Source organism: Micromys minutus, assembly GCF_963924665.1.
Source record: "Micromys minutus genome assembly, chromosome: 2".
In the NCBI taxonomy this organism is placed as follows: domain Eukaryota; kingdom Metazoa; phylum Chordata; class Mammalia; order Rodentia; family Muridae; genus Micromys; species Micromys minutus.
The window spans coordinates 46,693,641-46,765,729 of NC_137971.1; the positions used below are offsets into that span (position 1 = coordinate 46,693,641).

The 72,089-nt window shown below is 39.2% G+C and overlaps 3 protein-coding genes and 1 pseudogene across 4 annotated transcripts; 1 reads left to right on the top strand and 3 right to left on the bottom strand.

Moving 5' to 3' along the window:
* Positions 1-13,650: 13,650 nt before the first annotated feature.
* LOC308416813 (macrophage-expressed gene 1 protein-like) lies at positions 13,651-15,762 on the bottom strand (the record flags this gene model as incomplete). The annotated part of the gene is made up of 1 exon (XM_080911903.1): positions 13,651-15,762. The coding sequence occupies one exon, from the start codon at positions 15,760-15,762 to the stop codon at positions 13,651-13,653; it is 2,112 nt and encodes a 703-aa protein (XP_080768029.1).
* A 5,362-nt stretch (positions 15,763-21,124) lies between these two features.
* Positions 21,125-22,081, bottom strand: LOC308416822 (olfactory receptor 5A1-like; the record flags this gene model as incomplete). The annotated part of the gene is made up of 1 exon (XM_080911916.1): positions 21,125-22,081. The coding sequence occupies one exon, from the start codon at positions 22,079-22,081 to the stop codon at positions 21,125-21,127; it is 957 nt and encodes a 318-aa protein (XP_080768042.1).
* A 12,903-nt stretch (positions 22,082-34,984) lies between these two features.
* On the top strand, positions 34,985-40,099 carry LOC308416808 (meiosis regulator and mRNA stability factor 1-like; annotated as a pseudogene). The gene has a single exon. The product of its transcript is annotated as a meiosis regulator and mRNA stability factor 1-like (transcript).
* A 15,656-nt stretch (positions 40,100-55,755) lies between these two features.
* LOC308416826 (olfactory receptor 5AN6) lies at positions 55,756-56,703 on the bottom strand (the record flags this gene model as incomplete). Its single annotated transcript, XM_080911920.1, has 1 exon — positions 55,756-56,703. One exon carries the CDS (start codon positions 56,701-56,703, stop codon positions 55,756-55,758), a length of 948 nt encoding a protein of 315 aa, XP_080768046.1.
* Positions 56,704-72,089: the final 15,386 nt, after the last annotated feature.

The following is a 72,089-nucleotide window of genomic DNA, read 5'->3' on the forward strand; positions in this document are numbered from 1 at the left end:
TAAGGTCTTACTAGTTATAATGAACAAAAAGTACATGTAAAACAGGATGTAACCCGGAATTAGTCAACATTTTCTTGGTGTGTAAGAATTGAGCATAGTGTTTTTTTGTTTGTTTGCTTTCTTTTCTTTTTTTCTTGAGCTTCACACAGTCTGTGAGTTGTTTCTGGGGCAGTCCGAGCCTCTCGGGTTAGCATCCCACTATCAGTGACTGCATATTATGTCTGTTCTTTTGTGATTGGGTTATCTCACTCAGGATGATATTCTCTAGATGCAACCATTTTCTTAAGAATTTGGTTAAGTCATTGTTTCTGATAGCTGAGTAGTACTCCATTGTGTAAATGTACCACAATGTTTGTATCCATTCATCTACTGAAGGACATCTGGGTTCTTTCCAGCTTCTGGCTATTATAAATAGAGCTGCTATGAACATTGTGGTGCATGTATCTTTGTTGTATATTGGAGTGTCTCTGGGGTATATGCCCAGAAGTGGAATAACTGGATCTTCAGGTAGTACTATGTCCAATTTTCTGAGGTATCGCCAGACTGATTTTCAGTGGTTGTACCAGTTTACAACCCCACCAACAGTGGAGAAGTATTCCTCTTTCTCCACAACCTCGCCAGCATCTGCTGTCATCTGAGTTTTGGATCTTGGCCAATCTGACTGGTGTGAGGTGGAATCTCAGGGTTGTTTTGATTTGCATTTCCCTGATGGCTAAGGATGTTGAACACTTCCTTAGATGTTTCTCAGCCATTCCATATTCCTCAATTGAGAATGTTTTGTTTAGCTCTGTACCTCTTTTTTTAATAGGGTTGTTTGACTCTCTGGTGCCTAGCTTTTTGGGTTCTTTGTATATCTTGGATATTAGGCCTCTATCTGATGTGGAGTTGGTAAAGATATTTTCCCATTCTGTTGGCTGCCGTTTTGTTTTCTTGACAATGTCCTTAGCCTTACAGAAACTTTGCAATCTCATTAAGTCCCAGTAGTAGAAATATTTTTTAATAAAACATTCCCTACTGTTAGGAAAACATACAGGTAGTGATGATCCAGCTTTACTCAATAGGAAAACACACAAAGATAGATTTTAATAAAATCTAATCAGGTTTTAAATGGCTCATTGAGTAAAAGAAAAAAATAGCCACGAATACAGAGACAAAGGTAAGTGATTAAAAGCAACAAGTACTCTTTAAATCAAATCAAAGTGAATTTGCTTCCCAGCGCCTACATGGAGACTCACAACTGTCTGTAACTCCAATACCGGCAGATCTGAATCCTCTTCTAGCCTGTGGGTGCCAGGCATGCATGTGGTGCACATACATGCATGTATGTAAAACACTTAAAATATGAAATTATTAAATCTAACATATTTTAAAGAATGTTCATTTAATGAAAACCTTTATTCTCTAAGTTAGTGTTTCTGTAAATATTATTAAGAGAAAAAAATTAATAGTTAAGAAAACATTAGTGTTTTAAACAGAGAATCAGGTACCAGTTCTACAGAATATAGAAAATTCACCTTGGGAATTTTTAATATCCTTTAATTACAGCAACTGAAAAACATATACATTGTATCTTAAATATCTAATAAATATAAATACAGGCAAAACAGTGGGCCTTTCCTGTGCTCTTTTAACAAATTTAAACAAGTTATTTCTTAAATATTTAAATCTTATTATAGCAGATATTTAGAAATTGCTCTTCTTTAAAATTCAGGGGGAGGGTATTGCAAAGGCCAGGACAATGTCCTTGGTCTGCGCTGCAGCCTGAAGCTATGATAATTTCTGTGTGGTGTGCTTCTTGACCATATTGACCTGAGTGGCCTGCACTGCTACCTGAGGCATGGTGATGTCCAGATCCGAGATGTCACTGAGGACTATGTAACTGTGCTTGTGGTATGTGCTGTCACCAGGAAGCCAGAGACCACGGGAAGCCTATGATCCATGCTTCTGGTAACCGCAAAGTAGGAAACTACTTTTGCCATGATGATTACTGCAGACACATCGTTGAGAAAGAGGGACATGGAAGGCTTCTGTGACAATCCCTACCCCAACCCCAACCCTCATCCCCTAAACAATGTAGCAGCCTAACTAGAAAGCCATCAAAGATGACTCTTACAGAGTGTGATAAGACTGCTGCAGTCAGCTCTCCACAATTGATGGTCTCTGTCCTGGGTGTGGGAGGGAAAGGATTCTTTCTATTTCAGGGACAGGAGTTTGACCGTCCTCCAGTGAGAATGTAGATAGCACAAATTGGACTTATTTTGTGTTCTCTTATAATTTTATTATTTTTCTTGGTCTGTCACAAGGAGATGGGACATGAAAGGTCTAAGACATGAGTGTGATGGGGTGTATGGTGGGAGGCTCAAAAAATCAAGAAAAATATTGTGTTGAATTAAAAGGGGAGAAGGTGGGGGATCTTTTTATTTGAACTGGGCATCTCTGTCTTCACCCAGTTTCATCTCTCCCTCTTTTAGCTGTCTCCCACCTTTGTAATAAGTGAATAAATCATTTAACAGCCATTCTTCTCAAATGGTTTTTCTTCTTCTTCCCTAAAGCTGAAAGCACAGAGATCAGTTATTGTCCCAAATACATTATAAAAGGTAAATTGTATTTATGATATATTGAAATATGTTAGGATGAACTGTAAACTTTTAGATACATTTGTGAGATTATGTGTAGGCTAAGTGAAGTTTTAAATGAGTGATTTTTCTCTAGTTCTTCTAGTTTTTTATATCTTAACTAGATTTGACTAAGGATCTTGAAAATAACCTGTCTTTTAAAGAGGTGTAGTTTTAAAAATTCATCTACGTTTAGGGATTTTAGGTGTAGAGAGTTTTGTCCCACTTCAAAAGAATTATATTACCATGAACATAAATAATACAACCAGAATATACTTTATGGCAAAATAAAATATAAACTAAGAAAGAAATTAGAGCTTCTGAACCAAAAGAAAATTCTGAGATGTCTAACTGTTAACTGCCTACTCTTGTATCTCCTAGAACAATGCTTCTTCCTTATCTCCAACACAATAAATTCTATGTCAAATAAAAAGATTATTATGGTCTTTCAGATTAAACCTCGAAGGGGACAAGTCCCTGCTATATTAAACATGTCCATCTGTGGAGGTATCTTCTGGCTTGTTTATAAGCAGAGAAAGACAGGAATCTGAGGTTATAGAACACACTTCCTCTTTGATCCTTTTTCCTTTTGAAAGGCCTTTCTTTTGGATAACAAAGGCACATAGAGGCTCAAAGGCAGGTTCTGTCCAGTAGTTCCTCTTTGAGTATCAGTTTCCCATTTTCTCCTGAACATTATGAGCTTCCCTAAGCTAGCTAGGAGATCTGCATCTTGTTTATGTGTATCTTGCTTATGTGCTGGCTAAGATAAAGACAGAGGGGCAGTATTAAGCAGAGAGGGTGTGAGAAAACTGCTAATTATTGGAGTGATGACAAGAGAAAAGTACAAAAGCCACCAAGCTAACAAAGAAACGTTCTAAAATAAGATGGATACCTAACAAAACAAACAAACTCCACACCCTCTGACCCCCTAAGTATCCAAATAAAATCCTAAGAATAAATTCAGAATAACCCTAATGGGATATTATTGACCAAAAATAAGAGAGGCTCAAGGTCCCACAAAGAACTTACCAAAATGCACCAGAAGAGACCAGGACAGTTGGCACAAGAGCCCCATAATGATACCTGCTGTGGGTTTGCATGACTTCCAATGAAAATGGATCATCCTTGAGTTCTCATGTTCAGGTACTAAAACTGTCCATTAAAAAAGACCTCTTACTTGAAAGATAATGCAAGAGTTTATTCTGAAGCCACACATAAGTTATCATGTCCTGGGAAAACAGATTCAGATGACTTTAAGTACCTGCATTTCACGGTGATAATGATTTCATGAACTCTTCATAATGACAGAAAGTCATCATGAAAGCTATTTTTCAGGTGCATTGGTAGAAACATTAGATAGGGAGATAGGCAGGCTATGGTAGAGCAGGAAGATCTTTGCTGTGTCAGATGCTATCTGGTAACATCTGAGCTGGTGGAAAGTCGTCATCTGTGTGTACATTCCAAAAATGTTTTACCTGAGAGCCACAAGGATGTTAGGTCAAACACAGAGGTGGATGATAAATAGCTGTTATGGAGGCTAAAGATAACTCAGAGTAATTTGGATCTCAGCTTGTCTTGTTTCATCTGTCTTTAACTACAGAAATGATACGCAGTCAATTAGTATCTTTATCACAGGTACTGTTTGTTTGTTTTTGTTTTCTAGGAACGTAGGTTTACAGATTGAATAGTGAAGAATAGATACTCCAATTATTCCAATAGCAGACATTACTAATCAGACCTTTGATTTCCTCTGAATTCTAAAGCTGTCTCAGCACATTCTCAATACAGAGGTCTAGGTTATTCTGATGAAAATCTCTTTAATTATCTATTAGGTAAACAGGGACTAAATATCTGTTGTTGGTCAAGCATTCATTGTAGGTGCCTACTGCGTAGTCACTAAGGTCAGATTTATGGTAATGGTAAAGGTCAAAAGGTTAATGTGAACTCTTAGGGTCACCACTTCCCTTATTGTGTGTGTGTGTGTGTGTGTGTGTGTGTGTGGCATGTGGATGTATGTGTGAACAACTGTGTAGAGTACTGGAGTTCAGCTCAGGTTCCTTCCTAAATCAGTATTTTTGAGGCATGGTTTCTTTTGAGCCCAGAGTCTGTTGTTTTGACCACAGTACTTAGCCAACTAGCTGTGATGAGTACTGTCTCTGTGTTCTGTATACAAGGGTTACAGATGAGCCACCACTTCCTCTCAGAATTTATACAGGTTCTGAGGATGTGAACCTCAGTTCTTTTGGTGCAAGCACTTCACACACACATACACACACACTCCTTCTCCCTAGTCTCACTTTTTTTGTTTCCCCCTCTAAACTCAACCCCACAAAGCTTGAGCACAGCCAACTCTTATCTTCCTTTCTGGCTCTGACACCCTGCTGGGAAAAGCTTCTTCTGTATCTTTCTTCAACTAGAAACAGGACCTATGGTGAGTTCAGCATAGACTTTTATTCTGTTTTCACTCCTCAAAGCTTTCTGACATGTGACTTCTTACTTGAGAAATATTTGGGCAAAAGAAGTGATTGAGTAACTTTGGGTTTATCTGAGTTAATTGTCAGAGCTCACATTTCCGTATTTGTTTTATGAGCACTCAATTCAGAATAACACTCAATGTTTCCCTAAAATGAAAATTTTTATTATTTATTATAATCACTAGGTTCTGAAATGTATAAAACCATTTTGTTAAATATATTGAAAAATTCTGAATCATAGAAAATAATTTCATTGCTTGCCTTATGGCTATAGAATTGTAATTTTTTGCGTTTTGCTTGGTACAGTTTTTTTGTTTAGTTCTAAACAATTTTTCGTTACAAATCTTTATTTATTGAGCACTGAGCCCTAAATGGGACATCTCTAAAAGCATAACCACTGATCCTCTAGGTTCAAGGAACACTGTGAAAGTCTGGGCATGAAGAATGTAAGAGCCAATGCATAAGGAAAAGTAGCATGAAATGCTGTATTCTAGATGTGACACAGCCCTCATAAATATGAACACACAGCAGTACAGAGACTCCCATAAGGTAGGGCCTTCAACATTCCATAATGGGTAGAGATGTCATGAGACACAGTCTCTCCCCAAGAAGCTATTGTTGCATACTGATGGTTCCTATAGGACATACCATTTTCTTCAATGTTTCTTCCTCTTATCTTCATCTTCCAAGGGACTTGATGAAACAAAGTCAAAGTTACCACCAAAATACTCATGGATAGATCAAAACAGAAACAAGAGCATTAACTCAGGTAGTGATTCCGTCTCACCATATTCATCTATCTGGGATCTTTGGTTTCTCTGTTGAAATAGGAGAGAGAGAGAGAGAGAGAGAGAGAGAGAGAGAGAGAGAGAGAGAGAGAGAGAGAGAGAGAGAAGTTAAAAACTAGGTTAACAGTGGGTGCTGGATTGTGGGTTTATTAGTTCCTAGATTTTGTTCTCTTTTACATAGTCGCTCAAGTTTCTGAATTGCTATTTGAACAAATAAGGAAATAAAAAAGGAGATTTTAGAACTGAAATAACATTAATGCCCAAGGGCTATCGTTGACAACAAACAAGTTCTGGGTTTTTCCTAAATTTTCACCTCCACAGCAGTGAAACAAACAATAGCACCTACTTGCAAGTAATAAGTGAAGCTGCTTTAAGGACTGGCTCCAGGTGCCAGTGGAGCGGTCATGTTTTTGCTGGGAAGTGTGAAGATTGTTTTGATAGCTCATTCCTTTCAAAATTTGGAAAAGGGCATGTTAGAAGACCTGAAGAAAATGCCTTTCCCCTGACAATATAGGACAGTATCTGAAGCCATTTTAACTCAGAAGAATGCCTGAATATTTTATTAATATCCTGAACACAGGGAAACCACGAAGTTGTAGTAACATTTGAGTTAACATATGGGCCAAGTACAAGTGATTGACTGCTTGGTTTATTAAAGAGTTCACCCTAGAATATTTTTTATAATGAAGCAGACTAACTTGTCCTGTAAAGGTCCAACCAGTTTGTAAGCATTTTCAACTTTGCCAGTGAATGGTCTCTTCTGCTTTGCCATTTTATGCAAGGACATATGAAGAGCAAACACAGTGGTGACTGTAGTCTATTAAGGTACTACTAACAAAAATGGGCTAGAGCAGACTCGTCTTGGGAGCTGTTGCTTACTGATCCTTTATTAAAGAGGAGAAGATTATACAATGTCAAAATTTGAACATGAAAAAAGTGCTCACTTTCACTCACTTATGAGAGAAATAGAATGAGCAGAAGTCTCATTTCACCCCAGCTAAATTATCATTAAAAGACAAATAAATGCTTGCTGCAGTAAATATTAAAAAGAACATGGCAACCAGTTCCAACAGGTCACTGCTCTATGCTGGTCCTGATACTCTCTGACTAGCATTTTCTCCCTAGTGTTAGTTCCGGCACCAGCAGACCATATGGAACTAACATTAATTCATTTCTGCGGCTGTCACCCTCTTGTTAGTATCTCTACCAGCTGCCTCTGTGCTAACCAGGAACTCTGCTCACATTCTCTGATGTAACCCCCTAGTCCCAGGGGTGGCTACCCTCTTATAGTTCCCTTGGTGTTTAGTCACCACATAAAGGAAAACATCACACAATAAACTCTGATCCAATTACTGTGATATAATTTGCCTACTTAGACAAGTCAGATCATCCTGTACCAGTCTATCCCTTATAAAATATTCATAACAACCTATATCTATGCAGAGATGTGCAAAGAGGAGTGTCTACATCTTCTTCCATGTTGCCTCTTCCTCCTTTCTGGCTTTTCCCTCTTCCTATTTCTAAAACTTTGTTCCCGCCTATCTTTCCTTCTCATCCAATGACAGGCCTCGTTTTATCTTGTGCCTGCCTTCCTGCATAAACACAACTTACAAATGCTAACAAAAATTCAGAAAAATAGACTCTTAATCACTATTGATGAGAATGGACATTAGTATAGGCATATGCAAAATGGTATGGACACTTCTCAAGTATCTCAAAGTAAAACTTTTCAATCTTCTAGCATGCCAGGAATATACCCAAAGGAAAGGAAATCATTATACCAAAAGGATTCTTGCACCCAGATGTTTGCTGTAGCACTTCCCACAACAGCCAAAGTATGGAACAAACCATGATGCCTTTCAATGAATGAAGAAACTCAAATACTACTCAGAGTAAAATCATGTCCTCTGCAGTAATATAGATGGAGTTAAAGAACATTATAGTAAATTAATCTACATGGACACAGAAAGATTTATGGAGTAAATTTTCAATCATTTGTAAAAACCAGCAAGCTTGGAGATGCACGGAATGGAACAGTCAACACTAGGGGTGAGAAGAGTCAATGTAGGCAAGGTACAAAGAGAGCAAGAGGGACTTTTATTTTAGTTAAAAGCTTTACTCTTTGACAGTAGCATACTTGTGTATAACACATTCTAGTCACACTCATCTCTCCTCCTCTTATCTTCTGCAAGTCCTCTTCCTTCTCCCTGTCAAGTCTCTATCCCATTTTCTTGTCTTTTTATTTTTATTTTTGGTTTGGCTTTCTGACCCACTAAGCTTAACCAGGGCTACTTATGTGGGCTTGCATGTGACTCAGCAGTGGCTACTTCACTAAAGACAACCACTTCCTCTCTTTCGGCAATCTTTAGTTGACGTCTGCTCCCTTGTGTGAGTCCCAGTGAGGCCCCATGAGCTCCTTCCCCATCTTCGTCTAAAGATTTACTGTCTCAGTCTTGAGAAGTCTTTATGCTAGCAACTGCCATGAATGCATGAATGCCTGCCTTGGTCACATCGTGGATGTAAGACAGTATTTCAATGCCCTTGTTCCTATCATTCAACTCTTACATGTTTTCCTCCACATGAGGGAATTTTAGAAGTGGGAGAAGGTCTAGGGAGAGGGAAGGCAGAAGAAGAGTGGGAGGATATACTCAGTGCTCAATGTATGCAGGGATAAAAATATCACAGTAGGCTGAGGAGATAACCGTCAGTAAAGTGCTTGCAATGTAAATATTCAGACATGAGTTTGGCTACCCAGCACCCAATATTATTCAAGACCGACTGGAAAACACATTAATCTCAGTGCTGGTGCAGAGCAGAGACAGGGGATGCCGGAGCTCACTGGCCAGCCTATCCAAGCAATTAGCTTCAGATTCAGTGAGAGACTTTGACTTAAGAATAAATAAAATAAAATAAGTAAGGTAAAGAATGATAAAAGGTGCCCAACTTTTGTCTCTGGCCTATCCTCCATATGTGTACACACAGTCATGCACACTCATATATGTCTGGATACCACCACCTCTCACCCTAGCACACGCACACACACACAGAGTAATATAGAGCTGACTGAAAACATGGAGAGACGGCATTCAGTTCCTACTCATTCTGCCACTAAGCTGCTGGTGGCTAAAAGGAAGTCAGTTCTGCCTTTAAGTCTGTCTATCTGCAGAATCTGCTGAGTCTTTCCTAGTGTGTCTGATAGACGGCCCAGGATCTGCAAGCCAATTATAGCAATCTTCTTGACTCTAGTCTGAGGCTGAGGCATTTCACTAGGTCAGTTAAAGGATATTCTTAGTTTATGCCATAAACACCCCTTTAGTGCATCTGCTAACACTTCCTCTTGATGAGTGCTTCCTTTGTGTGCTGTGCGATTTATGAAACTTAAGTTTATTTCTACTAGAATGGTTTGAGGTGAGCTGGTTTGCCCACCTTGTAGTAGTATCTGTCCCTAGACCCTGGGTTTTTAGCTTTGCCTCCTGCTGAGAAGCCTGAGACCCTTGCATGGTGTTTATGCTAATTTCTTGGTTTGGGTTAATGGGAACTAGAGTCACATCTGTGTTGATTCAGATCTTTTTGCCCGTTGAGACGGTTTGTAACCTCTGGAACACTGAACACAAGACCAATGGCCTGTGTACTTCTCACATCTTTCAAGGCCCCAGGAATCCCCTTGTGGTCAGGGGGAAGTCTCTTGCCTTTCTTTTGTGCTAACCCATAAAAGTATAGTCACCCATTTTAAGGAAGTCAGACTCTGGGTACTAGCAACTTCATTTCCAAAGAGAAGTGCCAATGTGCTCCCCTGGGCCAAGCAGAGGTCCCTAGGCTTTCACGTATCAGCACTGGCAGCCACATTCTCCCTCCAGGAGACTCCAAGGGTGACAAATGGAATTGGAGACACACCTTGTGGGATGCTGATCCCTTGAAAAGCTATGTGGTATATCTGTACCTGTATCCCTGTCCCCTTCTCTTTTTGAAGATTTAGACTTCTCTGTGATTTTATAGTTGGTCAAGCATACCTGCCCTGCTCTTTCTCTGCTTTGTGCTTAGGTTGTGCAACAATATTTCAGGAAAGGTGAGAATAAATTTCTATTCATCCCATATACAGAACTGATGGCCAACCAAGTATAGATACCACCCAAATCCATCTTGGTAAACCAATGAGTTTTTGTTTGGTTGGTTTTGTTCTTTTTACAGTAATATGAGTGAGGGATTAACTTAAAGAATCATAAATGACACAAAGACTGCTTCATCACCAATGGCCTACCCTAGCATGGGTGACATTTCACAGAAGTTGGACAACTGGAACCCATTGAACAGCCTGCAGGCAACTCAACAGCTTGGAGACTCAGCTCAGGTGGTAATATCCTCTTCCAGGTAACTGACAATCACTGCCTCTTCCAGGCAGCTTGGCTCTTCTACATTGCTCAGCTTGCCTGAGAATGTCTCTAGAAGTCCTTACTGTTTGTATATGCTTGCTGTAGTGGGGCCTAGTGTCTAGTTGTCTTAGTTAAGAACCCATTGCTGTGAAGAGACACCATGACTGACTTATCGAAAGGAAAACATTTTATTGGGTCTGGCTCACAGAAGGTAAGTTTATTGTCATCATGGTGGGAAACATGATGACTTACAGATAGACATAATGCCTACCTCCAAATTCCTGCCTTGAGTTCCTGCCCTGACTTTCTTCAGCAGCCATAAAGTGTGACCTACAGGATGGAATGCTAAATTTTCCCTTAGAACATTTCTGTGTCTTAAGAAGTATCCCTCCAAGATGGAATGTTTTAATCTTGGAGGAGATTGATATACAACAGCATGAAAACATAGAAAACAGATCCACCCAGCATAAGAAACAATTACTGCCCCCTGTGCTTAGCTGGTGCTAACAGCATCTGAATGAGGGTTTTGGGGAGAAATGTGTCTTAGCTGGTAAATGTCCAAATGTCAGGGTTGTGTTTATGACCGCTGTGAGTTGAAGTCGTTGATGTTGGCCTGTGGGAGGGTGCCCCCTAGTGATAATGAAGTGTATGTTAAGAACAATAAAGTACAAATGAACGACCAGCTATTACCCCTAAGGGCCTGCTTTTGTACAAGTGCTTTGGCACCTGTCTCAGAAGTATATGGGTTATTTCAGCTATCTGTGGGCAATCTCAGTCCAACTATCTAAATAAAGTAAAACCCCCATTTTTATTTTCTAAAAATTCCCGCATCTGTTCTACCCACATATTTGACCTAGTTTGACCCCTAGGTTCCTCCTAAAGAAAAAGACCACATAGCAACTGTAAGCTTGTGCGAGAATAGTTATTTGAAAACCATGAATATTAACTTTTTACTTTTTAATATTTATTTATTTTAATTTTATGTTTTCGAGTGTTTTGCCTCCATTAGATCCCTTGGAACTGGAGCTACAGAGGGTTGTGAGCTGTTTTGTGTGTGTGTGTGTGTGTGTGTGTGTGTGTGTGTGTGTGTGTGTGTGTGTGTGTTACAAATACAACCCCAGAAGGCAGCAAGTGCTTTCAGCTGCCGAGCCATCTCTCTTCTTGAAAGTGGCTTTGTTTGACTACAATGTAGTCACTGCTTAGCCCATTTGCAGGCAGGTTTTTCCCCTTTAAATAAATGTTTAATATTAATCACTTTAACACAGTTAAGGGTAAAAGAATAAAAAATAAATGAAAAAGGTTCCACGATCACCAAACTCTCTTTTAATCTCTGATGTTCTACAGAATTTGTCTTTCTCAGAAGCCAAGCCTCATCTAGCCACAGACACCAACCTCAGGAATTCAGAACCCAAAGCCCAGGAACCCCAATCAGGGATCTGGACCTGATTTCTGTGAGGAGAGTTGAGTGTGGACCAGAAGTCCTCAAATTCTGACTTCATACAGATGACCACTCAGACAGAATGATACAGAATTCACATTTTAATAAATATGTTCATGCATTTTAGAAACATAAGTTAGTGAAACACTTTTGTGTCAGTGGGATATTTGTTCACTAAAGGTCTGGGGGCCTCCTACTGTGCTGTGCTTGGCAGACTCAATAATCCTTAAAGAATTTACAGAAGAAAATCAGTAATTTAGAAAAAGCTTGACTGAACATACAAAATTCACTCAGAACCCACAGACCACAGAGGAAAATGTCTTAATACTGAGCATTTTAATACCAAAAAGGGCAGATTTTGTGAAGAACATATACAATCAATCCCTTGAGTGAAGAGTCAGGAACGAGGACAGAGTTCAAATTTATCTATTCATTCCTCTCTGTATCTCTGCTGAAAAGAAATGAGTAATTTTACCCCTAATCCCAGAAGCTGAGACAGGTAGAGCTCTTCAGGAGGACCTACTGTGTGCACAAGTGCTTGAAGGAGAGAACACATCATCTTTCATTGAAGATAGCTCACTGATAATGTGCTGTGGTGAATAGATACATAATTTCTAAGACAGCTGTGGAGGAATTTTCATGTTGTAGAGAATTACATTCTCAGATATGAAAATTGAGCAAACCTCCAACTATTGCCAGGTGTCAATCATGCTGCCTGTTGGACATCCCATGGAAGCCATCCCAGATCTGAAACAAATGTCACAGGTGGTTCTGTGTGCCTGTTCCAGTTAACTTAATGATGCACCTTTTTATCACATCAGCCCTGTTTCTAACAGTGAAAACAAGCAGAACCTAGACGGACAGGACACTATGTCTTCTGTTTGGCTTTAGTTTCAGGGAAAAACTAATACTTTAAATGCAGGCTTATTTTAATTTTGGCATCTTCCCATTCTAGAAAAATAAATACTTCTTGCTGTTATAGGGTTGTTTCCATTCATGTGAGTATCTGTACTCACATATTTGATGGGAAGACATTAAGGGTGAGTGCTAATCACAGAAGAGAAAGGGTTTATATTTTTTTAGTTACATGGAAAACTAAACCACAATCATTGATCCATGTAAACAACAGTCCCTTTCCTGTCCAGTCTATGACAAGCTCAAAGGTAGACATCAGTTGGCTAGAAGAAACCAACAAGTTCCTAAAGCATTGGAGTTCTCTTTAGTTTTTATATTTCTTGATTTATTGCCAGTTCCCCACCACCCTTTTGCCTTTGACATTACATGATACGTTTGTAAGTTAAACTCGTTTCTGAAGACTTGGTCTAAAAATAGTTTGGGCAAGGTAAATCCTAATTGTGGGGCGGACATAGAAAGTAGACTTGCTCTGGACCCTGCAGTTTCTTCCAGGCACACAGGTAGATCATACAGTCAACAATACAGAGTTCTGGAGTCTCCACAGCACTGGATGAACAGGAATATCTATCTTGTGTTTTCGGAGTTTGGACTGCCTCTAGGAGCCTAAATCCCAAAGAAGATACGGGGAAAGCAAAGTGTTCCTGCTCACAAATTGGAAAACGTCTGCCAACTTCACACTAGGTGCAGCTTCATCCCAAAGTTCTTGTTGCTCTCCACCCCAGGTGTTCCTACATGCGGAGATTCAGGTAAAGATTCCAGCAGCTTGCTTGGGAATGAGCATTTCTGCTATGGCTGTGAACCGGGGCTTCTTTTTGCTGACTGAGTTGCAAGTCTTTCTTTCCTTGCTTTGTTCACACAGATCTTTTAATTTCCCAATGAGTAGGCATAAACATAACCACAGAGCTATTAAAAAAAAAAAAAAAAAAAAAACTTCTTTCTATTGCAACATCTGGTTTACTTCTTAGAAAGGCAGAGGTGGAGGAGAAAGTACTGAAAGAGAAGCTTGAACTTGTGCCTGGAGATGAGAGGAACTGTTTCTTTAAGGAAGGATTAAGCTGGATTTGGATCCAGCACTCCATCAGGCATGACTCTAGCTCTTGGAAAAGGAAGAAATGCCTGTCTTCTTGGAATTTCGTCGGATTCATTATTCTTAAACCTTCGCTTGCCATAGATGGCCATGGCAATTAAAATCCCTAATGCTAGGATAACCACAACTGTGATCCCAGCAGCTGCTCCTCCTGATAAACTACCACCTTTTGATGGCTCCTCCAGCCTCCATTGCAGGGTATAGGGGTCCTTAACCCAGGATTTGGCACTCTCAATACTTGCCACCTCAGCTGAGTCAGTAGAAAACTGACTTATAGGTGGCTGAGTGTAAGGTGGGAGCCGAGCAGGGGCCAGAGACGCTTTTGTAAAGATTCCTGCCTTGACACAGTAGGAGACTTGGCATCCATCAATGATCACAGCTAGCTGTTGGCTGAAGCCCCCAGGACACTTTTGCAGAAATGATTCCTCTAAGTCTCCAGATGTGGAAGAATTATACAAAGCGTTCCCTTTTTTGCAGCTAAAGAACCCACCAAAGGGGACTGAAGATTTTGGCCCCAACTCATGGTCCAGAGAAACACATACCTTGACGTTCTCAAACAGCTTCAGAGGAAAGTAACTGGTTGGGCACGAATGTGCATTTGTCATTGGGTTCATGCTCTTGTCAGTGAAGACTCCTCCAAAGAGAAGTCCTGAGTTGTCTGGTACTTGGCCTGTGGCCGCACACCAATAAGCGCTAACTTCTGCCTTGGCCACTCGGAACACATCTTTACAACGTGTCCTACAAAATATCGTGAGGGTACATTTATTTCTACATTCTACATCAGTATAACCCTTCTCATGGATCTGAGACAGCAGGTAGACAGGAGTATAGCCAGAAGGACAAGAGAAAGTACCAGTAAGTGGATTCCTCTGATAGAAATCTTGGCACATGTCAACCTTACTTTGCCCTGATAATTGACTACACATCTGATAAACTCCTCCAAAGGGAGAGTTGACTACTTTACCATCACAAGAGCCATCATCTGTATTGGCTTGAAAATCAAAGTTGGGGGAGTTGATATTTGTGCAGCCTGGGTATGTGTTAAAGTTGTAATAGCTTTTCACAGCAGTTTCCACGGTCTTCGACAGCTGCTCCACCAAGTGGTGTGGAAATCCAGGAAGCTTTTCGGGCTTGATAAAGAAATGCAGAGGCAAGCCAGCACGGTCCACTGCCACCAGGTGGTTAATGATGCCATTCTGCCAGGTTTCGATGGTCATCCCAGGGTAGAATGGAATTCCTCCAATGCTTTGCACTCTAGAATTGGTTCTGTTTTCAAGATAGCCCGTGGCCAAGTTATTTTGATACTCAAAGCCTACCCCTATGTTCAAGTTCACAACCTTTGCGAAGGTAAATCCAGCAGATGCAGACACAGCAAAACGGTTTCCCTTATTTTCCTTGAGGTAGGAGGACTTTACGTGATCCTCCTGAACCAGTGCCGCCCCGGCGTCCACACTAGTGATTACGTGTGTGCCATAGTTGAGGACCAAGAGTTCTGCCAGATAAGTGGCCATCTTTGTCTGGTTTTTCTCTAGTTGGTCACAGATTTCCATGAGCTCCTTCTTAAACCCCAAGCTGAGTTCTGCATGGGGGTTGATTTTCGCTGTGTAGACCAAATTTCTCACCTGTACTCGTGTGGTTACAGCATGGTCTCTCACTTGATGGGTCTTTATCCTTTGGAACTCAGTAGAGAACTTGCCATTGACTTTAGGCAGATAATCGAGATTCAGGTTAATGGAAAATGAGGTGGTGCTTCGGTAATTGTCCCAGGAATCCAGGATTTCCGAGTTCATCTCCAGGTTGCTCTCTTTCTGAGGAATAGTGTGGACTTCATCAGGGATGATGTACTCTCCATCTTCTGTGGTCTTACAGTTGGTGTATGTCAAGTCCATCACTTGTCCCATGTCTATGTTCCTTAGGTTATCCCAGCCTCCTCCAGGTAGCACTTCTAAAACAGGTCGATGCAGAGTTTTCTGGCACTTTTGAAACCCATCCTCACGGATCTCTTCAAGTGCCTTATCTACTTCAGCATATGCCACAGTGGTCCAGATGAGGACTGTAACAATGAAGCTGTTCATGGTGCAGATAGTCCCAGCCACACACCAGTCCTGAACATCCACCAGAGAGCCTGTGACAAACAGAAAGATGGGAAAGAGTTTCTTAAGTAGAAAATTTAACAATTCTCTAAAACAATAAATTGCTCTTCAGGCTATACTAACTGCAAAACAGACAAATGAGAGTTGGTTGGAATATTTAAGACCACTCTGAATGAGCCGATGGGGTTTTCAACTCATAGGAAGAACAACAATATCAACCAACCAGACCCCACAGAGCTGTCAGAGACTAAACCACCAACCAAATAGTACAAATGGAGGGACCCATGGCTCAAGCCACATATGTAGCAGAGGATGGCCTTACTGAGCATCAATAAGAGGACAGCGCTTTGCCCTGTGAAGTCTCAATGCCCCAGTGTAGGGGAATGCCAGGGCAGGGAGGTGGGAGGGAGCATGTGGGTGGGTGGGGGAAAACTCTCATAAAGGCAGGGGGATAGGGGATGGGATAGGGAGATTTCAGAGGGGGAACCAGGAAAGGGAAAATATTTGAAATGTAAGTAAAGAAAATATTCATTTAAAAAGTAAATAATAAATAAATCACTAGGACATGCAATAAATTATAATATACTATATTCCTGAACATACACTCTCCACAAGTCACTCCCCTGTTTTTTAACCCCACTGTTTACTCTGCCATAGTGATGAGTTCTCAGAAAAAGCAAACCCCATTTCTCACTTCTTCTCTACCTGAAGAGCCTTCTGTGGTGTTTTCTTCACTCTCTTAGACTTGTTCCAATCTTGGTTCACTACGCTGTCCTCTTTTCAGTCTCCAGTGGTAGATTCTTTCACTGAAGATGAAGAGGCCGTAGCAACATCTGCCCTTCTTGACACACTTTTATCTCCACCAGACACAGGATATTTCTACCTCATGGACAAGCCTTAGATTTCTCATTGGCTTACTAAGAGGCTGTCCTTACAGAGCAAAGGAAATGGAATAGCACTCACTCATGTTTTATGATGTCTCATTGCTACTAAGCCCTTGTATCCTGGTGTGCAAATGATATTATCTGGGGCTAAGATAAAGAATTAAGATAATTCTGCTTGCAGTATGCTGGGACACCAGTCTGTCTTGTCCTAAGCACTCCATGGGAGAGTGAAGGACTTTACAGAGCTGGTTTGTTTTTGTTTTTTTGTTTTTGTTGTGGTTTGGTTGGTAGTTTGTTTTTTTAAAGATAGAAATAGAAGACAAAATCCACTCTTTGATCTCAATTTTAATTTGTCAGAAATATATAGTGACCAAGAACGCTGCACACCAGGGCAGTAAGTTGCCTCTTATCAGACACTTTCCTGTTTTTCCCTCCCATCAATGATTTCCTCGGGTCTCTTGCATTGAGTTACGTGTCCAAGCACACATGCTTTCAGGCTGATCATCCGGAGTGAGTAAATACCTGGAGTTACACACTAACCAACCTCTGGCCTCAAGAACAGAACAGCAATATTCCTCTAAAAAGGTGTGAATCTGGGATGCTAAAGGGCACTTTCACTTCCTTTAATAAGCAGGAAGCCATATCTGGTTGACTTCGTACAAGCTTCTGACACAAGCTTCTATCACAGGAGCTATGAGTCATGTGTAACGTTTATCCTGTGCAGGCTTGGAACAGGACCATATATTTCCAATCCTTGTATTTCATCATTTATTTGGGATGTTTACATGGGCCAGGAGCATCCCATTTTATGTGGTTTACGGGAATCAAAGAGGTACATCTGAAACCTAGCACACAAAGCAGGGAGCTAGGACTTCTGCAGTGCAGTGTGGACTAAACTCCTGTCGAGAATATGGATGATATATCAGTGAGACAGTGATATTTCCTTTTCTCAATGGCTGACTCCTTAACCCATGTTCTGGGACTTCCTGGTCCACTCCTTCTTCTAAGGGGGAGTTCTCCTACCAAGACTGTCTACTAAAAGAAGAATCCAGTGGGTTTGCAATTTCCTGTGTTATGGAGGATAGAAAAAGAAAGTCAATGGTAAATGCTTCTGTGTAGTCATATCAAAAACTAGACCAACTTCTAGAAGATAGCAACTGTCAGGCCAGAATGTCTAGTGAATAAACCTGGGAGAGCTGGGAGGCAGCTGTTAAGAAGAGGTAATGGACAGTAATCTCTAGTTTAATAGCAAAGTAAAGTGAAAACAAAACAAAACAACAACAACAAAAGCACCAACAGAATATGAAGAGCCCAGTCCATCCTGGATGGATTTGTCTGATGTAGGGACAAATAGGGACAAATGCTAGCCCTCCTTTTCTACTAAGAGTATAACCCGACTATGGCCTAAGTCAGAGAGCATCAGCACACTCCCTATAACAGGGACTTTAAAGAAAAAGGAACAGAACAGAAAGGTTTCAATCAGTAGCAGAAACGACTCTGAATGCCTCTCTACTCAGCCCTCTATCATGGGGCAAGACACAATTTTAAAAAGAGCCATGACTGTTAGCAGCCTCAGACTATCTGTAAACCATATTCGGGAAACCCAGAACAAGTTTTGCCAGAGTTATAAGATTAAGTGAAGCCAGTAGAGTTACTCTAGACCACAGGAAGGAACTTTCGATCAGAACTGCTTCAGTGACTGCGTTCAGTCAGGAGAAAACTTGGATCTGTAGGGTAACAGATTCAGCTTCTCAATGTCAATATGCCAAGCACCAGGCATCTGCCTAGGGGAAAGGTCAGCATTTTCAAGCAGATGATGAAAACGAGACCCAAATGTGAGCCCTTGCAAGGAATCACAGAGTAGGAAGAGTGTTCTGAAAGCATGAAGCACAACTTAGCAGTGTGACCAGCATTAAGGTGTGACTTAGGCCTGTGAAGGTCTTTTAACTCATGGAACCAATCTCTGATATGACCTCACAGGAAGATAGCCAGAGTTGGGACCAACATTCACAAGCAGATTCCTGAACAGCATCCACGAACAGACTGTCCAAAGATATGACCATCATCTGTGGAAGCTTGTTCAATGACGGGACCAACATCTATGATCTAACTTTGCAAAGGTCTGCTCAGGGAGGTGATAGGCATATGAAACTCTGGGGAAAAAATGTCGAAAGTCAAGGCTAGGACACTATGTTTTATATTCTAATATTGCTCAATGATTACTACATCTAAATAGCCACTGATTGTTTTTTTCTGAACTCTTATTATTTAGTTGTCTTCATGCTTAAATTGGCACATAGTATCTATGGATCTTGTGACGTACTTTCTGTTAATTTGATGCATATACATAGAACAGTATACTAACATTTTGTCCTTTCAAAATATATCATTGCTTTGAGTTGAGGGCTTTCAATAAAAGGGAATAACTGACACATGCCATAAAATAGTAGTACTTTCTTCTATGTGACTTATCATCTAACTTCCTTTATCCTTCCTTCTCCTCTTCCTACCCTCTAACAATCTCCACAATACTCTTTTCTTGGACTCTCTGCAAGAGCAGCAAGCACTGGTAGCACCTGAGCCATCTAGCCAATCCTGAACTTTGAACAAAGGAATTTGTGTGTATGTTATAGAATTGAAATGTTTAAAAAAGCTGTATACAATGCTGGTACATCATAAGCTTCCAATAAGCATTTTTCCCCTTCCTTTGGTTTTACATTTCTATATTGCCTAATAGGTAAACAGATTTATTTGTCTGTTAAACAGATACCTATTAAGCACATAGTTTGTGGAAGGATCTGCCTAGTGCTTTGGAAGAAGAGTAAAGAAGAACTTAGGCATGGCTGCTAACAGCTTAGAAAAAGGAAGCCAGGAAAAAGTATAATGTCAGATGGAGATAGGTAGTTCCTATAGTATTTTATCTAAGGTCATATTTCTGTAGTGATTGCCTGATCTGTAAGACTCTAGTTTCAGGAAAGGCTTCAATAGAGACTATCCTGATTAAATCATCTCCTCCCATAGAAATTGTCAATAATCCTGCTAGTCTTAGAAATTATCAAATAAGAACACTGTGAAATAAAGGAGTAGTAAATCAGAATATTAATAACCAGGACAATATGATTCACAGTTGGATGTTGTAATTCACCATGGTTTATGCACACAGTCATCAAAGAAACAAGACTTCATTTACCATTTACCCTGAAATTATCTTGAAAAATACTATTAAAGATAATTTTAGTGATATATTCCATTCTACAGCAAACTCTCTGATGTAGATGTTTTCTTTTCAAATCATGCTTTGAAATGAGAACACCATGGGAAGATGACACTTCTTAGAGAATGCATGGAAATCAAGGCAAGGCTAATGGTATAAAAGTCTATCATCAAGGTTCAGAGAGTCTGTAGACAGGACATAGACTAGGAGCCACATATGCTCAAGAGTGAAACATGATCTAGTGAACAGATACGAAATCAGAGTGTCTCATGAAAATTTTTCTCTTCCAGCTGGTCATACATAGTCATGAGAAGATTTCAGGCCGAGAATTCAAGCCATTCTTCTTCCAGGTGCAGCCAAACTTTTGATATTGTAACATGGCACCATCTACAAAATTCATACCTGAGAACACAACTGAGTTTTAAATTTTTTTCCAAAAATATTTGATAATGCTTAAAAGTGAGTTTGCAATTTTGCATTGGGTCACATTGATTACTATCTTTGGCTACAAGTAACCCTAGGACTGAGAGTTGGAATCCCCAGTATGTGGCCCCTCATATATTCTATCCTTGCTCTTTCCTCATCATGACCTTGCCGATATAAAAGTCGGTGGTCTTGGCTTCCTTTATCTGGCCTCTGTGAATGTTATGATTGTACACTGTAGTCCTCTACTCTTCCTAAACATAGTTTACAGGTGCCCTCTGAGTTCCTGCCTCTGAGTCATCATTGTTGAAATAGTTTCTGTGGGAACTCAGGTTTCTAATCCAAGGTTAATATTTCTAATTAGCACCAGTAATGGACAGGTAGTAATCCAAGACAAGGGGGCAGACATATATATCCCCAAAGGCAGAAGAACTGGCAATAACCATGCTTTATTGTAATGAAGACGTCACTGAATGACACATCCCAATTACTAGGCTTTGGCTCATGTTCCCAAGACATGGGACCTTGAATTTAGCACCTGGTAGCCTATGGTAGATGAATAGCATCAAAAACGTATGCATTACATTACAAGTGACCAAATTTAAAACCTAACACTAGCCCATAACAAGAAAGTAAAGTGAAGAAAAGAAATGTCCATTAAGCACAACTGTCTGTTGAGAAGCAGGTAGGACGTATTGCTTGAAATAGCTTCTTTAACTTACTACTGATTTTCTGAGGCACATTATTATTTTATTATTTACATTTAACAAAAGGCTTAAGGTGGCTTTGTTCTTTTTTCTGCTATTCTTTTTTAACTAAGAAACTACATAGCACAGAGACAGGACATCTGCTTCTTCCTCTTCTTGAGTTTCTTCAATGCTTCTTTGATCTCCTTGTTTCTCAAGCTATAGATGATGGGATTCAACATGGGGATCACTGCACCATAGAACATGGACACCACCTTATTTTTGTCCTGTGAGTATCCAGCATTAGAATGGAGGTATGAGAAGAGACCTGAGCCATAGAAAAGGACCACCGTAGTCAGATGAGAGGCACAGGTGTTGAAAGCCTTCATCTGCCCATGGGTTGAATGAATCCTCATGACAGCAGCAATGATGTAGCCATAGGAGACCAAGACAATCAGTGCTGATGCCCCACCAACCACACATACAACCAGGAAGTTCACTACTTGGCTGACAAAAGTGTTAGAGCAAGACAAGGACATCAGAGGTGGCAAGTCACAGAAAAAATGATTAATGACTCGAGATCCACAAAAATGAAGCCGGAATATGGAGCTGGTTTGGATCAAGCCAGTGAGAAACCCTCCTGTGTATACTGTGATGGTCATCCCTACACAGATGGTGGGTGACATGAGGGATGGATAGAGTAGAGGGTTGGAGATAGCTGCATATCTATCATATGCCATGGCTGCCAGGAGACAGCACTCAGTACCTCCCATTCCAATAAAGAAGAAAAGCTGTATAGCACAGCCTACAAAGGAGATGGACTTCTGTTCCCTGAAGAAATCACAGAGCATCTTCGGGGCTATGGAGGAGGTGTATGAGATATCAACAAAGGACAGATTGCTAAGGAAGAAGTACATGGGGGAGTGGAGGTGTGGGTCCATTCGGATCAGGGCAATAAGGCCCAGGTTTCCAGCCAGGGTCACCAGATAGATCCCCAGAAACAACACAAAGAGGACAATCTGCAGTTGGGGATGCTCTAAAAATCCCAAAAGGATGAAATTAGTCACCATGCGTATGTTTCTTCCCACAGCCATGTTTTAATTTCAGTGTCTTCAAAGGCCCAGAGGTATATTCCTAGGGACAACAAAAAATCAAAGTGAAGAAACGCTTCTACTTTGTCAAAAAAATAAGAGACTCCTACAACCAGAAGATACCCCAAAATTTGAACATCCTATGTCTAGTGCAGAATTCTCCTCTGTAATGTGTGGAAGTCATTATCATATTTATCTGACAAACTTGTTAGTGTAAAGCACATCTTGGCAGTATTGTGATCACAATGATCACAATAATAATGAAGTGACTTGTTAGTGGTATTTGAGCTAGCAATCTCTCTAAGTTGCTCCAACTGTTACACTACACTATTAAATCACTTAGATTTATAAATGTATTCCTTTCTTTTCTTTTAAATTATTTATTTATTTAAATATTTATATATCAATATTAATATATTTATTTATAATATTCTATTTATTGCTCTGCTGCATACACACACACACACACACACACACACACACACACACACACACACACATATATATATTTACTGGCCAAAAGAGGGCATCAGATCCCCTTATAGATGATTGTGAGCCACCATGTGGTTGCTGGGATTTGAACTCAGGATCTCTGGAAAAAAGGAACAGTGCTCTTAACTTATGAGCCATCTCTACAGCCCTTCTTTCTAAAGAAAATCAATATATCATATGCTTGCAGAGAAAATTTTGTGTTTCTTAGTTTTGTTTTGTCTTAACTGAAAATCTATGCAGTATATTTTGATAATGGTTTCTGCCCCCTTCTCCTCACAATCCTCCCCACATCCTCACCCACCCAACTCTACACCTTCTTTCTCTTTCTTTAGAAAAGACAGGCCAGAAAATGAATTAAATTGTTAAATATTTTAAATATTGTAAATAATTAAAATAAATAAAAGAGTTAGGAGAACAATAAAAATCACAAGAAACATACAAAGACAAAATTCACAAATGGTAAGATTGTTTTTAAAAGGCCCAAACAAAACAATATGATACACACAGAAAAATCCACAAAATAACATTGAGTTCATTTTGTGTTGGCCATTTACTGGGGTACATGAGACTTCCCCCTTAAGTGTATTTATATACCCAGTGAGTCTTCATTGGAGAGAGGGCTAAAATTCCCATTGCAGTTTATCATTATACTTATAGCCAGGTTTCATGGAATGAAGTTTTTTCTATATCCTCCAAATCTTTCTGTTTCTCTACTCTTTCTTGTTCCCTCCCCTTCCTCTGATTAGCATGAAGCATATAGAGATAAAATTTAGAAAAATGCTGAGCAAACCAGAGTGTGAAAAATCATTAAGCATGTGACATTTGAATGCTTTTCCTACACAAATATCTCACTGTGTGCTTGCTAGAGCTAGATGCCAACGATGTAGATATTAATAAGACATTATTAAGTTTTGAGCACTCAGCACAATACATCATACAGACAGAAAAACAGGTGATCATTAGTACAAACTGACACTGTGCAGTTGAAGAAACACTTACACAATTCCATGGAGCCTAGGGATAGTAGGTGGTGTTTTTAGAAAAGCAAAAGTATAAGGAGAATTGCTCACGTGAGTAAAGGAGCCCTAGTGTGGGAAGATGCTGTGGGAGAGGCTTGGGGGACTGGCTCAGCAACCTTACATTTAAGCAAGAGAAAAACATTTGCAGAAGTAATGGGGAGCAAGCTCAGTACTTGAGGGATAGAAAATGACCAGAGCAGAGAGAGGAGTTGAAGACACAGAAGATAAATTCTGAAAACCAGAGATGGGGAGACACTTTGTGAAAGATCCTTGAATGCTTAAGTAGAAAAGATCCGTGTTTGTTTCAAACACACAAAACATATACATACAAACACACATGTAATTATATAAACTATATAACATTACATACATGTGCATATTCACATTTAATTTCAACCTTCTCTCCACTTTCTGACTTCTGATCCATTCATTTATCTGGCTTAATCCATTGATATGTCTCCATTTTTAGACAGAAGTGATCTTCTTACAATGTTGCGTAGCTTCAATTTGTTTCTTCATTTTTCTGTCCTTCCTTAGAACAGAAACATAAGAAAGACAGCTATTTTTAGAATATGTTTCTCTTAAACCTATGCCTGGCACACAATGGGTATTTACCAAATATCTAGTGGATAAGTATCATGTTAAAAGTTTTGACCTTCTCCCTGTGGGCAAGAAAGACAGCATGAATGTTGTTTTATCTTTCTCTTTTTTCTAAACATTCTGGTTTCTTCCTGTAAGCAGGTGTTTATCTGGTAAGTACACAACTAAAACCCTTGCGGTGTAAGCAGAGCAGTTCACTGGAACAGACTTGCAGAAGTGGTAGGGAGTAGAATTGGGAATCAAGTGAATGAAGAAAGAAGACCAAAACATTGCCTTACAATCCAGAAAGAGAGTTAATCACAGTTTGGTTCAAGACAGGCAGATTTACAAACTATGCTTCCTTAAGCTATTTCCTATAGAAAGAGAAAGCACACTTAAGCCCTGGGCAAACAAAGCCTGCCCATCTTTAGCACAGCACATTTGCTATGATCATCAAAAGCATATTTTATTCAGATGCACATAATTCTTTCCTATTTCACCCAGAACATGGTTTCTAAACTTAATATTTTTAGAATATGGCAAAAGCTAATCATTAATTAATTTATATAATTCCTATGTAGACAGCTGGGTTATTTTCACCTAAGCTATCTGCAGGAGTGTATGAGGCCCACTATATTCCCATACACTGTTAATACTTTTTATCTTTTTCATGGCCTGAGCATCACCATCTCTTGTTTGTTCATTTATTGTTACTTTGTGTTTTCTTTTGTTTTACAGTGGTTGTGAGTTTATTTATCATCTCTACACCCATTGTCCTATTTGTGACTATTCAAAGCAGGGCTCGGAAGTCAGGCAGAGAAGAGCTAGACTCAATCTTTGCATATTTAATCACTTTTGACACACTGGACATGCCAGTGGTGCTGGGAATTGAGTTTAGATTCTACTGCATATAATACATAGGTTTTTCATTAGTGATCTATATCTTAGAACACTATGATATCACACATAGATCTTCAAATCCCACATAAGTTTTTTTTCCTGTGATTTCTCTTAACTTTAAAATAAAAGCAGCAACAGGACTGACTAGTCCAAACATACATACTAAGATTGGAATGATAAAGAAATAATTGATTATTTACCAGGGTTTTGACTAAGATTATTCTGTCTCTATATTGGTTTGATTCTTACCTGCAATTACAGGTTGAACGTGTGTGTGTGTGTGTGTGTGTGTGTGTGTGTGTGTGTGCTATGTGCCTATGTCTGTGTTTCTACATGTGCTTGTGCAGGACAGGGATGGTTATACCAACATTTTCTCTCATGTTATCAACAATATAACATTATACTTGTTCATTCACAACATTTCACATACTTCGCATTTTTGTTGGATCCCTTACTTCTCCTTAATAAATTATGAGATGACACTAAAGTTCTTTGCACTGAGTAGAACTGAATCACATTGATTCATAATTTTTAGAAGTATATATTACTGACAAGAAATGACGTTATGGAAGAACAAGCAATTGTTAAACTATAGAGTTAATATTTAAGCTTTTAACTCTCTGACTCTCAGGTTTGTTGTCATTACTGATGCCCAAACCAATCTGCATGTAAACGTGAGCAACTGATGGTACTTGATCACAGCTGCAACTTTAGTGGGTATGATGCCTCACACATCCCACATGACTAGACAAGACCAGAAACCCAAAATGATTGTAAATAGTTTTCTTATCCTCAATCTTGGTGGGGAGATTAACTTTTAACAATCAACTGAACATGTCAAGGTACAGCAGAATAGATGTCTGATGAGTTTGTTCCCAAACAAATGATGTCTCCGGACACATCTGAGCATGCAGTATGTACCTGTAGATTAGTGGGTTTGTGGTGAATAGAACAATAGACTGACACGAGGGAAAAGTATTTACATGGATCACTTTCCTTCCATCAGTTATCAGAGTGCCTGGATTTTTACAGATGCCCAGTGGATATTTTGTTCATTGACTGCATAAGGGCTACCACACAGACCCTAAATATTTATTCTATTCCCATGACCATCTGATTTTCCCAGCTTCAGGACTGCACAGATGCTTAAAAAATACCAGATTATATTTAAACTATTTAACTAATAAAATAGCACATCTGGAAATCAGTTAGCTAAGATTTTTCCCACTAAGGTAATAAAACTAAAGTCAAAAATAGAATGTCAATATGGTTGGTTAGTACTGAGACTGAAAACTGTATCTCATGCTTTGGAAATAGCCCTTTAGCTCTACCTTATTCTATATCCTGGCATCTCAGTAACAAGTACAGAGACCTTTGACTTTGCATACATACCTTCGTGTGCATGTCCTCAAGAGTCTATAGCAACATAAAAAGCTCTGGCTTGAATACTGATTCTGCTATTTTTATTTCAGCTACATTTTACTGTGTGACCTCTGCAAAGCATATTTTCTCATATGAATGCTAATCTTCTCCTCTTCTGTAGATGGAACAAAATGGTTAACTTAGATGAAAATTGGCTTAGTTTATTTTTTCCCATTTCAAGTTGTAAACAGTAGCAACCACTCAAGGAAACGTTTTCCACATTCTAAAATCTGAAATAGGTAAGATACAGTTGCTCTCACTAAACTCAGAACAGTGAGATCAAAGTTCCAAGGGTCTTTTCTGCTCCACATTTTCTTCCTAGTCACTCTTTTTGTGATCCAAAGATTCACAGGTAACTAGTTCAAGGAAGGGGGGAAAGATGGACTCACCTGGAAGACCTCCAACTCTGTGCGTCACTTAGCTGGATGAGGCCAGACACTGGGGAGAGCGCAAAGCACATTTCTGCCAGAAGCTGGGAAACAGGTCATAATGGAGATGATAAGTAAGCTTTGGATGGGACCAGTTAAATTGACTGCCAAGAGAAGGATTTGGAGTAGGGGGATTTAACTTTCTTTAGGTGCTGACGAGTCTCTCTAGGTAGTGATACATTCCCAAGAGTCCTAATGGGCAGTGTGGCTGGCTCCCTGGTCTCAGGATCAAAAAGGATGCCAGCTTTGTCTGAATAAAGTTGGTATCAGCAACTCACCCAGCTTTTTTTTTTAAATTTACATTCCCAGTCCCCCATCTGGCTCCAACTTGAGCTCCCTGGAGTCACTGAACACAATTCTAGTTTAGCTCTAAAATGGGCAACAGTTCCCTATAGTAACAGTTAACTTTGTAGGACAGTGGGTGCTTTCTATGACTTGCTTGAATTACTCAAGGGTTAGAACTAGGAGTAAATTAGTGCAAACCTCAGAAAAGAATAGAGAGGGAGAGGGGGAGAGAGGAGGGGAGAGAGGGAGAGAAAAACGGATTCCTCATCACTAGATAAGTATAGCGATAATGGAGGGGTTTATCATTCTATCATTCAAGAGTCATAATTAGTTGATTTATTATTTTTTAATCCCAAGTTTCCACTTTACTAAAATAAAGAGGAGAGGACACAGAAGGCTGCTAACATTTTCACTGCATGGAGAGCAAGCAACCTCTCACACAGTTTCCTTCATAATATCCTTGAAGAACCCCCAAAGGAAAGACATCTGCAGTGTATTTTCACATGAGAAAATGGAATTTTGGAGAAGTTGCTTGCCTGCAGTCACATAAACATCTCTTGGCAGAACAGAGACTGCAACAAAATTCTTCCAGTATCAAAAGGCCAGGCTTGATTCTTTGCCCTGAATTGCCCCATAAAAAGATAAATGGTAACAGAAAACATAGCTTTCAAAAGATTCACAAGTAGGGCTTTTAAAAGGAAAGTAGACTTCTGACCAGTCCAGGATTTCCCTCATGTTTTGGTTTTGAAATCTAGCTTTAAAAGATTTGAGTGTATGTGTGCCCTGCAGGGTGGAGCATGATAGGAGAGAAGTGGGCATTGAGTAAATCCACAGGAAACTGTAGCTTCTTTCATGGATGTGCACCTCATCCTGTATGTGTTGGCAGCCATTCTACTTCCATGAAGATGGGAAAAGAATGTTGTGACTTTGCTTGTCCTCCCCACGGCCCCAGCAGCTTACGCTTGCTTGGACCAGTATCCCAAACTAAACAGCCAAACAAATTTCTTGCTCTTGGCCCTCTTTCTGAATTTTTAGGGACTCTTTCATGCTTGACATTAAGGAATAGATGACCATGATTAAAGTGATAGCTTTTTTGGTAATTAAATATTTTTCAGGAAAACAAAACGAAAACAAATTACTGGTCTTACTGCTGAATGAAATATGCATGGGTGGGTGGGAGAAGACTGTAGTGTTTACAGTTGCTACCTGTCTCCCTTCCCCCTCAGAAAAATATTCCTCTCACCCCTCCCCCCTGCTTTTTTGTTTATTTGAACCATTGTCAAGGAAATCTTTTCTCATGACATTTACCATCAGACAGTTTTTTTGAGGAGGTCAAACAAAATTTTAATTTGATTGTTCACAAGCTGCCATGATTTTATAAGTTGTCTTTTGCCTCCCTGCTGTCTTTCCATTCCTTCTTGTTCTTTACTAAAGAAGATTCATTTGTCTGTAGTTTGTGGATGGCCCCAGAACATCCTCTGAACACTCAGTACTCACGGATGCTTTAAGAAATCAGAGAGCAATATGAACAGTTGTGCCAAGAAGGCAGGAAGCTGTGGTCTTCACAACTAGTGTTGATAGACTCAATGAAGCTACAGCAGTCTCAAACAGGGGTAAGCAATGGGTTCAGGAAATATTTAAATAAAGCTCGGTATTAAAGAAGGTGGCAGGTAAGCTGGCAGGTAAGCTTAGCAAGAAGAGAAGAAAACAGAAGGGCTGCAGCTATGTCTTGGTATTCAAGAGTGCTTGCTGCTCTTCCAGAAGACCAGAGTTTGGTTCCCAGCACCCACTTCAAGAAGCTCACAGCCACCAGTTACCCCAACTCCAAGGATGATGATGCCCTCTTCTGGCCTTTGCAGATATCTAGACACACATGGCAGACACACACACACACACACACACACACACACACACACACACACACACACAGTTTTTAAAAAAACTAAAAACTAGTTGGTAATACATGCAGATTGTCAAAACTTAGCAAACTGGGAGAAAAGGGCATGTGCCACTGGGTCATCCCTTAAAATAGAGCCAAATACAATGTATCTCTGGAAAAGTACAACTACCTTCAACTTGCTTGATTTTAACAGTGACACTTTGCTAGAGGGGTTCAATTTTAAGAAGGAACAGCTACAACTGGAAGAAGGCATTGATGGATGTCTGTGCAGAGGCCTGCTCTGCTGGAGCCCAGATGGTAGGAAAGGCCTTATCTATAGAAAGCCATAAAGATCCAAGCAAGAGATTTGTGTTGGCATGGAGATAAATGATTTGACAAGGCTAGCCGGGGAAAGAAGAAATGACACTTGTATGTTTCAAGCATCTGCTTATTTTATAAAGTCATTAATTAGCACTGAAAATACAAAGTGAGTCATTGCCGTGTGTGTGTATGTGTGTGTGTGTGTGTGTGTTGCATGTGTGTGTGTGTGTTGTGTATGCAGGTGTGTGTGCACAAAGACCTCATATTCAGATTACACTCTATCATTCTCCACATAGTTCCCTTGAGACAGGGTTTCTCACTGACCTAATCATTTATGTAGCAATACCTAACTAGCCCTCTTACTGCCTCTACCCTGTACAGCACAGTGCAGTCATGTGGCCACACCCAGCTTATTATCAGGTATGCTAGGATCAGAACTCATGTCTTCATGCTTGTGAAGCAAGTGCTTATACTCAGTGGGCCAAGTTACCATTCCTGAACAATTAACCATGAAGTTTTTCTTATTGGATGGGACAGAGGAAGAGGGAAAACAGCAACCATCAAATACAGTTTTCTCTGTATGCTCCTTGAATTTTTTATTGTAATCTGAAGGTATCATTCTCCTCATACTGATCATCAGTGTATTTGGGGATCAGCTTAGATGTAATCACAATGACTAAGTTGGCAAAAAGTGACTTCTTTTCCTCTCTTTAAGACCAAATTGTAAAGTTGGCCATACAGTGAAAGACCTCCACAGAGGAGAGACCCTCACTCAAGTCTCGGGATAACACAAGCCCTCAAGAACTCATGAGAGACCATCCTTGACTGCAATCACATGAGGTTTATTGAAGTCCAGCGCTGGGGTCAAAACTTGTATCCCACGCAGGGGTAGAAGAGTTCAACACCGAGTGGCTGAGAGAAGAGGTTTTTAAGGAAGACAAACCACAACTGGGGGATAGAGGAGTACACCATGGGAGAATACCAAAAATACCAGTGAAGAATTGTAATGCAAATACCTGGTTTCTCAAGATTATTTATAAGGTGAAAATTACCATGGAAGAATCTTGAGGGGAACATCCGATTTCTCAAGATTGTTTATAATGTGTTATTTAACTTTTATGTTTTTATGGTCAGTCAGTTTCTGAAACAGAGTCACCCTGACCTTAGGACTATAAATTCTTTTATGGTCAGGCAGTTCCTAGAATAGAAGGATAGTATTGCAGAACTGGCTAGCCTACATTTTAGGCTCTACTCTACCTGCTAGGGGGTCTTCTATTTTTCCTATTAGGAGGTCAGGCTTTATCCTGGTCTTTCAATAGGAAGTATTTGTAAGTTGACTTTCCTCTCTGAAACTGCTTCATTTTTCTGTACATGTTTTAGCCTTCTATGATTGAACATCCTTGATGATGCCAAATACTTCCACATAGGATGGAAAGAAAGCAGAGAAACAAACGCAGTGTCTCCAGGCTGACACCTCTCAGAATTCCCCAACTGTACACTCACTTCCTTAATCTCTGCTTCCACCAACTGAAAATTGTACTATCTCAGATGTAGGACGTGCCAGGGAAGACCATCTCAGATTTACTATAATGGGAAACTGCTTGCTGCTATGAATTCAAATGCCAAGATGTCTATCTGCCAAAATACCCCTTTCCTATTGAGTATATCTCACTAAGCCCTTTTAAAATTTTTTTCATAATGTCATGTGCTTTGAAACCTTCCAATGCCCTAACCTCATTATTTCTGTTGCAAGAGGTTCCTAGCACAAGCCTTCATACTTTCTTTATTTTCTTATGAACTCCTTCAAACATAGTCAGGTTGCTTTTTAGTGGACATAACAATTTAGACACTTTGAACACAGCCTCTTAACTCACAATGACAGTCACTATTGCACATAAGCTATTTTGAACTACTTGTTGACTCCCTGTCATGTTCCCAAGCTATGTTGACACATCTATTCTTTTTTTATTTGTTTGTTTTGTGAGACAAGCACTTTCTATATAGCCTTGAAAGTCTTGGGACTTACTATGTAGACCAGGATGACCTCAAATTCATAGAGATCTGCTGCCTCTGCCTCTAAGCTGCTAGGATTAAAGGCATCTGCCACCATGCCCAGCACAGCCATTCCTTTCAAAAATTGGTTTATGGCATCTGGTTTCCGCTCTCACAACCAGTGTAGTACATTGAGCTCCATAGAGACAGCATGGGCAAGCGAGAGCCGGATTGGCACTCACGGAGGAAAATCAACTAAACAGGGACAAAGGAGATCCTAAGAAGCAGAGAGGCAAATATCCTCATATGTTTTGTGCAAACCTGCTGGGAGGGGCACAGAAGAAGCACTCAGATGCTTCCTGAACTTCTCAGAGTTCTCCAAGAAGTGCTCAGAGAGGTGGAAGACCATGTCTGCTAAAGAATGGGAAATTTGAAGAAATGGCAAAGGCTGACAAGTCTCATGATGAAAGAGAAATGAAAACCTACATCCCCCAAGGAGGAGACCAAAATGAAGTTCAAGAATGCCAATGCACCCAAGAGGCCTCTATTGGCCTTCTTGTTCTGTTCTGAGTACCAACCAAAAATCAAAGGGGAGCATCCTAGCTTATCCATTGGTGATGTTGCAAAGAAACTAGGGGAGATGTGGAATGACACTGCCGTGGATGATAAGCAGCCCTATGAGAAGAAGGCCGCCAAGCTGAAGGAGAAGTCCATAAAGGAAATTGTTGCCTACAGAGCTACAGGAAAACCTGATGCAGCAAAAAAGAGAGTGGACAAGCCTGAAAAGAGGAAGAAAAGAAAAGGAAGAGGAAGAGGAGGAGGATAAAGAAGAGGAAGACAGTAATGAAGAAGATAATAAGTAAGTTGGTTCTAGCATAGTTTTTTTTTCCTTGTCTATAAAGTGTTTAACCCCCTGTATACAAGTCATCCCTTTTAGAGAAAAATGTCATGTCAGCCTGTAAAGATTTGTTTTTTTTTTTTTTTTTTTTTTTTTTTTTGTATAGTTAGCACACTGCCGAATGTGTCTTTAGATAGCCCTGTCCTGGTGGTATTTTCAATAGCCACTGACCTTGCCTGGTACAGTCTGGGGGTTGTAAATTGGCATGAAATTTAAAGCAGGTTCTTGTTGGTGCACAGCAAAAATTAGTTAAACATGATGACAGTAGTTTGGTGGTTTGGGAGGACAGTGTTTATGTTTTCTTTTGTTTTTTCTCATCTTCAGTTGTCTCTGATACAGCTTATATAAAGATAATTGTTGTTCTGTTAACTGAATACCACTCTGTAATTGCAATAACAACAACAACAACAATAATAATGGCTGTTTTGTCGATATTCTGAATGCTTCTAAATAAATACATTTTTACTTAAAAATCGATTTATATTTATTATATAAAGTGATAGATACCACAATGACTTTTGCTCAAATGTATCACATCCTTTGCCTATATTCATTCCTCTTCCTCATCTTCTGTTCCTCCCTCCCCCACCCAACTTCTCCTCTTTCCAGATAATCCCTATTATATTTTCATACTGTGTGTGTATGTGTGTGTGTGTGTGTGTGTGTGTGTGTGTGAGAGAGAGAGAGAAAGAGTATGCATGCACATGCGTGCCTTATATGTATGTTCTAGGTTTCACATATAAGAGAAAATAGTAAATATTTTCTTTGTAAGTCAGGAGTACTTCACTAAATATTATGATCTATAGTCCATTCTCTTTTTTTTTCTACAAAGAAAATCATTTCCTTCTCCTTTGTAGGTGGTTAACCCCATTCTGGGGATAAAGCAATGCCTCCATACTTGTGAGTATTTGCTGCTCTTCAGAAAACTAAGTTCTATGATGGCTCCTGACAGACTCCTCCCACTCTGTAGACTGTATCTTCACTCTAGTGATCATTTCTTTTGCTGGTCACACTTTTTTTTTAATAATTTATTTTTATTAGCTTTACATTATGATCACAGCCCCCCTCCTTTCTTTCCAATCCCACCATTACAAATCCTCACCATTGCCCCCTCCCCTTCTCCTCAGAGAAGGGGGAGCCCCCCGCCTTGGATACCATCCCACCTACAGACATCTAGTATCAGTAAGACTAGGCACATACTCTCTCATTGAGGCCCAACTAGGCAGTTTAGGTAAGGTAAAATAATCCAGTTGTAGGAAACAGAGACAGAGACAGCCCTTGCTACATTTGTTAGGCAACCCACATTAAGACCAAGCTGCACATTTGCTACAAATGTATAAGGCACCCAGATCCAGCTCCTGCATGCTTTCTGGTTTGTAGTTCAGTCTCTGCAAACCTCCATGGGCCCAGGTTAGTTGACTCTGTAGATAGTCTTATGCTGTCCATAACCTCTCCATTTTTCTCAATTCCATCCTCCATTCTTCCATAAAACTCCCCTATCTCTGCTTGATGCTTGGCTGTGGGCCTCTGCATTTGCCTCTATCCACTGCTTGATGAAGCCTCTCAGAAGACAGTTATGTTAAATTCCTGTCTGCAACTATGGCAGAGTATCATTAATAGTGTCAGATATTGGCTTTATCTCATGGGATGGGTCTCAAGTTGGGCTAGTCATTGGTGGAGTGTTCCCTCAGTCTCTGTTCCATCTTTATCCCTACACATCTTGTAGGAAAGACAAATTTTGAGTTGAAGGTTTTGTGGCTTGATTGATTTCCTGTTTTTTCTTCTGGAAGTCCTGCCTGAGTTTGGGAGGTGGTCATTTCCATCTCATAGGAATCTCAGCTAGGGTCATCCCCACAGACTTCTCATATCCTCTCCCATTTTAGGCCTTCATCTAATCCCAGGAGTGCTGGATATCATACAGTAGACTGGATGGAAAACAACAATTTTCATTCTTAATCCTAGCCCGCTTCTGTCTCTCCTCTCCCCACCTGAACACTGTTCCAATTCTCCTTCTCACCCCTTCTCCTACCCAGTTTCCTCTCTCCATCAACCCTAGATGACTAGTTTCCCCTTTTGACTGAGATTCACACATCCTCCCTTTCAGAACTCATTACCTGGTTTCTTTGGGTCTGTAGCAGTTATCCTGTTCTGATAAACTAACATTCACTTCTAAGTGAGTACATACATGTATCTTTCTGACTATGAGTTACCTCACTCAGGATGTTATTCTCAAGTTCAATCTATTGCCTGAAAAATTTATGATGTTTTTGTTTTTAATAGCTGAGTAGTTTTTCATTGTGTACATGTACCAAATTCTTTTTATCTATTTTTTTAATTGAGGGACATTTAGGTTGTTTCCAGTTTCTGGCTACTATGAATAAAGCTGCTATGAACATAGGTAAATTTTTAATTCACATAATTCCCATTTATCATATTTTGGTGTTATGTCTGTGCTAGTGGAATCATTTCCAAAAAGTTTTGTCTCTGCCTATATCTTGAAATTCTTCCCACTGGCACTTTCAAAATTTCATGACTTTAATCCATTTTGTGGTTGATTTTTATTCTACAAAGGGATTTTTAAAAATCAGTAGCTTGGGCGGTGTCGGAATGTGAGTGAAGAAGGAGCTGAGGGTGAAAGAGTGAGAGAAAAGAAAGATGAAAGAAGGTTGAACCATATTGTCTGGCTATGTGATGGAAGGGAACAGAACTGAGAACCCTTGCAGCAGAACACTTGGATGGTTTCACCAAGATAACGATGCTAAGCCATGGCTTTGGAAATTCTCTGGTTGCTTTTCTTGTCCTGAAGAGACATTGCCTCCTGGTTCCCAAACAAAAGAGTACATGGAGAACAAGAAAGCTGCTGTGGAGTTAAAGGATATACCATCTCCCCTTCATGTTGGCTCTAAATTTTTCCCAGCAGTCCCACTTCCTGAAATTCATTCTCTTCAGCAACCTAAAGTAACAGCTCTCAGCTATTCCCAAAATAAGCTGCTGTGCTCATTGCCCTAATGGACCCTCCACTTTACTCATGTGTTTTGGTGGTGGCAGTGGCAGTAGTGGAGGTTCTGGGAGCTTGATTCACATGGGCTCACTTTTAGACTCACCAAGCACCGGAACAGTCACATGTCAAGTAGAGTCAAGTTTTGCTTTCCAGTCTGTGTCTTCATTGCAGAATGCTTTAGCAACTTGGTGGGCCTTTCGAGTAACTTCCCCAGCATGTGTGTAGAGAGTAACCTACCTTCCTGCAAGCACCTGTAGTGTTGTGGGAAGCTCCATTTCCAATCATGTCATAGTAACGTACACAAGCTGCATCAGTTCTAGACTCTCCAGGGCTGTACCTCTTCTGGCTATTTCCCCTGTTCTGATTTCCCAAGTGGGGCTCCTGGGAATTTGGAAGAATGCCTTTCCCGTTCAGAGCTTACACCTCATATGTGCACCAACTCTCTTCCCCTAAATGTGGCACCCCCAGTTTGTTTAAAGGGCTCACTTTACTGTGAAGACTGTCTAAACAATATATTAAAACAGCCAGCAAGAAATAGTATCATTGATGCTGCTAAAACCTGGCCAAGTATACCACCTCCAAGTACTCATGTGAAGCTAGTCCTCTGTGTAATGGCTGTGGAACAAACGAGATGGAAAAGGAGACCCCATTGTTGGCAACTAGTCTACACAAAGCTGCTTCGAAATTTGGGTCACTAGAAGTTGCAGTCATTTGACATGTGGTGGAGACCCCCCCCCCCACTGGTGTTTTCTGGAATATTGAAAACTGCTCAGTCCCCTCTGGCCAGTCAGCAACAACTGTTGTACAGATAATCTGTGAGAAGTTTTTCAGAGGACACAGAGAAGTAGAGTGTATCTTTGTGTGTGAGACATCAGTAAAGAAAACAAGGAAGTTATTCAAGAGCTGAGTAACTGTCAGGTTAACTGTTGCTCACATAAATGCTACTGCAAAGAATGCTGATGATTAACTCTGTCAGAGCCTGCAAAGGTTTGTAAATACACACACTGGTCCAGGTACTTGTGGTTCTTGTGTCAGCTGATGTCAATTTTGCATTGGAACTCAGTGATCTCCGGCACTGGCATGGTTTCCACATCATTTTGGTACATAAAAACCAGGCCTCTGAAGTCTTGTTGCATCATGCTAACCAGCTGATCAGATTTAAAGAGTTTATTTCTGATCTATCCCCCAGGTTACCATTGAAGATTCCTTGCCATACTCTACTCTATGTTTATAACCTGCCAGCAAATAAAGATGGCGAGAGCCTCAGCAAGAGGCTCAGGCACCTCTCTGAGAATCGTGGTGGCAAGGTGGTGAGTATCACAGGCTGCAGTGCAGTTCTCTGCTTCATAAACCAAGACAGCTCAGAGCGGGCCCAGAAGTGAATGGAAAATGAAGATGTCTTTGACAACAAGACCATTGTGTCCTTTATTCCAAAACATAGAGAATTCTTTGAAGCCAGGGGTTCAAATGCTATTGCTGATGAAGTGAAGTCTCCCAAAAAAGTTAAGAAAGTTACAAAATTGTACCTCATCAGAGATACAAGCGAACACTCGCCCAGTGCCAAAGCCATGCCTGGGAAAGGGTTTCAGGCAAATTCTGGATCCGCTACAAAAACCACAAACATTAAAAGTTTACAGGAGCTGTGCCGAATGGAATCAAAGACTTGCAATAGAAACAGTGACCGTCAGCAAGGCATTGGGAGGCTGGCCGCACTGCCTAACTAACAGTGGCCCAACCGATTCAGTGCCCACTCTGTAGAACACACGAGTGACGGAGCCACTTTACAGAAGCAGTCAGAAAAAATAGACCCTCAGTTCCCAGGGTATTACCAGCTCTCCTGTAGAGAAGAGAGAGGAGACTGTCTTCCAAGTAAGTCACCCATCTGCATTCAGCCCTCTGCTCACCTCTCAGTCTTGGTCTCGGAGGAGTATGTCTCCAAACCTTTCGAACAGAGTCTCACCACTTGCTTTCAACATTGCCAATCCCAGCAGCGGTTCTGACTGTCCAGATCCATTTACAAATGGTGTTGATATCCAGGTCAGCAACGTGGACTACAGGTTGTCCTGGAAAGAGCTGTAGCAGCTCCTCCAGGAAGCCTTTTCCAAGCATGGCCAGGTGAAGAGTGTTGAGCTTAGTCCCCATACTAATTACCAGCTCAAGGCCATTGTGCAGAAGAGAAACCTGCAGGAAGCAGTTTGTGCAGTGAACAGCCTCCACAGGCATAAAATTGGCAGCAAGAAGATACTGATCTCCCTCTCTACCGGAGCTGCCAACAAGTCACTCTCTTTACTTTGTGCAGAAACAATGACTATTCTTCAGGATGCTCCTGCCTGTTGTTTGCCTCTCTTTAAATTTATAGACACCTATGAAAAGAAGTATGGACACAAGCTAAATGTGTCTGACTTATATAAATTAACAGACACGATTGCAATCCTTGAACAGGGAAACAGGCTGCTGGTGTGTCTCTTACCCAGTAACCAGGCCCACCAGAGCCCCCCTGAGCTCTTCCCAATCACATAATGGCTCCTCTACAAACTGCAGCCAAGTTCTGTTTGAAGAGTTGGAGTATCACGAACCTGTGTGCAAGCAGCATTGCTCTAACAAGGACTTCAGTGAACTTGTATTTGATCCAGACCCTTACAAGATTCCTTTTGTGGTTCTCTCATTGAAAGTGTTTGCACCTCAAGTTCATAGTCTTCTGCAGACCCACAAGGGCACTGTGCCTTTGCTAAGTTTTCCAGATTGCTATGCTGCGGAGTTTGGTGACCTAGAAATTATGCAAGACAGCCACAAGGATGTTCTCTTAGAGCACGTGATCACCTGCATTCCAGTAGTGAACATTGCCACTGCTCAGAATGGTGTCAAAGTAGTAAATTGGATTCACAAAAAGCCCCTATCTCCCAACACTGACCCTTGGCTTCCTTATTCTAAAAGTCCTGTGAGAAATCCTCAGCTGATTCAGTTCAGCAGAGAAGTCATTGATTTATTGAAGACAGTTTCATCCCTTCATATCATAAATATTTTGGAAAGCAGTGCTGGGTCTCCAAGCTGATAGAACTAGTAGAAGCTGTGCCTCACGTGTTACATATTTTTGGAATGGGCTCCAAGTGTCTGCAGAAGCTCACTCATAGGGCCCAGGTGAAGCGCTTTATTCAAGATTTACAGAAACTTCTCAAGTCCCAGGCTAGCAAGCAGGTCATTGTGAGTGATTTCTCACAGGCTTATCATTGGTGTTCCTCAAAGGACTGGGATGTCATGGAATATGGTGTGTGTGACTTGATTGATATAATATCAGAGATCCCAGACCACACTATTTGCTTGTCCCAATAAGATGACGACATAGTCATTTGTATCAGAAGAAGAGAACGAACTCAGAATGAGATAGAAAGGACAAAGCACTTCTCCAAAGATGTGGACTTGCTGTCCATTTCCAAATGCCCTTTAACAAGTTCATTCCCTCTTACCACCACCACTTTGGCTGGCAGTGCAAACTTGCATACTATGGGTTTACCAAATTTCTTGAACTTTTGGAAGCCATAACTGAGATTTTACAAGTGTTGGAATGTGGAGAAGAGAAAATCCTGACTTTGACTGAAGTGGAGCGATTCAAAGCTCTAGCTGCCCAGTTTGTTAAGTTTCTGCGGTCCCAAAAGGGTAACTGCCTAATGATGACAGATCTGTTTACAGAATATGCTTAAACTTTTGGTTGTACATTTCGTCTCCAAGACTATGATGTCAGTTCAGTCTCAGCTTTGACACAGAAGCTCTGCCATGTTGTAAAGGTTGCTGATATGGAGTCTGGTAAACAGATCCAACTGATCAACAGGAAGTCTCTTCGGTCTCTCACTTCGAGGTTGCTGGTGTTATTGATGTCTTGGGAAGGAGACACTTATCTTCTCGTTGATGAGCTCAGGAGACATTATGAAACCATTCTCAACACCTGTGAATATGGATTCATGACCGTGACTGAGCTACTGAAGAGTCTGCCTTATTTACTAGAGGTTTTTACAAATGATAAGGCAGAAGAATATGTGAAGCTCACAAGCTTATGATTGTTTGCAAAGAATGTGAGATTCTTGCTTCATGCCTATCATTACCAGCAGAGTTTTCTTCATGAATTTGCCATGGCCTATACCAAATATGTTGGAGAAGCACTGCAGCCCAAAGCGTATGGGTACAGTAGTGTGGAGGAGCTGCTGGGAGCCATCCCACAGGTGATCTGGATAAAAGGGCATGGCCATAATAGAATTGTAGTGTCAAAAAGTGACGTGAAAAACCGGCTAAGCTCATTTGATCTTTTCCCTGTCAATCATGAAGACCAACCTGGAATCAGCAGGCAGATCCTGGATGTGCCAGAATCCCATCTAGCCTCAGAACTCCAGCTCAGAACAGGACCTAGCCAGATGGAGGCGGAGCTTCTGCACCTGGCCGACAGCTTCCCTGTTGACATCCTCTGTGCTCCTGTTCCTTCATGCCTGCCGTCCCCTCAGCTAGGACCAGATCCTGTCATCCTGTAGCCCACTGATCTCATTCAGTTTGAGGAACATCCTCAAGAGCCTTTGGGAGTTTTAGTTTTAAACCAAGAAGAAAAAAATAGAAATTTCAATATCAGTAAAGAAGGGGAACCTGTCCTGTGACTCCTCACCCAGTAGCCCAGCATCAGTGTCTCCTCCTCCTGGGCACTCCTCAGAAGGCCCCAGGCCACAGATTAGCAAGGATGCAGTGGAAACCCAGTCAAAAAGCAGCCTAAATATAGAGTCAAATTGGCAGCCAACTTTTCCTTTGCACCTGTAACCAAGCTCTAACTCCCATTTGAACACAGGATTAAATTAGGACGGGGGGGGGGGGAGGGAAACTGTCGGATTCTACATACAAAAATGGGCTTAAAAACCTCATTTTATGTCGACCCCAGAAGCCACTTGTATTAATGGTTCATAGGGAAATGTTTGTTTTGAACTTTCAGATGAACTTTTTCTTTCTTTATTTCTCCCAGTTATTTGAAAGAACTCCACCATTAAGGAATCTGTAATATATTTACCAAATTTTTCTAGACTATTGTGAATTGTGGTGGTTAGGAAGAAATAAGTAGAGATCACTCAGCAGGAAGTGGCTTGAGTCCTATTGAGTAGCCTCTGTCATTTGTTTAAGCAAATGGATTTATGGTTGTTCAAGAAGCCAAGCATGCCCATAAGCGTGTGGGTCATGCACTGGAGGATGACTGAGTGGTAAGAGAGTCATTTCAGGCTGACAGGAAAGTTCCTGGCTTCCAGGTGAGCTGTTGGTGTGCCTTGGTTTTTATGTAACTATGTCTGTGGTTAACCAATGTGGCCTCATCCCATTTTTTAAAACATTTCCATTTGGGGATTCCATGTAAGAGCTTTCTAGAAAATTATTTCATGCTTCCCTTCTCTGTCCATCCCAGTTTGATAAGGATAAGGTTAAGAAAAGGAGATGGCCTCTGTGTCATCCATTTAAAAATCAGCATGTGATACTTGGTGTGTTGAGAGGTGGTAATGGTAAAAGTCTGATTTTTTAAGCTATTCATTAAATACAAAAATTGTAAATCAGCTGAGTGGTGAAGTGCTTCAAGAGGTGTGGGTTTGATACTGTTTCTGCTAAGAAGAGACCAGAGTTCTAACTGTGACGTGAAGGCCAACATTAATCAGCCTGTTTTTGCTCTTGTCATTTAAAGGTTGGCTGTAAATCTGGGGAAGCTCTCCATGTGAGGATATGTGTCCATGTTAGTTCATCTTGATGCCTGTTAATATTGGCTGTTTTTACTGTTACTGCTTGCTATTGGAGGAACATTTGGGTTTTAGTTTTGTTTTTGTGGTGTCTGATGTTGGCATTCGGGAAAAGCCAGCCTTTGTGGGCGCTGCTTTGTGGAATGGCCTTCCCTTCTGGGCGCCTGAGGTGTCCACTTCTGAGTGGCCTCTCACCCTGTTGGAGAGACCTGACATTTACAATGGATTGTATTTGTTGGGCAAAAGAGGCAAACCCATGCACGGAACAGAAAACCCATTGGCACACAGTCTTCCACTAGTCAGATGGCTGCTCTGGTGGGAAATGTTTATATTTTTTTCTAGAAAGCCAGAAAATGGATTCTGATTTCATAGCCAGCATTTTGATACATGTCACAAAATTAAAGGCTGGAGAGAAGTTTTTTTTACTAGTTGAATTTTTTTTACCAAAATCTTTAAATGAAGCCAGTGATTCCCAGTTCTCAACACTCTGGCCTGGCCCACATGGAGCTGCACTGGAAATGTTCTGCAGGCCTGCCACTCTTTCTGTGAGAAGCCTAGAAGCACTTCTTTCTGAGGTCTGATGGCACTTCCTCTTCAAATCCTCACGGCACTTTCTCTGCAGTCCTAGTGCATAGGAAGCAAAATGGCACATGTGCAGTTCCTTTAAGGCTTTTAAGCAGTGTAATAAAGTTGGTATTGAGTGTGAGTTGCCTTATTTGCAGACATTCTAAGGCTAAGCTTTCCTGCTCAGACTTCAGGTTTGCAAGCATAGAAGGGATTACGAACTTTGAAAACACTAGATGTCACTAAGGTTACTTGGAGTCCTTTCTAAGGTCAGGTTCTGTGGGCAACAAAGAATAGTTGTGTGCAGTGAATGGGTGTGTGTTTGCTATTTGCTGGAGTTACCCATGTGTCTGTGGTGAGTGTAACTAACCATTGCTATTTAAAGATGTGAAAACTCAATTGGAAGTGTGCTGAGTGTGATGTGTCCAAGAGGCGAGTCCAATCACTATTTTATCCAGAGACTTAGATAATGATGCTGTGATGTATGTTTGTGGAGATAATGAGACTCATTTTCTGGGTGAAGGTTGTACCTGATTAATCTGTTGAAAAGACAAAAGTTAACACCAGAATCCCCTTTCCCATATTCTGATCTTGTACTGTTTGTTTTTGATGAGGCTTGAGGTGTTCCAAGTTTTTCTTAACTGTCTACTTTGTTTGAACACTGTTTTTGGGGGGTGCGGTTCAAGTGCTGTTTGTGTGTTGGGACCAAACAGTTGTCAATAAACTTTATGAGCAAGCATCTGTAAAAAAAAAAAAAAAAAAAAAAAAAAAAAAAAAAAAAAGAATCAATAGCTTTAGTTAAGAGAGCAGCTACAGACTTTGAAAGGAGCTGTTTGCTGAGAATAATCACCAAATATGCAATAGGCTGTCCACTATTTATTACTTCATAGGAAGCTAGCATGCTTTTGCAGTCTTAAAAAACAAAGCTGCACAAATCAATTCTAGAGATCTGAATCCCAGCACAACTGAGAGGCACTCGCTGCGATGATGTTCTTCCTCAACAGGATAGGTTGTGTATTGAGGTGCTTTAACACCAACTGCAAGAATGATACCACCTTCTTCTGCACCTTCTGAGATAGGAAAGAGGACCACTTGTATTTCACTTTGAAGAACTGAGGAAATCAAAGGTTGAAGTCACTAGAATGATGATTGTGGAGAACTGGGGAGTTCAAGGAGGATTTTTACAGCCAGGGTTTTGATAATTATTTTAAAAAATGTAAAGAAGGGATATTCAGAGAGGCGTCTTTATGCAGTAGACTGTGGATAATGCAGAACGTCACAACTGACCAAAGTACAGAGAGCAAGTGTCTGCCAAATGTTCAGTCATAAACTGGACATCTATGTTGCACCATCTTGCCCAAGATTTAGAGACTATTAAGGAAGAGGGGCTGGTAAGATTGTAAGAGCCAGAGGTTGAGGAAGAAACAGTGTTTTCTGGAAATGACAAGGACTACATATTTCAGGAAGTCACAGTGCCTGAGGCTACCTCCACATGACCCACACAAGATCAAACTAGTCATCATATAGTCATGAAGCAGGAAGAGCCACATGAGTCCCACTCATAGATGAGGAGCTACTGACAGTTGATGGCTGCTAGGAGAAGGAGACTCAGTTTTCCTTAGGGGTATGGTCCCTGGCAGGTTCACATTATATAGATAGTGTCCCAGAAATACATGCCAAGACATTTTGGGGGGACGATATCATTTGGAGTACCAGCTAGTTAGAATAGTATGCTCTTTGCATGAATTAAATAGGAATGTTAACATTGGTTAATACTAGTGCACATCCATGTCTGGCCCACTATCTGCAGCTGATTTGCTAGGTCATCGTCACCAAGTGTGAACTGAGCCTTTACTGTCTCACTGCGCATGGCATATCATGAAAACACTGTGTGCATATAAACTTCAAAGGTGTACACACATAAAGTTTAGCATAGTACTATTTAAAACATTGGACTTAGAAGATAGCATTATCCACAGATAGACCCTCACACCTTTATCTGTGCTGTTTGTGAGTGCAGAATCTTAGGATGAACCTTTCTCTGCTGGTTAATAAAAGCTTAATGGGATTTCAGATTAATTTTTAAATTAGATTTTGAGAATATCATACTGCATTCAACATACTTTATCACATTCTCTTTCCCCTCTGCCTCTCTTTCCTCTCTCTTATCTCTTCTCCTCTCCCACTAATTTCCCTCTCTCTAGTGTCTCCTCCTCCTCTCACTAATTCTGAATGCCTTCCATATAATTCTCTCAAATTCATGATCTTTTGTTTTCATATAACCCAGAAAGTCTAATCGGTGCTTCCCATAAAAGCCATGAATATTGACCCATCCACTAGAACTTGGTCAACTGTCCAGGGACCATACCCTAAGGAAAACTGAGTCTCCTTCTCCTAGCAGCCATCAACTGTCAGTAGCTCCTCATCTATGAGTGGGACTCATGTGGCTCTTCCTGCTTCATGACTATATGATGACTAGTTTGATCTTGTGTGGGTCATGTGGAGGTAGCCTCAGGCACTGTGACTTCCTGAAATATGTAGTCCTTGTCATTTCCAGAAAACATTGTTTCTTCCTCAACCTCTGGCTCTTACAATCTTACCAGCCCCTCTTCCTTAATAGTCTCTAAATCTTGGGCAAGATGGTGCAACATAGATGTCCAGTTTATGACTGAACATTTGGCAGACACTTGCTCCCTGTACTTTGGTCAGCTGTAATGTTCTGTATTATTCACAGTACACTACACAAAAATGCTTCTCTGATGTAGGTTGAGAGAATTTTACATTTTGATGGCTCATTGTATCAGAAGTATAAGATGTATGGAAAACATTGCTCTGTTTTGTATACTGCCTATTGATTAGTTAGTTTTGTTCTTTTAAGAACTATGTGTATATTCCAAATAGCTCATAAATAACCCAAAGTGTTACAAGTCAAGCTATATTTTACACTCATAAAAATTAACTATTTCCAGGGAAATTATGTTAACTTTATCATTTCTACTTCTAAACAAAGGGCTAATCCAATTCATTTGGCTCAGTTCTATGACATAACATGAATTTATAATACTAATATATGAAAACAATAGGACAATAGGTGGGAGGCGGCAGTGATACAAACTTCACAGTCTTGAACAGTCAAAGGCTTTACTGAAGTGTGAGGTCTGAGACTGCAGAACCCCCACAGGTCACACAGAACATGTAGCTTGTATACTTTTCTAAACACTTGACTCAAATGTGTCTAATGCTGATGAAGAGAAGCTTCTGATTTGACGGTTTAAATTTTAGCATTTTACATGATTTTAAAACTTTGCTTAAATCTATTCTTTCTGTGAATTACTTTTTTTTCTTCCCTTCATTACCGTAACTCTAAGGTTACTTGTCCCAGGATGACACCTGCCCAAATATCACCTTTGATCTGGTGATACAGTTTCAACCTTGCCTTTCCCCTTCTCTCTATCTCTTCTCAGCTGTCTCCCCTCACATCCTATTTCTACCTTCCCTTCCTTTTCTTCTCCTGCTTCCTCATTTTTTCTCTTATTCCTCCATCCTCTCTTCCTTTCCCTTGCCCTCTGTTTCTTTTGTTTCTTTTTCATTTTTGCCATTCCTTCTTTTCTTGACACTGTTGATATGTACCTCCCAGTGAGACTCTATTGGAGAAAACAAATCTTTCTTTTGCCTATGAACATAAATTGCAGATAGCATCTAAAAATGGGAGGCAATTTCCACTTCCCCTTCTCAAACTGAGACCCTATCTACAGAACTTTTGCATGCTGCCACCATTCTGTGAGTTCATATGCACATCTATGTGTCTGTGATTGGAACACAGTCCTGCTCTGTTAGAAAGATATTGTTAGGGAATGTAAATTTTTTTAGGGTATATTAGGTCAGTGTTTTACTGTATACTTTTTCTCCATTTCTTTGTTTTTGTCTACATTATTTTACTTTATTTGCATTCCAGTCATTAACTCCTCCCAGCCCCTCCTTCCACAGTTTCTCATCCCATTCTTTCTCCCCATTTCCTCTCACAGAGTGCTCCCTGACACAAGGAATCTCCCTTCCCTGGGGCCTCAAGTCAGTCAAGGATTAAGTGAATTTTCTTCTACTGAGGCCAGACCAGGTAGACCTCTGTTATATATGAGCCAGGGGCCTTGGAACAGCCCATTTATGCTTCTGATTGGTGGCTTAGTCTCTGGGAGCTCTCTGGGTACTGGGTTACTTGAGATTGCTGGTCTTCTTATGGGGTCACACTCACTTTCAGCTTCTTCAATCCTTCTCTAATTCAAGCATAGGGGTCCCCGACTTTAGTCCAATGGTTGGGTGTAAGTATCTGCTTCTGTCTCAATCAGTTGCTGATGGACCTCACAGAGGAAGACCATGCCAGGCTGCCTTCTGTAAGTGTGTGATAGTATAGTAGTTTAAGATCTTTCTCCACATCCTCAACAACATCTGCTATCACCTGAGGTTTTGATCTTAGCCATTCTGATTGGTGTGATGTGGAATCTCTGGATCATTTTGATTAGCATTTCCCAGATGACTAAAAACTTTGAACATTTCTTTAAGTGCTCCTCAGCCATTCAAGATTCTTTTGTTGTGAATTCTGTTTAGCACTGTACCCCATTTTTAATTGGGTTATTTGGGTGTTTGGAGATTAACTTCTTGAGTTCTTTGAATATTTTGAATAGTAGCCCTCTGTCAGATATTGGGTTAGTGGAGAATTTTTTTTCCCCTGATCTTTAGGTTGCTGATTTGTCCTATTGAAGATGTCTTTTGCCTTACAGAAGCTTTTAAATTTTATGAAGTCCCATGTGTCAATTGTTAATCTTAGAGTCTGAGTTTTTGGTATTCTGTTCAGGAAATTTTCCACTATACCAATGAGTTCAAGGCCCTTTCTTTCTCGTCTAGATTCAGGATATCATGATCCACTTGCACTTGAACTCTGTACAAGGTGATAGATATGGATGTATTTTCATTCTCCTACATATAGACCACCAGTTATACCAGCACCATTTATTGAAGATGCTTTCTTTTTTCCACTGTATGTTTTTGGCTTCTTTGTCCGTAGATCAAGTGTGCATAGGTGTGTGGGTTTATTTCTGTATCTTTAATTCTGTTCCATTAATCAGCCTTTCTGTCTCTGTACCAATACCGTGTGGCTTTTGCAACTATTACTTTGTAGTACAGCTTGAGGTCAGGGATGGTGATTCCCCCAGAAGTTCTTTTACTGTTGTGAATTGTTTTCACTATCCTGGAGTCTTTGTTTTTCCATATAAAGTTGAGAATTGCTCTTTCCATATCTGTGAAGAATTGTGTTGAAATTTTTATGGAGACTGCTATGAATCTGTATACTGCTATTGGTAAGATGGCCATTTTTGCTATGTTAATCTTTCCAATTTGTGACCATGGGATTGTGTCAACTTGGCTGATTTTGTGTCAACTTGACACAAGCTAGGGTTATCACAGAGAAAGGAGCCTCAGTTGAGGAAATGCCTCCATAAGATCCAGCTGTAAGGCATTTTATCAACTAGTGATCAAGGGGGGAGGGCCCAGCCCATTGTGGGTGGTGCCATCCCTGGGCTGGTAGACCTGGGTTCTATAAGAAAGCAAGCTGAGCAAGCCAGGAAAAGCAAACAAGTAAGCAACTTCCCTCCTTGGCCTCTGCATCAGCTCTTGCTCCCTGACCAGCTTAAGTTCCAGTTCTGAAGTGTAAGATGAATAAACCCTTTGCTCCCCAACTTGCTTCTTGGTCATGATGTTTGTGCAGGAACAGAAACTTTAAGACAGGAAGTATTTTCATCTTTGGGTCTTCTTCAATTTTTGTTTTGTTTTGTTTTGTTTAGGGATTTGAAGTATTATTGTACAAATCTTTCACTTGTTTGGTAAAAGTCACATCAAGATATCTTATACTATTTGTCCCTATTATGAAGGATGTTGTTTCCCTAATGTCTTTTTTAGCCTCTTTATCATTTACGAAAAAAAAAGCTACTGATTTGTTTGAGTTAATTTTGTATCTTGCCACTTTGCTGAAGTTATCAGCTGTAGGAGTTCTCTGGTGAAATTTTGGGGGGTAGCTTATATATACTATTATATCATCTGCCAATAATAACACTTTGCTTTCTTCCTTTCCAATTTGTATTCCCTTAATATCCTTTTGTTGTTTAATTCTTCTAGCTAGAACTGTGAGTACTATGTTGCATAAATAGAGAAAGAGAGGGCAACCTCTTCTCCCATATTTTAGTGGGACTGCTTTGTGTTTCTCTCCATTTATTTTGATATTGGCTGCTAGTTTGCTATATATTGCTTTTATTATGTTTAAGTATTTGCTATGGATTTCTGATCTCTCCTGGGCTGTTAACATAAAGGGGTATTACATTTTTAAAGGCATTTTCAGCATGTAATGAGATGATCATGTGGGGTTTTTTTCCTCTTGATTTTGTTTATATAGTGTATTAAATTGATAGATTTTTAAAAATATGAAACCATCCTTACATTCCTAGGATGAAGTCATGGTGAATCATCATTTTTTATGAGTTCTTGGATTCAGTTTGCAAAAATTTTATTGAGTATTTTTGCAACAATGTTCATAATCAAGATTGGTCTGAATTTTTCTTTCTTTCTTGTGTATTTGTTTTAGTTATCAATTGACCTGTGGCTTCATAGAACAAATTAGGTAGTATACCTTCTGTTTCTATTTTGTGGAACAATTTGAGGAGTATTGGCATTAACTCTTCTTTGAAGGTCTGGTAGAATTTTGCACTAATACCATCTGGTTCTGAGCTTTTTTTGTTGGAAGGTTTTTGATGTTTATTTCTATTTCCTTAATGATTATTGAGGTTAAGTTACTGTGCTGGTCAGTGTTGTGGTTTGTATGCTTTACAGTTGTCTAGGGTAGTGATTGCTTTTCTCCCTTGACAACTTGCATTACACTTTCAGATACTATAAGAGTCCTTGTAGAAGAGGCTTTTTATCCATTCCAATTCAGTTTCTCCAAGTTCTGAATTGGAAGTAAGTGCTGTCTTCAGCAATAGGGTCTTACTTTCAAATTCTGAGAAGGAAACAAGAACAACAATAATAAGTTATACTGTTTTGGGAGTCTTCTGAACTTCCTTAATCAATAACTCCAAGAGAGGTTTTCTATGTCCAGCACTGAAGGCTTTGCTAGACAGTCTGTGGCTCTTGAAGTTAACATTATTAGTAATGTATCTTCATTTAAAACACATCTACAATTTAAGTCAATGTAAAATTGTGTTTCTACATAGCTTGTATCAAACAACCTTGGTGTTATTTATCCTCTTTCTCCCGCTGTATTATTCTTCCCTTCTGGCAGTTAAAGTCTTCCAATTCTGTTTGTATGACCACGTTTCTATCTTGAAATTCCTGGTTGTAGGCATTTGACTCAGTATGTTATATTTCTTTTTCCTATGAGCCATTTCTTTTCTTTAGCACAATCTGTAGGATGTCTGATTTATATGAAGGTGATCTTTCAGACTAATTGAGTCATGTTCTGACTTGGTCTGAAACACTTCACCATTCAGGCTATCTACATGTATATTCAGCCAAGCAATCTATAGCTTTGTCATGACTCCCCTACTTCCATTCAATAAAATTCAATTTGGCACATTTTTATTTCCCTGCTTTTCAACTTTTCTTCATCTGCATCTAGCTTATGCCACATTTTTACAAACTGAGAGGACATATTGTAGAATTTTAATCCAGCAACATTGCTGCTCTGGCAAGGGATCACATCCAAAGACCTTCTAGGTGTGATCTGGCTAAAATACAGACATTGTTGGGATTCTGTAAGCTCCACCCCTCAGTTACCTGGCAACAGCCAGCACTAACAAAGTGTCCCAGTTTCTGGACACTATGAAAGGGGCTGCTTGCCCCCTCCTCCCTCCCTCCCTCCCTCTCTCTCTCTCTCTCTCTCTCTCTCTCTCTCTCTCTCTCTCTCGTTCTCTTGTTCTCTCTTACTCTCTTTCGCTCTCTTGCTCTCTCTCCTTGCTAGTCCTCTCCTCATTCCCTTCCTCCCTCTATTTCTGGCCTGATCTTTTATGCTCATGGACAGCCCCTGCTTCTCTATTCCTTTCTTCACTCCCTACCTCTACTACCCTCTTAACTTCCGCCATGACCTGAATAAACTCTATTCTGTACTATACCAAATGCCTTGTCCCTTGAGGGAAGGGATTCCCAACATGGGTCCCCCAGAGGTATCTCCTTTGCCCCCAGACCTTGCTGCACCTCCATGGCCCATATTCCCTTCCCCATTCTCTTCATCTTTTTCTAACAGATATGCCCTTAGAACACACCTTGAATCCTAAACACTGAAGATAAAGCTAGTTTGTAGAAGAAAGCATTTTTAATATGACATCTAATTGAAGGGCTGATAAAGTAATGAATTAGAGAAAGATACAAGAATAAGTCAGAGATGGGATGCACCCAAATCTCAGAAGAACAGAAAGGAAAGAGAGGTGACTTAAGAGCAGTGCAGAGTGAGTCAGGAGTGGAGGACAGTTCAGTGAGTGCAGGTGAGTTGAGCTGAGTTCAGTGCAGTTCAGTTAAATGCAGTTGAGTTGAATTGAGTTGAGTTGAGTTGAGCTGAGTTCAGTGCAGTTCAGTTAAATGAAGTTGAGTTGAGTTGAGTTCAATTGAGTTGAGTTTGTGCAACTCTGTTTAGTTCATGCAGTAAGTGCAGTTCATTTTCTGAAATTCAGAGGCAGTTTTCTAAACAGAACAATTCAATGAGAAGCTGAGGGAAGCCACTTTAAATCAGTCAGCGTGGATTGCAGCTCTGAGTCAGAACAGCTGAGTTGAACCGACCAACCAGAGTTCAGAAAGGACTAGAAAGGATGAGCTTATTCAGCAGTAAGTCTCTGAGATGACTGGGAGAAAAGGCAGACATGGGAGATACAGACCAGCTGACATGGGGGTGAATAGATTACATCTAATGAATAAAAGTTACTATTACAACTATGGAGAGCTTTTTGGGGCCACTAAACACTCGGAATTTGACATTACCAGGACAAAAGAAGTAAACTCAAGGCAGAAATCTGACTCTGGCCCTGGGCTCAGAAAACAGGCCTGGATTGAGAACATTTACATCTGAAGCTCAGGGCAAGCTCATAGGATATATGTGTGGCAGTCCTTTTGTCTTTTGTGGTAATCCTTTTGTCTCTTAACCCCCAGAAAGATGTTTACAGGATTTTTGATTATTGGCTTGCTTGTTCCTTGACTCAGAACAGATCTCATCTTTCTGAATGTAATTAAAGTGGTTTAAAAGCTGACTGAAAAGTAAAAAGTATACTTTAGCCTCAGAACTGGTTGGAGTCATGCTACAGTTTTGTCTAATTGCCTCCTTTTTCTTTTAATCCTCACTCATGCCCTGAGAAACCTGTTGATTGACAAAGTTGGTCTTGGTCATGCAACAAATTATACATATAAGATGACTTTATTTCGATTCCAGTATTTCTGTACTTCTAGGTATGAAGGTCATATATACATATATGAATATACACACATACTACCAAGTGCAGAAATCCTTAGTAAACCGCATTTATTCTCTTAACTATATTTTCATTTTCTCTTTAACTTTTAAGGTTATTAATTATTATTATTATTATCATTATTTGTGTATATGTGTATATGTATGTGTATTATGCATGGGTGAGTGCAAGTATTTGCAGAGTCAGGAAGAAGTCAATGGATCCTCTGAAGCTAGAGTTACAGGCAGTCATGATTTGCCTATGTGGATGCTTAGAACTGAACTCAGGTTCTCTGCAAGAATGTGCCCACTCTTAACCACTGATCTAACTCTTTAGCCCATGAATATTTATTGACCTAAAGTTCATTTCTTCTTGATCTTTACACATTTTGAGAATTGTATAATATATTTTTAGAGGATTATTTGGGAGAACTATTTTTATTCTGGGCTTAGATGATCTGTTAGGAATCTTAAGAGATGAGGTTAGAAAGATGGTTCCGTGGTTCAAAGAATTTGTTTCTCTTGTGGAAGAATCAAATTCAGTTCTCAGTACCCTTGCCAGGCTGCCCACAACTGTCTGTAACTCCAGCTTCAGAGCATCCAGCAATCTCTCCTGCCCTTTGCAGACACCTACATACAGGTGACATCACACATGCAAACACATAAAACTATGCCTTTAAAAATAATATTAATGCAGGATTTAGCTATGTGTTCAAGTGTTGTGTATTTCAAAGTACTTGCCATCCTATCAAATAGTGTTGGTGTACCTTACAGCAGAGAGCTAAATGCTGACAAGGTCTTGGTATTATTATTTATCATATTTTATGAATATTTCTCCTTATTCACCTGCCTAAGGCAACCTAGGACTGTATCTGATTGGCTGTAATAGAGATCTGATGGCCAGAAAGTAGAAGGCAGAATTTTTGAGCAGAGAGAGGGAGACCAGGAAAAAGGCAGAAGTGAGATATTCAGCCAGCTGTCATGGAGGTAAACAAATGGACCAGAGCAGAGGGAAGAGGTATTTTTTAGAGTTAAGTAGATTCCTCCCATGTGTGAAAGTTATATTCAGAGCTGTGTATGATCTTAAGATTGCTGCTTTTGCATAATGCAAATTTATATGCATGAAATTTCCATTTTTATTTGCTCAAAAATATATTTTAAGATATTTTCTGGAAATCGCTCCACTCAGTTCTATTTGTTACTTTATAGAAGTTATGGTATATAAATTTTGCCTGGGAGAGATGAACAAATATTTTTTCATCCCAGGCAGAGCATGCTAAAAGAGCAAGGTATCTCCACTGAAGTCTAACTTGGTGAGTAGATGAGTTCAATAAGGGCTGTTTATAGGATCATGGGTGAGGATTATTTACAGGAGGATGGGCAACTATGAGCAGCTACAACACTGAAGAAATGTGGCTTTCCTGCATAGTTCTCTCAATAATGCCAGGTTTGTATTTATTGTTCTCTAGTCCCAGAAATTCATGAGGTCATCAGCTAACAAAGTCCAGTGTTCCTTATAGCTAAGCTTAGACATTCAGACACTCTATTTCCTCATGTTGACTCGTTATGCAGCTCTTGTCTCTGGAACTTTCCACAGCATTCAGACTGATCCTAATTATTCTTTTGATCTTCAATGTTCTCTAACAGCCTCTTTAATTTTCTGTTTAAAGTCTATCCCAATTCAAGTACTTCAGAAGCAAATAATCTTTGATTACCATGGTTTTCTGTACCAGGTCATCTGCATGCTGTGCCATGGATTTCCCACTTTTTCAAATTAAAAGTTGATCCTAAAGGGTACCTTCAATTATATATACCTCACCCTCTCCCTTTTATCCAGTTCTTCCCGTGGGTTTCATGTTTCTCAATCTTAGGAGGGTATATTTATCATCAATCTAAATTGTATTCCTTTCTCTTATGTCTCCCAACAAGAACTCATGAAGCCAACACCCCAATATCATCTCCCTTTCTTCTGTCAATTCAGAAGCTACTATGGATGATAGCATCTGCGTGTCTTTTTCTCATTGTAAGTTTTTCCTGTAAACAGGCAAGTTCCTTGTGAGAACACACACAGCTCAGCATTGGTGGTAAGTATTATTTCTAAGAGCAAGGAAATATAGTTGGTGCCACAGTTTACTTACAATCTCAACCCATACATGCCACTTTCAGTAACTATGATGTATCCTCTAGTCCACTAGTCATTTGAGAGGCATCACACATTCACCCCTCATACTTACACAGTGAATCTCATTCATCAAGAAGTCTTGCCACTTTGTACAACATATAGAAAATAGATACTCTGGGATTCCCTCCAGTGGATAGTCCACTTCAAATAAATTGGTCTTAGTTACATATCTTCTCATTCACAACATGATGGTGCAACCACCATTGCAGTAAGGATGCATGCCATTCTATGCAACATGGAAAAGGGTATTTCTTCTGTTCTGTCGTGTCCCATGTGTTGAGTACCAAGGATTGTGTGAACATTTTCTGGGATACATGAACAAATGTCCACTCACCCAGTGTGTAGCAGTTTCACAGGAGATGGAAACATTGCATTCTACAGGAAAGCTCATTTAATACAGTAAGGGAACAGTTCAAAATAGCTTTTGGACGTCCCCCAAAACAACTAGATTCACTAGACCTGTCCCTTACCAAGAGTGTATAAGCAGTAAGGATAGCTAAAAGTCACTCTCAGAAAAGCCTGGTCTTCTGGAAAAAGCAGAGATCAGCTGATATTTCTAAAAGTCCTGGACCAACTGACCTACCTGGAAAGAACACCTTTCTACCTGGTGAGCTACCTGCAGGGTGCACAGTATATTTCAGGTTCTCAGATTTTGTGACTTGTAAGCCATACTGGGGTGGGTGTTGGTGATACAACTCTCCTTGAGTCATTTTTGTTTCTGTAACTCCTCACCTACGTTTCTGTAAGTGACCACAGTAAAATTCATTAGTTCATCAAATTGAACCTTGGTATATATACTTCTATCTGTCAATAATTTCTTATTGTAGATAAATAGACATTTGTTCAGGTCTTCCTAGTAATGGTTTTATACAACGTCATTCCAGATAGGACAGCAATGACAAAAACAAAGACATGATCCATCCATGTGTAGTGTAGTATCATTAAAATCAGTTTGCTCATTTACTTACAGGCTATTTATGTAAGTCTCTGAAACTAAGTTCTGAAAAAAACAGGTTCTAGAACAAACACCTTTTTACATATTTTTTCTTTGATGAATAATTTAGATCAAAGTTTAGAATGACACTTTTCTCTACATTCGTGTCTTCAGCAATTGGAACTTGCCTGAATACCTTGTCTTAGTTGGGGTTTCTATTGAGATGATACACCATTACCAAAAGTGACTTGGAGAAGAAAGTGTTTATTCAACTTACATCTTGTAGACAAGCATTAAGGGATGTTGTCGCTGGTCTTTACTACTTTGTGGGTTCTTCTTTTTCTTACTCTCTATCTTCCTGGTTTCACCCAGAACACTAGATAGGAGAGAAAGAAGGATAGAGGAGGGAAATCCCTGAATCTATTTTTTTCTCAACTGTTCTTCCCAGTTTCCAGCCCAGTCCCTTCAAATGTATCTCCCAACCAACAAATGTTTTTACAACCCCAAAAATCTGCTTAAAGAGTCCTTTCTCCCAGTTTTCTCAACACTAGCAGTTCCTGAATATAACAACTGTTTTAGCCTATATGTTAAGCTCAGCTTTTCCTGGATCAACTGTCTCCTAACAATATCTTTGTACCAACTGCCTCCTCATCCCAGTCTGATAGCCCTACCCCATGGCCCTGCGAGCCTGAGCTGGCTTTTATTATATCCTATCCTGTTTCCAGAAATCCAAGAGGCAACCAACATTGATGGTCATAGAGCTGAGCAGTTCTAACATCTAATAATTCTTAAAGGGCCAGTTGACTATAACTGGGATCTTTTGAAGGGTCATGCCAACAAAATAACTCTATAAGAATTCAGAAAAAAAAAGGCTATAAGAAGTCAGAAAAAAAAGTTAAGGTAGGAATACTGAACAAGAAATGAAGCAGAGGCCATGGCAAAGTCTCTGCTTGCTGTCTTGCTTCCCACAACTCAGTCTGTTTTTCATAGTACCCAGGGCCACAAGCCTAGAGTTTACAAAGCTCAAAGTCAATTGAGCCCTCCCACATCAAGAATTAATTTAAAATGTCCTACAAATTCTCTACAGAGTATCTGATAGATCCATTTTCTCAAATCCAGTTTTTTTCTCTGGATCACTCTAGTTTGTGTCAAGATGATTTTTTTTTTAAATCAAGCAGGATATATTGCAAGAGTCTGAAGTCTCACAGCATTAACATCATCATTATATTGCTTGAGATATGGTGATTGAGAAGGAGCACTGGCCTTGTGTTTGGTTCCGTTTCCTTTGGCTTAAGTACTTGAAGTTCTGAAAGAAAGAATAAGGCTTGAAAACATAAGAACAAGAGATTGCTACTCTAAAGAAGATGGAAACTGCTCTGTGGTGCCATGCTGGTACAGGAGAGGAACCAACTTCAAGACTAAAAGAAGACAGAATACAGGTTTCACATACCATAAGCCAGTCCTGGAATTTGATGGAGTATCCCACTTGCAATTCCACCACAGAGTGTTCGAATCACATTAAATACCCTGCAAAATATTGGGACTTCCAGTCAACAGACTTTGAACTAACAGTGGCAGTGAGAAACACACTTCTTTTTACATCTCCTAAGACCATCTTTGATTTCCTTGTTCCTGAGACTGTAAATCAGAGGATTCAACATGGGGATCACCACTGTATAGAACACGGAAGCCATCTTGTCATAACCCTGAGAACTCTCAGAGCTGGGGCGCATATAGACAAAGAGTCCTGATCCAAAAAAGAGGGTTACTGCTGTCAGGTGAGAGGCACAGGTATTGAATGCCTTGGATCTACCTTCTGCTGAGCTGATATTTAAAATTGTGGCAATGATATATCCATATGATATCAGAATCACCAAGACAGATGCTACCCCAAAAATCACCGCTATTACAAATTTCAGGACTTGCAGGGGAAAGGTTTCAGAGCAGGAAAGGACTAATAGCTGAGGCAGGTCACAGAAGAAATGATTTATAATATTTGGCCCACAGAAATGGAGCTGAAGTATAGCACACAGTTGAATCAATGAACCAAAGAGACCAGTGGTATAGGCTCCAACCACCATGTGCACACAGAGCGACGGGGACATAATAGCTGTGTAGAGAAGAGGATTACAAATGGCAGCATATCGGTCATAAGCCATGGCTGCCAGAAGGCAGCACTCTGCCAGACCCAGACTTGAGAAGAAGAAGTACTGTGTGGTACACCCCACAAAGGAGATAGATTTACACTTCTGGAAGAATCCTGAGAGCATTTTAGGGGTTGTAGATGAAATGTAACAGAAGTCTAAAAATGACAAATTGCTGAGGAAGAAGTACATAGGTGTGTGTAGGTAAGGGTCAATCCTAATCAAGATGATGAGGCCCAAGTTCCATACTACTGTGGAGAGATAACTTCCCAGGAACACAACAAAGAGAACCATCTTGAGCTTGGGAAAATCCGAGAATCCCACAAGGATGAACTTGGTGATGACGGTGCTATTCTTCCCTTCTGGCATGGTCTCAGAGCACCTTGAACCTGCAGATAGATACTAGGATTAAAAATGTCTGTTTTAGACATTATGGGTCTTCCTTGTTTTGAGTACAGTATAGGATGAAAATTTATCCACAATCAAGCCAACTTTTATAAAATCTAGATATAAATAATATTCTGAAAATGGCTAGAAAATCTTCTTACTACTGCTTCATAGTTTGAGTTACAGTCCTGCAACTCTTCCCACACATATAAACAGATGTTGCCAAATTCTTGTCAGATGTTGATACTGATTTGCACTAGTATAAAGATTTCATGACAGTGTTTCATGTTATTTTATTATCAACATTGCATATACTTATTTAGGTTCTATTTTTAACAATCTTATGTGTAAAGTTTATTTTTTTGTTTTAAATTTGTATCCATTGATTGCCATCCTTTCTCTACTAGGTTTGTATATGAGGCTGTCCGTCAGATAAATAGTCTTAATTCACTCTGTCCTAATCTTGGCAATCATTTTCCAAGGTTATCATTCATTATCAATATTAAGTGTGGTCACAGTTTTAGTATATCTGTCATTTTATTTTCATTTGTTCAATTCCACACAATAATTATGGTCCCACCTTTATGTTACACTGAAAAAAATATTTAGTTGTAAAATTCAATAAGACCCTTCTCTACATCTTCACTTAGTTTTAACTTTTATATCTGCATTAAATTTTTTTGGAAAAAAATAGCACATTGTAAAACTATAAATCTTACGTTATTTTGGGGTTTTTTTTTCTGAATTGATTGACACTCAACCACTACGATGAATTAAATTATTTGTCCAACAATTAAGATCATCTTTACAATAAGATCAATTACAGAATCCTTATTTTGTTCAATTTTTAATCTTAGTTCATGTGCCACCTGTTCAGTCTCAGATGTTTTATAATTATATAATAATATTTTATAGGTAAGCCATAGAGTATTGTAATGACTGGCAAACACCCTCCATTTTTTAGAGATTACTTTGATGGTTCCCATGTTCATGTCTTCAGAAGATCTGTGTAATGAGTGAATCAAAGGAAATAAAATTAGGATTCACCATGCATTTCATTTTTTATTAGTCTAAGAGAAATGACACACAAAAAATCTTTTATCTCAGTTGATAACTAAAAGCACAAAAGAGGCAACACTTAACTCTTAATATTCATTACTGCTACTCTTGATGAAAGGGCCTGAGTCTGGTGATACCTGCTCTGGGTTCCAAGGTCTGTCTCCGCGTCACTTTGACACCTCTGGGGCTCTGGTTTCTCCATTTTCAAAATGAAATCACTCCAGGTGTTCTCTATACATCAAAGGGATGTTTCAAGTATAAAAACAATAATTGTGGAAAATGACACAGAAAGAGCTGTGGTCTGGTACTCTAGAGCAATAGTAATGCGATTTTAGCAACCAAAGAAGAGGGTTAATTAGCACCCTTCAAAAAAGGAAATTACACTGACCCATGCCATTCATTGGTGTACATAATAAGGACACACCAAGGTCTGAGCTATATTCCTGCTGTAAAAATGACTTATGGGATGCCTATGTTTAAAACATCTTCAGTAAAGACAGAAAATGGTTCAAGAGAATTATTAAAGAATTTTTCTTCAAGAAATTTTGTAAGTGACTTATTGGAAATATTAATTACTTTGACATTTCTGGGGTACATTTTCTCAAGTCTATTCTCAGGATACATATGTCCTGGATACCCTGAAAATTGAATATTATTTTTAAATTACTAAGAAATTTATTAGTAAAGATTTTTCTATCTTCCATATGTTTATGTGAATAGATATTTTTAATGAACCTATAAACACAATTTTAATCTCTCAAATGAACATTATATCTCTTCTAGTTCAGTGATGAGGAAAAGAAAATGAAATAAAAATATTTAGAGGGCAATGCTGCTGGTAATACTACTTTGGTAATAGAGAAAGACTCCTTAGTTAGAAAACACACTAATTAATTTTCTGTTGTCCATTCATAATGAAATCTACATTCTGGAATGCCATAATAAATGTGTTTTCTTCACTCTACTGAAAATCCGTGAGATGGATCAAATGCCCAGTGGCATGATAGCAATTTAATCACATGCAGTACCAGAGGAGTGACATCAACTGCAATATAAACAGAGCACACTGAGGTCAGATTTAAGGAACTGGAGATGGCTCAGCAGTTAGGAGGGCTTAATGCTCTTATAAAGAATTCAACTTTAGTTCCTGACCCACAACAGAGAGCTCCCAACTGCCTGTAACTCCAGCTCCAGGAGATATGACACCCTCTTCTGTTCTCTGTATATACTGGCATAAACATGCACATGCACTCACAGAAATATGCACATAAATAATAATATAGCCTTTTTAAATTAACATTCTAAGTCTTCTTTTATTGTGGAAATTTATTGCAGACAAGATGTTATCAGAGTCAGTAAAAGTAAAAAATTACATACAGTAATTTTTACGAGTTTGAAAAAAGGTATGGAGCCAGTTACTTAATAGATAAATATCATTCATATACTTCCTAAGAATAAATAAGCAAAAGTAATAAATTATTCATGGGATTACAGCCCAAGGGGCCAGTCCAGGGGAATAAGGGACCTAACAGTGACAAGACAAAGAGTCAGTCCCCCCTTTGTTTGCAATCTTTCTTAATATAATAAAATATAATCTTCTGAATAAAATTTTATCTTATAAATTAAATAGTTTATTTTGTTTCTCTTTAATATTAAAACCCAAATTAAATTTTGATATAGAAACCACAGAAAATGTTTTTCTGTTGTGCACATAATACAATGCTTGGTGAAATCTAACATCTGCAAAGCACCAAATAAGACTACCATTTGATAAATAGCAGAAAGAAGATTAAATAAACTCTTCGAATGGCTCCAGGAACAATCCATTATTACCCTTTAATATGTTTCGAGGAAGGAAGGTTAAGGAAATAGATAATTTAATATGAATAAGGAAAGACCCAATGTGTAAAGCAAAGCTTATTTTCTGATTCACATTAGAAGTCTTTTTTATTATGAATTTAGAGTTTCTTCTAAATTCATTGCACATGGGTCATTTTCCAATGTACTGAAAAATCTCACTACTCATATTTAAATTTTATGAGCTATTTTATTATAGGCTATTGATATAATTTCAGGTAAGAACTTTTTAAAAAATATTTTAAGCCTGGTGGTTGGTGATACACACCTTTATTTCCAGCAGTTTGCAGGGAGAGGCAGGTAGATCAGCTCAAGGCCACCCTGGTCATCAGAGTGAATTACAGGACAACCAATACTACACAGAGAAACCCTGTCTTGGAAAACAAAACAAAAAAAAATCAACTAATATAACAAATATTATATCTGCTCTATACTGCTGTTAATGGCTCAAATGAATTTGCTTAAAACATCAATGAGAGGTTGATGAACTGGCTCAGGCAGTAAAAGCAACTGCTGCCAAGCCTCAGGACCTGAACTTGATCCCGAGAACCCACAATGTGAGAACAGAGAGTCGACTCCTGCAAGTCCTGTGATCTTCACACATGCCCCGAGGCACAAGCACTCATGCACATATGTGTGCACACACAGTAAATAAATGAGTTTTAGTTTCTCTTGGTTCTCTTGGCTGGCTGGCTAGCTCACATGCTAGAGGCATTCAGATCTTTTCATGGCCATAGTCTACTGAGATGACTACACAGTCATCAGTTGCAACTGGGTGTACTTGATAGAATATCACTCACATGTTTTGAAATTCACACTGCTAAGACTGGGATGGCTGAGATTCCCCTCCATGGAGCCTTTCTGTCTCAATTCTTCTAGGCATAAGCTAAGACGCCCAAAAAAGCAAAACTCATTATTGTGCGCTCATGAAACTATTGACTGTGCAATACTTTCTGATGTCTCATTGACAAAAATAATTTGAATGGGTAATAAAAAAATCAATTAGGAAGGGGATCTTCCAAAGTCATTTTAGGGAATATGATTCTCTGATGTCCACTAATGCATTTCTGTAACACATACAGGTATAGCCTCAATTAAGTGAGCTCTGGGCCAACTCGAGACACAAAAAAATCAACATGGATAGTCCCCAAAGAATGATAGCCAACGTTATCCTGTGGTATTCACACACAGGTACATCTGCATATACATGTAGATACACACACGCACACAAACAAACAGTTTAAAAATACTATAAGGCCATTTAGCAAACCACATGAGAATTAGTCTATTTGGAAAGAACATAACAGATAAATTATAAATTTGGAACCTAAATTGGACTAATTTTAGTTGGCAAGTCATTTCATTTTTTATTCATGCTTTATAATGCATTTTGGAGAGCCATGATAAATGTTGTAATGCATTAGTGTACACATAAATAAACGCCTCTGTGCATTGCTGAGCTATGCATACGTTCTATGAAGTGTACCACTCAGCAGTTTCATAATGATGTGAACATCATAGTGTATTTATACAGACCCCAGTAGCATGGATGACTACATAGCAATAATTTACTCTCTGTGGGGCTGTAAGACTAAAATCACATAAGATTAAGTCAAACCCTTAAGAAGACAATGCAGTGTTGGTAAATTCAAGGTTTATGAAGCGCTAGTTGGGTGACACGTACTGCTCACTGTAAACTGCTCTACATAAGTAGAAGAGTAAGTGCTAAAATAAAAAGACACAGCATAGCACGCAGCACAGCATAGTACATAAACCAGCAGCACAACTATTTATTATTATGTAGTTGATACTCCATATTGGCATTGACTACAAAGCTGGGTCAGTAGATTGCTTAATGTAGCCATCACCACAGACATGGGTAACATGCTATGTCTACTTACAACATTCCAATGACTCATGACATTAAGCCATAGGAATTCTTAAATTTCATTATAATATTATGAGACCACCCTAGTAAATTCAGTTAGTGTTTGCTGACCACCCTTTTAGCTGGCAGTTAACTTTAAGAATGTTCCTCTAAATTTATATAAGTGTTCTATATATAGTCATTTAAAGTATGATTGCTTCTTAATTTATTTTACATTTTAAACATGAAAGCTGTTTTAATTCAATGTTTTGCCTTAAAGTGGAGATAAATGTCACCAAAGTGCAACCCCTCTCATCTTTTCTTCATTCCATTCTAGAGTTAGAAATTGGACATAATAGCGAGTATTGCCTGGGACAAAGAAAAACAAGCATCTGGCCTCAGTGGTTGCTCACCAAGTGTTAGGTTTTCTAAGAATTATAATTGCTTAGAGTAATGGTCTGAGACAAATTAAGACATAAAGGGATATTTTCTCCCACCCCAAGGATAAAAGGTACAGGATTTTGACGATACAAGAACTAAAGAATTTGGTGGGGTGGAGTATGAAAAGAGAAGAGGAAAAATGTTTAAAATCTGTACATTTATCTTTGTTTTGTAAAATAAAGTTGTTTAAAAAAAATAAAAAAAAGAGAAGAGGGACTCACTGTGTAGCCCTGCTTGGCTTTGAACTCACATAGATCTTTCTTCCCCAAACTCCACCAATACTGGCATGGAAGACATATCTTACATCACATGTTTTCTCTCGCAACCGACACACTCTGGGCTCTATGATGTTGGAAGCATACAGAACTATAGACTTGGTGGTAAATGATAAGAAATGATCTTATGTGGGAAAAAATAGCAGGTAACCAGAATGTCAAACACGGTCTTTTTCTTTTCAGTACTTACACATGCTAGGCAAATGCTTAACGGTGGAATCTATGTCTAAAATTTTTGGTTTTACTTTTTATATCAACAGAAGATCTCACCAGGTTGACTAGGTTGGCTTTCAACTGGAGATCCTCCTTTTTCAGTTCCTGAATATTTGAGACCATAGGTTTATGTTAGTGGTTTTAAACCAAAACCCTTTTCTGAGGAAGAATTTATCTTCTACACATTTAGCAAGTCACTGTCTATTGGGTCCTTATTTTGTGATAGGCATAATTTCCTAAAATTTTCATATAGTATCTGAGCTGTTTTAGCACATTTCTATGAACACCATTTCCTGTAAGTTGTAGATGAGGGAACTGAGACATTGGGTGTCTAAGGCATTACCTACATTCTCATAGCTGTTAAACAACAGTGGTTAGATCCAGAAAACTCCAATATTCTTTCTGTTAACACTAGATATAGCAAATAAATATTAAAAATAGTACACTTATTGAATTAAATTAATTAATTCTTAACCAGTGAAGCTGTTGATTAACACAGATTTTAAAAATAATATTGAACTAAGGGGAGAGGGTGATAGTAAAGGACATTATAACAAGATTTGCAAAAAAAAATTTACATTGACTTAACTAACTATATATTTTCCTTCTCTAGTGAAGGAATACACCATTCCCAGTTTTAAAAAAATCCACTCTTTGAGCATATCTCAGTCAGGGGGGCAGGGGTAGCAGTTGAGAAGAAATAAGGCAGGCATAGAGGCTGTGAAAAGTTGATTTTATAACAGGGTAAACTCATGAGCAGTAAGATCACTGGGCTGCCCAGACTGACCCATGCTGTCCTTACTTCTGTCGGCCATAGCTCTCACTCAGAAGTTTCTGGAAGGTGGGCTATTGGTGGTTACTTGCTCTACAGCAGTATGGGAAAGTTAACAGCACCCACTTCCCACCTCCCGATCTGGACTCTGCTCTAGATCCTGGCGAAAGTCATTACACACCTTTCCTCCTCTGAAGAAATATTCCTACAGGGGGCTGTTCACTCCAAATTCTGATTTGTCCATCAAACTTCTGGCCATCCATCCATGATAAGAGAATTGCTTCCACTTGAGGTCCACTTAAATACCTTCTGAGACCCACTGTGTAAAAAATATCACTAATTAACAGTCCAAGTAATAGTTCTCCAGTGTAATGGTAATGGGAAAAGTGAGATTTCCCCTGGTGATTTTACTTATACATGGAGATTCTTCATTCAGAAAATGTTTTTAGAACAAGAGGTCACTAGAATAAGGCTGTGCCTCATATATTTTCTTCAAATACTTATAGATTGACTTTTACCTTTTCTGTTGCCTATGGGATGCTGAATTATGTATATTTCATTCAGAAGGTTATTAGGAATACTTTAACTCACAGGTATCATTATAATATTAGTGTCCATGACTTAAAATATTCTACTCTCAATTCACTTCAATTAGATTATTTTTTTCAACTAGACTAAACCGATATTGGACTGGATGTGCAGATATTTCAATAAACAAATACTTGAGCCATTATTTCTAATCTGAGTTTCTACATTTTTATTTTTACTTAGTTTTAAAGTTTCAAAATACTAAGATTTTTTCACATTAAATTTAATATCTTAATTTCTTTCATTCACCATTCAGGCAATTATCTATTTTTCTCAACTTGACATTTTTAATAACCCAATCTATACTTTAATTTTTTGGTATAAAGAGGTTATTTTTCTTTGTTGTTTATTCTAAAGCACAATGCTGTTCTTAATTTTACACAGGTATATGAACACCATTTCCTATAAGTTGTAGATGGGGAAGCTGAGACATTAGATGTCTAGCTTAATTACATACATTCTCATAGCTGTTAAACAACAGTGGTTAGATCCAGAAAACTCCAATATTCTTTCTGTTGACACTAGATTTAACAAATTAAAATTCCAAAACAGTACACTGATTGCATTAAATTAATTAATTCTTAATCGGTGAAGCTCTTGATTAACATGGCTTTTGTTATAACTGTAGCTTGTAACTTTATAATTTGTAACAATTACTTTCTCATATATTATATATGAAGATCACCAGCCAATTTGGATTTAATGTGATGTTTCTAACATTGCATGTGATAGGCAGGATTCAAGACTGTTCTGTAGGTTGCATATATTTTAAATTTTGCCTTTATTCATACTATACTAAAATTACTTCTTTCTACATTATATTTCTACTAAACTGTTAAGTTCCTAAGAAGGTAGCTATACAGTAATATATATACATATTATTATGTATATATATACATATTATGTATATATATATATATATATATGTATGTGTGTGTGTGTGTGTGTGTGTGTGTGTGTGTTATGGTTTGTATATGCTCACCCCAGGGAGTGGCACTATTAGAAGGTGTGGCCCTGTTGGAGTAGGTTGTGGCCTTGTTAGAGTAGGTTTGTCACTGTGGGTATGGGCTTAAATACAGAGTATCTAATAAAAAAGGAGAAAAATAAACGAATCTTATCCTAGCTGCTTGGAAGCCAATATTCTGCTAGCAGCCTTCAGATGAAGTTGTAGAACTCTCATCTCCTCCTGCACCGTGAGTGTGTGGATTCTGCAATGTTCCTTCCTTAATGATAATCGACTGAACCTCTGAACCTATAAGCCAGCCCCAACTAATTGCTGTCCACGTAAGAGTTGTCTTGGTAAACAAAAACTCTGAGTTCAAGGCTAGCCTGAGACAGAACAAGTTCTAAGTGAAGAAAAAGTCCAGGTGTGTGAGAAGATGTAACTATCCTTTGAGAGACTTGAGACCCTAGGGAATAGAGATGCCTGGTGGGGTGTGGGGAGTTTCAGGGGCATGCACATCCCATTGGAGATGGGGGCATAGGGATGAGATGAGGATCTGTCAGAGGGCAGATCAGGAGGAGGATAAGGTTTGGACTGTAAAAAAAATTAAGGATCATAATAAAAATAAATAAATATATTTTTGATTTGCATATGCATATACATACACAAATATATATTAATTCATGTGTTTATGTGTCTCATGTGTTTGTTTGTGTGTATGTGTGTGTGCATGTGTGTGTGTCTGTCTGTGTATGTAGATTCCTACCAACCTGTATGTTTAGCTGGTTGTGCAGGATTGGAATAATGGAACCAAAGATACAATAAAATTCTAAAAACTTTGCCTCAAAAAAAAAAGGTACATACCTTTAATTCCAACATTGATAAAATTAAACAAGGAGAGGAGGGCATGTTCTACCCCCAAGTAAGCAGCAGAACTTAGCAACTTTTCCCATGTAGCTCTGACTTTAGAGTCAAGAATAGAAGGGACTACTGGGACAATTGATGCTGGTTAGCTAGAGATAATAAATTAATGGCAATCAAGAAGAGACAAGCATCACTGAGGTGAAATCTTCTGGAAAGTGTTTTCTGAGAGCACAAAGAAACTGTGCTCCAGAGATGGCCAAGTTTGTACCTCATGCTGCAGCTGGACTTGGTAATGTGTAAGAATCACTCAGGTGGTACTGGTTTTGAAGGCATGAAGGTATCATCAAGGGCAGCGGAAACTGTGCACTGTGAGAGGCTATGGAAGGTGCAGCCTCAGTTGTAGTTGGTAGCCCAGGACTAAAGGGGTCATGCAAGGGAGATTAGGCTTGGCACAATGAAGAGAGTCTATGAGAGGTTATTGGAGAAGACTAGGTGCAGTGGAAGATCCCAGAGTGTTGGAGATCCTAGTACCATGGGATGATCACTGAGAACAGCAGCAGTAGTGAAGTAGATCAACCTGAGCTTAGAGTGCTAGAGAGGGCAGAGCTGAAGAAGTGATGCCAGGCCCTTGGAGAAACCCAGAAGATCATGTGTGGATTCCAGCCATTGAAGAAAGAAGCTGTAACATTAAAGTTGACGTGGAGATCCCAAGAAGTTTGAGATGCCAGAGGTATGGGCTATCTGCTGAGGAAAGTTGCTAATAAGAAGTGGAACCAGCCAAAGAGAAAAAAGTTGGTTGTAGTCAACAAAAATGAAAAGAGAGTTGGAGATCTGAAGATTGCTTTGACATCAGACATGGAGATGCAGAGTTTGAAGTTTGTCCAGATGTTTTCCTGTTTTGCTTTAGGAATTACAGTTAATAGATCAGATGAATCTCAGGAGACATTGTTGAGATTGCTATAGACTATGGGGACTTTTGAAGTTGGACTACATGTATTTTACATTATGCTATGTTTAGGTATGGATGACACAGATTCATATGTTTTAACAAGCCTATGGGGACCAGGGAATGGAATGTGATGGTTTGTATATATACTTGGCCCAGGGAGTGGTACTATTAAAAGGTGTGTCCCTGTTGGAGTAGGCATGTCACTTTGGGTGTAGGCATTACCTTATCCTAGATACCTGGAAGAGAGTATTCTGCTAGCAGCCTTCAGATGAAGATATAGAAATCTCAGCTCCTCCTGCACCATGCCTACCTGGATGTTCCCATGTGCCCACCTTGGTGATAATAGGCTGAACCTCTGAAGCTGTAAGCCAGCCCCAATTAAATATTGTCCTTATAAGAATTGCCTTTGTCATGGTTTCTTTTCAAAGCAGTAGAACCATAACTAGAATCTTATTTCTGAGCCCATTAAAAAGTACCTACTAAATAGTACATACTTCTTAAAACAGTATCTCACATAACCCAAGCTGGTAAGCAATCACTCTACTATATGAGCTAAATCTGAAGCTCTAAATGTTGTGGACTTTATCTCCTTGGTTGTAAATATAGTCTATCATTGATTTATTAATCCTCTGTCACAGTGGCTACTGAAGAATCTAAATGGACCAATCAAGGGACAGATAGATTCCTGGAATGTTGAAAACTTCTAGATACTTTGGATGACTCTTTTGATAGCTGTGTGGAGAAGAAAATCTTTGGAACATGCTCTGTGGAAGTAGCAGCTGCACTTGTAATTGCAGCAACAATGAAACTGGCCCCTAGACTGACATCAGTCTTAGAATACCAGTGCAGAATACATTCACTAAAATGTCACCACATGTGAGTCTAGATCATTTTGCTTGTCAACATGCCAAGATGGTAGGTGTGTGAGGCCTTTTCTTCACTGGAAAAGTGCCTCCCTTTATTGTACTCTCCTTTCTCTTCTTTGTCTTCCTTCTGTGTGGTGGCTACTCCAAGTTCAGCCAATTATTCCAAGCAGTCCAAGCCAGACAGTTCACAATCCTAGAAAGAATGATAATTCTTATTTCCATTTCATTTGTTTTAATCACAGACTGAGGATATGCTCAATACTTAGAATTTTAATATGGCTATAAATCAGTCATTGGGTTGTGGCTCATTCCTGTCATGTTACACTATTGTAAAGTCACATACTGAAGAATGAAACATGTAACCTATTTACTTACCCTTTGAATCTCTATTCCATCACATGATAGTCATTCTTATGTGTTAAGATCTAAGGGTAAAGTCATTAACTCAGGATTTTATTGTTCCCTAGTCTTGGATATATTAACTTCATAAGAACTTTTGTTTGAAGCTTTGGTTTTTGAGACAGGGTTTCTGTATCCTAGGGTTGCTCTGAAATATCCTATAGTAGCCTAAACTAGTTTCATATTCATTAAAATTCTCCTGACTCAGTACCACAAATTCAGTGATTATAGTTGTGCACTACCACTCTGTCATTTGTTTCTAGGCAGTATTTTTAAGCTGTGGTATTTGTGGAGTTCTGAAATTCTATTGGGGCGAATCCCATCATTTATCTCTGTGTTGTGCAGTCCTCTTCATGACAGATTTTTTTTTCACATTGCTCTTGGGGCAGTATCTTTTCTTGACTTGTAACCTCAGTCCTCAACACCTGCTGAGCTGTCCTTGTTCTGATCATCTTATCAGTTCTGATTCTGTGTCTTCTTACTGAGAAGTGGTCCTTTGATCTGCTCTCTCTCTCCCTCCCTTCTTGGTTGATAAACTCTGATCCTCTAAATGCCATAGAGATTCGAGTGATTTTCCTAGGGTCTTTATCACACAGAGATTTTCCTTGTTGTGTGTGCTCTTCTGTTGTTCTATTCATACAAGAAGGATACTAACAGTTGCATGGCAAGCCCACACCCCATTATTGATGAGCCAAATTAGTGCCTGCTGATCTAAACTTTCTCAAGAACTTCTGAATCTTTCAAATAATCCATGAGTGATGGAATCATCTTGCAAACTAACACACCGACTACTAATTCACACCAGCTGAAGGCATTATTCATTCTGTGATGGTGAGGATCTCTATTTGAGTTTATTCAGTTTGACACGTGGTGAGTCCATTTTGTCTCACACTTGAGCCAAAAAATTTGAACAGACTTGGAATGTCCAAGTTTGTGGTTAATGAATGTAGGATGCCCAGGTTAGACCTTTGTATTTTTTCTATACCACTTGTGGTTATAAAACATTGGCATACTTATTTATGCCCTTCTGCCTCTTATTTTAATGTAACAATGAGTGCCTAATAATAATGCATCTCCCTGGGGATTGGAGGGACTGAATAAGCACACAACAGTGCCTGGAAGCTCAGAAAGGCCCCGGATACACTATCACCACAGGCAGATCTGGTATATCATTAGTATTCACTGTCACAGCTATATGGGGAATTTATAGATGCCTCTCTTTCTTACAAGTTGATGTGTATCAGGTGCCAAACATTCAGGCAGGTTCTAAGCATCTGTGTAGTGGGAGCTGCTGTGTTGGCTTGTTGAAAACCAACAGATTTGATAATAAGAAAGCAGTGAGCTCAAAGAAACTTGAAGAGACTTGTGGGTTCAATTTCTCAGGTTCCATGAAGGCAATCTGGTGGTTTCCACAGGGGGGTCATATGCACACAGTTTGGGTCTTTGTCACTGCTGAAGATTGAAGGCCTGGAAGATATGTCCAGATCGGATAGAGTGTTATTGGCAGCCTGCCCATCCTCCCCTCCAGAAAGAGGACTTATTATCTCAGAATACAGATAAATGTTCTCCATGGAGGGGTGGGAGATATTTCTATTTCTGTCTTTATGGCTTTTCCTGTCCTAAGAATTCTCAAACACTGCACAGTCATTTTGATGTGGGAAAAAAAAAAAGCAATTTTCTAAAAACATTTACTGTGAACTTAATATGACTACATAATCATAATAGTCAATTTCATGTTACAACAGTGATGATGAATGGTGTTTTCTAATATTAGGCTTATCTTGTGTTAAAAACATGTTTATTTGTCCTTCAGGACAATTGGGCCAACTCAATACTTAACTGCTTTAAGTTAGCATTAATCCTCAAGGTAAAACATGCCATTTTTAGTTCTTATGACTTGAACTTACTTGATTACTTTGACTTAAAGCCTTTTCATTTTATATTTCATAACTTTACAAGAATTTTGTAATTATCTGGTTATTTCCTAAGTAAATAGATGAAATTTTCATCAAATGTTAATTTAGGATTGACAAATGTGGCTCAGGAGAGGAATCATATGTTTGGTATATTCAATATCCTGGTTCAGTTCCCAGCAACATATACACATACACACATATGCACGCATGTGTAGTCTCTTAAATATACATGCATGTATGTACACACATGCATCTACACACATGTATATACACACAGTAACTGTTCATCAATGAGTTTTTGCATTATTCCCTTCAGACTGTTTTCTTTGTCATATAACTTTGTTTAGGTAGTCCACTAATGATATTTAAAGTCATCAAAGTTTCAACTTACTTTCCTTTGTAACTCAATCCATTGATTTTAAGCTCACTACATACTTCTTCATTTACAAATACAAATAAATTTTATTTTCTTGGATTCTATAATGGTTTTCATCTTATAGGTTCATGTGTTTAAACATCCTGTATCTAGATGATGGTGTTCTTTGGGGACATTTTGGAACCTTTGGGTTGGGACCTAGCTGGAGAAAGTGTGTCACTGGGCAGCAGGCTTTGAGGTTTATAGCCTGTGTCTCTTGAGATGTGTCTCTCTCTGCCTCTTGACTACATTGTGCTCTTGCTACTCTAAACACTAGTTGTTGTAACTGCTCCACTGCTATGCCTTTCCCATCATGATGGACTATTTTCCTTAAAAGTCATGAGCTAAAACTAAACTTTTCCTCTCTTAAGCTACTTCTACATTCTGACACCGTGGTATGTAAATTAAAGTAATATACAAAGTCCATTTAAAATTTTGATTGAAATTAATTTTACCAAACTGAATAGTTAAAAAGGCAAGTTTTTGCATTTTTCTATCAAATCAAGGAATTATCATTTCTTAAAATTCAATATACCATTTCCACCATCTGTTTAGCTATTTTTGACTTTATATCACAACATGATGAATCTCCATAGTGATTATTCAAGCCTTCCTATCCATCCCAGTCCCCCATCACTAATTATAAGAACACTATCTATAAAGGAAGAAAACCCACTTTGTTCTCATCTTCAAATCATCTATAGAATACAGTGTATATATCACTCAAGTTTTTGTGTATGAATTGAACAAACTATGTTATTTTCAAAGAAATAAATGTATTTTATATGCTGCATCAAGGGAATCTGCTTGTATCTTATAGTTTTTTATTTTTAATATCTATTTTCAATTATGTGTATGTGTGTGGAAGAGGGGTTATGTACACACACATGTAGGTGCCTGTGTGGTCAGAAAAAAATAGGTTGTATTCTTTCTTAAGTTATAGTTACAGGTGGTTGTTGGGGGTTGGGAATTAAACTTGGGTCTTCTGCTAGGGCTCTCAATGTTCTTAACAGATGAGACGTCTCTCCAGTCCCATAGTCTTATCATCCAATGTTTTCTCTGTCTCTAGGCTTCTTCCAGTACTTTGTACCTGGCCTGGAAAGAATAATTATGGGATTTGAAGGAAACAATCTCACATTGTAAGAAGTCATGTTTTCTTTGCTGTGTTAAAGGAAGATGGGTTAATGGTTGCTAGAACCCTTCATGGCTATATTCCCAACTCAGTACAGAATATTGATTTTATATTCTAAATTAGTAAAACAGTATAATATATCCTAATACTCTGTTTTGTAAATACTCTAACATTTTATTTCCAGCATATTGAGACAGAAAATTAAGGCTAAAAAGGGTATTTTCGGTGTCTCATAGATTATATGGATTATATATAGATGCCTTCTAGAGATTAGCAACTGATGAGGAGGGAGATGAGCTCATGAATTTCCAGGAATTTTATAGTAACTAGAGAACAGCAAATTGGCTGATTTGGAAAACTAAACACTGAACAAAAGTCACTGGGAATGATTTTGTAAAAATGCTCTCATGTGTCCCTCAACAGAGGAGTGGATACAGAAAATGTGATACATTTACACAATGGAGTACTACTCAGCTATTAAAAATATGACTTCATAAAATTCATAGGCAAATGAATGGAACTAGAAAATATCATCCTGAGTGAGGTAACCCTATCTCTCTCTCTCTCTCTCACACACACACACACACACACAAACACACACAACCCACACATTGTATGCAATCACTGATAAGTAGATATTAGCCCAAAAGCTTGGATTATACAAGGTACAATCCATAGACCACATGAAGCTCAAGAAGAAGGATAGTCAAAGTGTGGATGCTTCAGTCCTTCTTAGAAGGTGGAACAAAATATTCACAGTAGGAAATATGCTAAGAGAGTTTGGAACAGAGACTGAAGGAAAGGCCATCCAG